Raw genomic sequence first — 72089 nt, forward strand, 5'->3', positions numbered from 1 at the left:
TTATACAGATCTTGTTCGTTTTAGGTATGTAGCGGGCAATCCTGTTGATCTTGCCACGTTTCATAATAAACTCCGAATTACTCAAACGACAAACGATCTAATAGGGAAACAATGGTTTTCAACGAGAATACTAAACATTAATAGATAGATGATCATTCATTTTAGTAAGGCTTTCAATTTTTCCCATACTTTATATAACATGGGTGACATATCGTCTAACAAGATATCGAACAAAACTGAGTATCAGCATTTGTCGGGTAATTAACTTACGAGGATGATGCATCTCATTAAGTGAAAGTTGTTTAGTCTCCACCCACGTTACTGTATGAAAACTATGATTATCTCCTATAAGATTTTTACAACATGGAATTCATGATCATCTCCTGTGTAAGCTTTTAATACATGGAAGCCATGATCATCTCCTGTGTAAGATTTTAATATATGGAAGCCATGATCATCTCCTGTGTAAGATTTTAATATATTTAAGCCATGATCATCTCCTGTGTAAGATTGTAATATATGGAAGCCATGTCCTGTGTAAGGTTTTAATATATGGAAGCCATGATCATCTCCTGTGTAAGATCTTAATATATGGAAGCCATAATCATCTCCTGTGTAAGATTTAAAAAAAACGAAAACCATGATCATCTCCTATGTAAGACTGTTACAATACTCACAGTCTCAAAACATTCCAGAGTAGTATTATCTAATCTTCTCAACATTGTATAATGGTATAAACCTAGATTCAAATTAATTTAGTTTGTTACAAATCTAAGTTAAATACACTCTCCTCTTTCAGATCACTCGTCTAAATAAAAGTGACAATAACTAACATGTAAGTACGTTTCGTTTAATGAAGCATTTAATCTGATTTTAGATAGTTATGAATGTGACACCTGGTAGGCTTTATTGCTGTTTGTAGAAAAGAAGTGCACTCAGTAACACAAATTCTCCCTTTTGCATTAGATTTCAATTTTTTTAAATAAATAATTTTGACAAATTATCGACAGTTTCCTTTTTCATTCTAATCTGCAAAACATGGTAAAAGAAACAGAAGGAATAACATACTGTTGGAAAGTTCAAAATATCAGAGGTTTCGTTTAATTTCAGAATTCGAGTTAATTCTATATAGAAGTCAGGGATGTTTTACTAAATTTATACATTGATAGCTTCAGTGACATTATTAAATACCTGAATAACTTGTCCATTTTATTGTAAAGATTATATATATATTTACATACATAATTTCCTTTCATCCGTTAATTTCATTTTACCCGGCACAAGATTCTACATAGCGCTCGAAGAGAGTGTTTTGAAACTTAAAATCAGAAATCCCTTAGTAAGTTGAACCTAGTTTTAGTACACTGTATGGTACTATGAATCTAGGTCAGAACACTCTAAAGAACTCTGAAACTACATTTAGAACACTTATGTAATTTGAACCCAAGACTGGAACATTATATAGTACTTTAAACTTGATCTAGAACACTAATTAGTACTTTAAACTTGATCTAGAACACTATTTAGTACTTTAAACTAGATCTAGAACAATATATAGTACTCTAAACTAGATCTAGAACACAGTATAGTGCTTTAAACTTGATCTAGAACACTATTTAGTACTTTAAACTAGATCTAGAACAATGTATAGTACTCTAAACTAGATCTAGAACACAGTATAGTGCTTTAAACTAGATCTAGAACACTATATAGTACTTTAAACTTCATCTAGAACACTATTTGGTACTTTAAACTAGATCTAGAACACTATATAGTACTCTAAACTAGATCTAGAACACAGTATAGTGCTTTAAACTTGATCTAGAACACTATTCAGTACTTTAAACTTGATCTAGAACACTATATAGTACTTTAAACTAGATCCAGAACACTATATAGTACTTTAAACTAGATCTAGAACACTATATAGTACTTTAAACTAGATCTATAACACCATATAGTACTTTAAACTAGATCTAGAACACTGTATAGTACTTTAAACTAGATCTAGAACAATGTATAGTACTCTAAACTATATCTAGAACAATGTATAGTACTCTAAACTAGATCCAGAATACTATATAGTACTTTAAACTTGATCTAGAACACTATATAGTACTTTAAACTAGATCTAGAACACTGTATAGTACTTTAAACTAGATCTAGAACACTATATAGTACTTTAAACTAGATCTATAACACTATATAGTACTTTAAACTAGATCTAGAACACTGTATAGTACTTTAAACTAGATCTAGAACAATGTATAGTACTCTAAACTATATCTAGAACAATGTATAGTACTCTAAACTTGATCCAGAACACTATATAGTACTTTAAACTAGATCTAGAACACTATATATTACTTTCAACTAGATCTAGAACAATGTATAGTACTTTAAACTAGATCTAGAACAATGTATAGTACTCTAAACTATATCTAGAACAATGTATAGTACTCTAAACTATATCTAGAACAATGTATAGTACTCTAAACTAGATCTAGAACACTATATAGTACTTTAAACTAGATCTAGAACACTGTATTGTACTTTAAACTAGATCTAGAACACTGTATAGTACTTTAAACTAGATCTAGAACAATGTATAGTACTCTAAACTATATCTAGAACAATGTATAGTACTCTAAACTAGATCTAGAGCACTATATTGTACTTTAAACTATATCTAGAACAATGTATAGTACTCTAAACTATATCTAGAACACTATATAGTACTTTTAACTAGATCTGGAACACTATATAGTACTTTAAACTAGAACTAGAACACTGTATTGTACTTTAAACTAGATCTAGAACACTATATAGTACTTTAAACTAGATCTAGAACACTGTATAGTACTTTAAACTAGATCTAGAACAATGTATAGTACTCTAAACTATATCTAGAACAATGTATAGTACTCTAAACTAGATCTAGAGCACTATATTGTACTTTAAACTAGATCTAAAACACTGTATTGTACTTTAAACTAGATCTATAACACTGTATAATACTTTAAACTAGATCTAGAACAATGTATAGTACTCTAAACTATATCTAGAACAATGTATAGTACTCTAAACTAGATCTAGAACACTATATAGTACTTTAAACTAGATCTAGAACACTATATTGTACTTTAAACTAGATCTAGAACACTGTATAGTACTTTAAACTAGATCTAGAACAATGTATAGTACTCTAAACTATATCTAGAACAATGTATAGTACTCTAAACTAGATCTAGAGCACTATATTGTACTTTAAACTATATCTAGAACAATGTATAGTACTCTAAACTATATCTAGAACACTGTATAGTACTTTTAACTAGATCTAGAACACTATATAGTACTTTAAACTAGAACTAGAACACTGTATTGTACTTTAAACTAGATCTAGAACACTATATCGTACATTAAACTAGATCTAGAACACTATATAATACTTTAAACTAGATCTGGAACACTGTATAGTACTTTTAACTAGATCTAGAACACTGTATTGTACTTTAAACTAGATCTAGAACACTGTATAGTACTTTTAACTAGATATAGTGTAATTTGAACCTATGACTAGAACACTCTATAAGACTTTGAACCTAGATGTAAAACACTAGTACTTTGAACCTATGTTTAGAAAACTACAGTACTCAGAATCAAAGTTTAGAACACTCTATACTAGTTTGAAACTGGGTTTAGGACACCATACTATAATACGCTGAACCTACGTTTAGAACAATCTTTATTTCTTTGAATCTAGGGTTAGAACACTCTATAATACCTTGATCCTGCGTTTAGAACACTCTAGTATATTGGACCTAGGTGAAAAACATCCAATAGTACTTTAAACCTAAGTTTATATCATTGTATGGTACTTTGGCCTAGGTTTAAAACACTTTATATTACATTAAACCGAGGTCTAGAACATTCTATGATACTCTGTGCCTAGCTTTATAACACTCTATAGTAGACCTAAGTAAATAACATTCGATTTTACTTTGAAGCTAATTTTAGGTCAGTTTAGGTACGTTGACCTTGGTTCAGAACACTTTATATTACTTTGAACCAAGGTCTGGAACATGATATGATACTTTGAACCTAGGATTATAGCACTCTATTGTACATCGTACCGAGGTTTCGAACACACTATCGTACTTCAAACCTAGGCTTAGAACACTCTATATTACTTTGAATCTAGGATTAGAACACAATGTAGCAATTTGAACCTAGGTTTCGAACACAATATAGTACTTGGAACATAGGATTAGAACACTCAATAGTACTTTGAACCTATGAGTATAACACTCTATAGTACTTCGAACCTAGGTTTCGAACACACTATATTACTTCCAACCTAGGTTTAGAACACTCTAATACTTTGAACCTAAGATCAGAGCACTCTATAGTACTTTGAACCTAAGTTCAGAACACTCAGCAGTATTTAGAATCATGGTTTCCAAAAGAGAAAAATCTGTAGTCTTATTCAAGACAGATATCTTCAATTGAATACGTGTGCTTTGTTAGTATATTTAATTTGTAATGTGTGTTGGCTTTTGTCCATAATTAGATGTTTTGTGGGTCTGATTTGTATTTTGAAAAACGTCTGTCCATAATTGAGGGTCGGAGATGAGCCTACCTGATAAATGTTTTTATTTTTATTTTCTATACACAACATATTACATAGCTAAGTATAGCCTATTGTTTTAGATTATATATTAATATTATTATCGCTTCCAGGTAAACATGTTTATGTAGCCTGTTGACTCTGAAAGTTTTTAAAAGGGATCTCGTTTATGAATTTGATGGGAAAATTACCCATAACATGGTTCTGTTATTGTATCTTATTTATGTATTATTTTTGTGTTGCTTGTTTTGTTTTTGTTTTGTTTTTTCATTATGGAGAAGTAAACAGAAGTTCTTTATTAGATCTTAACCTTAACATCAGTGTATATAGGAATCAGTTTCAACTGTATTGCAGTTAATAGTTTATATGATTCATTTTTTTAAATTATTCATTGGAATTAGAAAGTACTCGTTAGCTTTCGGACTAAATCACTATCTTGAGATTATTGTGAATTATTTTACAGACATTTTGGATGATATCATTGTGATACACAAAGACTGAAGCACATCAACACTATACCAGGTTATTTGTACATCAGCACATTCAAAATTGGATTTCATTGCGAACACCACTGGAATTCGTTTGAAATAGTATATACTCTTGTACCTTTAATATGACTTTTATGACTGTGGGGAATTATTTCACAATACTGTTGGTTCTTTTTAAATTTTCGCTTTCCAGAGAAATAAAATATGTGTTGACTTTAACTAAACTTGCTCGTTTAACTCTTTTATGTTACTTAGTTTAAGACAACGGACATTTTTGTCCCCAAGTGATTTATAATAATATATCTTTAACCTCAGATACTAACGGTATATGGATATTTTATTTTTACCTGGATGAAAATGCGATAAATTGAAGTGATTTGAAAAGCTAACTCTAGTTTAAACCAAGTGCGGATTATCTCCTCTGATTTTTGCGACTCGAAGTCATTATAAGCGAAGGAAAATATATTATGAAACGTGTAAGTAGCAATATTTTGGTTCGAGGCTCAGGAAATTTGCGTTACATTGTTATAACATTGTTACATTGTTACATTACTGGCAAGGTAAGAGGGCATGGAATACATACAGGTACTGCTCAAGATTTTGTGCTTCATTGACTTTGATGATTTAGACACAGTTTTGTGCCAATTTGTTAAACTATTAACAATTGGCCCTTTTCTTCACAATTGCTAAATAAATAATGCATGCTCGCAGGGTGTACCATTGTCTACTTAAGTTGTTGACCAGATTATAATATGTGTCGGTTTCAAACAATGGAGACAATGTTTGCTGTTTGTGTTTTGTTATTCCGTTTGTACACATCATTATATAATCTGAAACAATTAATAAGTCTTAATTTTGTGTTTGATTTGTGTATCACATTCTCAATGAATGCTTTCTTGATTCGCACTGATTTGACTTTAGGCTGAAAAGATATAAAATTATTTTTAACAAAAATTACCAATTTAAATCTGTAACAATCATGAAGAAACAAAATCAATACGAAAGCCTTAATGCTGATTTTCTCACTTTCTTTTGAACAAATTCTAATGTGGATATCGTGTTGGCTATAAGCAATGATGTTTTTCTGTAAAATGAAATTTGCAGATAAATTTGAAACATTATACTATTGGTATATAAAATTGTGATCCGTCCATGCCGCAATAATTCGAATATATAAACATTCTTTCAACTGCAGGCCTATAGATCAATGATGAAGTTCTACTCATTCATTAATCATAAATGACATATGAAAATGACGATAAAAGGTACTAATACTCCCTGTTTTCTAAATCAAATCAAAATGGTACATAATTTTATTGGAATCCTTTCTCTTTTTTTACATTCACCTCTCCCCTCTCATGCGTAAGGGACAAAAAAAATCTGGAGTGAGAGAGAAAAACATGGAACTGGACGAAAACATTAAAACTGAACTTGTACCAAGTAAACGATACAGTAATATGGTTCGTCGTAACGGTATGTTTACGCTTTCCTTGGGGTATATCTACAGTGTTTATAATATCTATGATACATAGTTGCAATCTCCAGTCGACACTATATCTACAGTGTTCATAATACATATAATACATAGTTGCAATCGCCAGTCGACACTATATCTACAGTGTTCATAATATATATGATACATAGTTGCAATCGCCAGTCGACACTATATCTACAGTGTTCATAATATATATGATACATAGTTGCAATCGCCAGTCGACACTATATCTACAGTGTTCATAATATCTATGATACATAGTTGCAATCGTCAGTCGACACTATATCTACAGTGTTCATAATATATATGATACATAGTTGCAATCGCGAGTCGACACTATGCCTATATGTTAAATGTCGGCTACGAGGCAAACATACTGTCGCATATTTAATGTTTGTTTTTGTTTCTTAGACCTAGTATAACGTTATAAAACTCGATATTAATTATTAAATATAAAAATGTCCAAATGGTCGCCCCTGTCCCCCTCATCTCTCTCTCTCTCTCTCTCTCTCTCTCTCTCTCTCTCTCAGTCTGAATTATGAATTATCGTAGCTAGATACGGGCGAAAATTCATGAAAATACGAGCGTTGGGGATATTTGCTTGTGTCATACGACGATATCTCTGGATCTATGAATGATGCTAAAGTTTAGTCAAATTGTCATGGGGGAGCAGTGGCGTCACTAGGAGGGTGCGGACTGCACCGGGTGAAACCATCAGAGGGTGACATCAAACTGACTGTCTATCTGTCTATAAAATATGTTCATTTTTTTATTTTTGTGCAGGAAGGAGGTCCATTGGGGTGACATCAACCCTACTTACGCCAGAGAGAGAGAGAGAGAGAGAGAAAGAAAGAAAGAGAGAGAATTTTATAATCTTAAAAATGTTAATTATAGCAGTATAATGACTTAAGATGAACTGTCAGTATATCAAAATATTTTAGTTACCTCTTGTTGGTTCGTCATTTCCATTAGTTTCTATTCCACGCTAATTTTCATAGTCCTGTACGTTAATGTCTGACAGTTCATGTTCAGTGTAAGAGAAGCTAGCCGTATTTGTAGTGCTCTACTTTCTTCATAAAAGCCATATTTCATGTTTAAATCATGAGTGTGTCTTATATTTATTTAATAAATCTGAATAAAAATAGAAACTCAAGAAGAAAACAATCAACGTATCAATTTGCATATGTTACTTTTATCAACGACCAAACTGTTGACATATTTTTCGTGACAGAAACATGGCTAAAAATATCAGGCGATGAGCCCAAGTGTGCGGATCTAACACCCACTGATTACTCCATCAAGTCGTTCCCCCGCAATTCTCGCGGAGGTGGAATTGCTGTCATCACAAAGAACTCCATGATAAAACGTCTTAACTACACCACAAGATTCAATTTTGACCAAAACATCGTTTAACTAGTCAAAACCACACTCACACTGAAGCAAAGGTCAGTCCATTTTTTGTGCCTATACCGCCCTCCTCCTAGTAGAAACAACAAGCTGGCTGACTCTCTCTCTTTGGAGCAGTTTCCGAATCTCCTGGACTATGGAAATTCGATAAGTGGTAACCTGATCATTCTTGGAGATTTTAACTTTCACTTTGACTGTCCCGGAAACTCAAATACATCAAAACTCATAGATTCCATTAATGTTTTCAACCTCAAACAGTCAGTTAACCAACCCACCCATAAACACGGGCACATTTTAGACTGGATTCTTCATAGACCTGATGATAACATTCTGCGGTCCTCCCTGGTATCCCATGACCTTGCATCTGATCACCTCTGCATTATATGCCATCTTGACGTATCAGTCCCTAACCCTCAACCTTTATCTGTTACAAAGAGAAACATCCGTATAATAAATAGAACCAAACTAATGCACGACATCCAAGCTAACCTAACAGCTTGCTTACCTTCTACCGCAGAACAACTCGATAACTGTCTGCGTTCATTTCTTGATAAACATGCCCCAGCTACCAAGTGCAGAGTATCAATTCAAAAGTGTTCTCCATGGTATAGCAGTGTTAGGGTACCAGCTTCGCACTGCTAAAAGAGACCGCGGTAAAGCTGTCAGGCTCTGGCTTTCCACTAGACTCACTATTCATAAGCAAATCTATGAAGTCGCTAAGAAGAATGTCACAAATATAGTCCATGCAGTGAAATCAGCCCACTACACTACTAAGATCATGGAACGTTTCAGCTGCAAAGAGCTCTTCGAGATTACTAACAAGCTAATGTCAAGAAACAAATCAACACCACTTCCAACTATCGTCTCTCCAGTCGACCTTCCGGACAAATTTGCAAATTTCTTCCGTGACAAAGTACAAACCATTAGAGATAAGCCTGACACCACAATTTCAATTGACTCGTCGTCACCATACAGTTGGGATACAGAATTTGAGGGGCAACCATTAGCAGCATTTGAACCTGTCTCTATGGATTTCGTACGTACAATCGTGATGAAGAGTGCACTAAAGTCATGTGAACTTGATCCAATTCCAACATCACTGCTGCTTGAGTGCTTAGATTCAGTATTGCTTTCACTAACTGATGTTATTAATACCTCTCTCTCAACCGGGGAATTCCCATCATTTTTCAAAACTGCCGTTGTAAAGCCTCTGCTGAAGAAACCAACACTAGACCATAACGATTTAAAGAACTACTGCCCAGTTCTAATCTCCCATTCATATCAAAAATCTTAGAAAAGGTTGTTCTATCCCAGCTTGTATCTCATCTAAATTCAAACAGTCTCTTTAGCAATGTACAATCTGCATATCGCCCTTGCCACAGCACTGAAACTACTCTTCTAAAAGTAGTTAATGACATTCTCTCTGCGTTGGATAGCGGAAAGATTACAGTCCTCACCCTCCTTGATTTGTCTGCAGCATTTGACACAATAGACCATGATATTTTACTTCACCGTCTCCAGCATGTATTTGGCATTCATGATACAACCTTACTGTTGTTCAAGTCCTACTTGGTCAACAGGCCACAAATTGTATATGCAAATGGAATACACTCCAGCCCAGTTGATCTATGTTGTGGTGTTCCACAGGGGTCTGTTCTTGGACCTGTTCTCTTCATTCTGTACACTCAGTCGCTTTCAAGTGTCATAGATCATCATCCAGTGTCTCACCAATTGTACGCTGATGACACCCAAACATACAAATCTAGCCACCCAGCTGAAGTTGATGCTACCATCCAAAGTGTAGAGAGTGCATTTCTGATGTGAAATCATGGATGACATGTAACAAGCTGCAGATGAATGATGATAAAACTTAGGCCATTCTGATCATAACACAAAGACTTTCTCATTCAAATCCTTTACCTCAAACAATAAATATCAGCAACACCAACATTAATTTCACACAATCAGTACGTAACCTAGGTGTTACTCTGTACAGTACTCTCACATTACACCAACATGTCATGAACACATGTAAGGCTGCATATCTTGAGCTGAGACGCATCAGCTCAATTCGCAAATATATTTCACATGATGCCACTAAAACACTTGTGTGTTCATTTGTACTTTCAAGACTGGACTATTGTAACTCAATTCTGTCTGATTCATCTCAATATCTACTCCAGAAACTTCAAAGAGTTCAAAACACAGCTGCTCGGATCATGCTTAGAGTACCACGATCAGAGCACACCTCCCCGCTGCTCTGTACCCTACACTGGCTATCCATTAGATCCAGAATCAAACACACAAATTTGTTCTCTGTGCTACGTTTCACTGTCGGACTCTAGTCCAACATACCCATCCGATCTCACCCATGTGTACACACCAGCAAGATACTTACGCTCCTCTTCTGACAATCGTATACTCATTATTCCCACTATGAAAACAAAGTCATATGGACAGCGTTCTTTTGCATACCAGGGCCCAGCAACGTGGAATGAATTGCCCACTGAACTTAGACACAGACACAGTGATCCCATTCAAGAGGGCTCTCAAAACTCACTTATTTCGACTGCAAGAACAAACTTAAAGATCTAATAATGTTTCCTACATGAAATATTCTCAGCATGTTTTTTATTTTTTAATGTTTTTCTAATTTCATGGTGTTTGTTTTTGTAGTAATATTATTATGTTTTTTATCTTATAGATGTTGTCTAATGTTGTAAAGCGCTTAGAGCGTCTAAAGATTAGGCGCTATACAAAGTCCTCATTATTATTATTATTATTAGCATTGTGAACAACAAGAAAAAATCGTAGAATTAAATTTTGTAGTGGGGCACACTCGCAGGCTGTGAGGAGTTCATTCACTCAGTCAACACACAGTTACCCGGAGCATATCGTAACTCCATTCAACGTGCAAATATGTGTATTTGTATGTGATAGAAATAAAATATGTGTATAGTGCACTCGTTGTATAAATGTTTCATTAAATGTAAATTCGGCAAGCCTCGTTTCCTTTTAATGAAAAATGTATACATCTCGAGGTATATCACTGATACAGCGTACATACTGTACATATACTCTCTCGCTCTCTATTTTGCTATATATATATATATATATATATATATATATATATATATATATATATATATATATATATATATAAACTTTGATGTTACTTAGTTTCTATATTCAGTCAATAAAAAGCGGTAGATTTCCATAAATACCCTTTCCAACGAATGACACAACAATGCATAAACATCAAGTTTATATAAAAGAAAATTCTTAGTCAAGATCAATTGTAATTTGACCACTCAGATTTTAGCTAAATAGAATACCTCCTGAAATATATACATCTTATTGGATTAACGAACTTAAAGTAATCGGCAATGATAAACTCTTGACTTATATCTATGCTAATAATTTACATTATGTTTACAAGTATTTGTATATATGTATTTATATGAAAAGTAGTGTAGTCCCTAATTTCTAATATTGCACTTTTATGAAGAGGCTATGTATACAAAAAAGGAACTAAAATGTAAAATCACTTACCAACGACTCTTAAAACACCATCAACAAGAACTACGATTATTACTTTCACTAGTTATCTACTAGTCACACAAAAAACGACTGTAACTACAACAATAATACTAAAACGTCACAGCAGCAGCAAATACAAGACAAGTGTACAACAAACAACACCTAGAACTGTTACTACTAATCCTACAACAGTCATGCACTACCACAACGGCTACACAACATTATCACCCATAACAACAACACAAAATACTACTATTATTATTACTATTACAAACTGACCAGTTATTTACTACTACTACTACTACTACTAATAATAATAATAATAATAATAATAATAATAATAATAATGTTACTACTGCTACTAGTACTAGTACCACTGACATAATCATCAGCGTCAGGAAAAAGTAGACAAGATTCAATATCTAAATGGAATAAAATCGGGGAGATAACTCTTCTAGTCTTATACTGCTCCCCATGTTCTCTTGTCTGTTAGGGTCCTAAGTTAGCTGCTGTCGCGTTTCGCATGTGGTTGGGAATTTGAAATATCTAGGTTGGTACATACGAATATTTTTAAATAGACATCTAGGCAGATTGATTGGTAATAAGGTATTTGTTAGAATGGTAGATAACAACTTTATACACCGTGAGCTATATTTAATTGTATGAATATTCGCAAATATATAAATTATAACAATTACATGTGACGGAATATTGGAATCGCCTAATTAAGTTCCATGGCTGGTATTTTGGATAGATGGATGGATTGGGGTTGATGAGATGAATAGCTAAATTGTTAGATGTTTATGTGTCGGTACTTTGTTAAATCTGCTACACGTTTCTTACAACGTGAAAATGTGTGTACATAAATAATATTGTATATAAATACTTAAAAGTTCTTAACCCTCAGACACCGGTTTGTATGAGTACATTATGCTAATCCATTATAGTAGTTTGAAATTTTGCATAAACAATCCTGTGTCAGCATACTGAATAATTTACTTCCGTTCCACATGCAACCTTACTTGTTAAAACAAGCGATTCAAAAATTGTTATAAAACATTCCGTCCCAAAGCTGGGCCGGTATTTGTACGTGTGCCCTGAGGTATGATGTATTTCAAATCCTTACATGATGCAATTTACATAACATGCACTAAAGCCTACTCCCCTGAGAGATTTTGATCAATTCTACTTTGATCAGCTCGGCAAGGTCTTTGATGCTCTACAGATCGATCGTCCCCGCCAATATATTTAATTTTTTGTGAGCACCATTACTGTCACGTGATATTTGTGAGATATTCCCGCTGATAGGGTTAACTTACGAATTTACCTTTTTATATAGTGTATTGATGAAAGGCCAAACGGGTTGTGTAGCATATTTATTATTTATTATGAGATAGAATGTTATGAGTAAATAGGAGTATTTGCGTTGTTATATAATTACAGAAGGTCATGATCTAATGTACGGTAGCTCTAATTTCAGTTGTTTTGACCATTAAGAAATGGCTCTTATTATTTCCTAAACGCTTGAATGAAGCCTGGTCCTGGTTTTATCACATTCATAGATTTTACTAATGGAATAATGCAACCTAAAAAAATATGAAAAGGAATGCTATACCATTAAATGAAAACAGTATTGACAGTTACTAAACCAACTACTTTTTCCCTCTGAATAAATTCAATACGTTATAAATCTAATTGACCCAGTCACAAATATATTTTGTTTTCATTATAATCGTTTTGGAAATGCGTGCGAACTTCAAATTCACGCTTTTCGATATTGTGAATGTGATCTTGTCTGTATTTTCTTTTAAACCTAAAGCATTTCCAAATATTGATACAAAAAATGGAAAACCGGGGGCGGATCCAGGAATATCGCACGCGCGCGCGCGCGCGCGCGTGTGTGTGTGTGTGTGTGTGTGTGTGTGTCTGTGCATGTGTGTGTGTGTGTGTGTCTGTGTGTCTGTGTGTGTAGGTGGGTAGGTGGGGCGGGAGGCTAACCAGTGAAGTAGAGGGTCTCTGTAATGTAAACCGTAGTAGAAGCATCGGGGCAAAGTCCCGGGAAACTTGCATTTTATGAATTTCCAAGACTTAATTGTAACCATATAACTGTAAAGAAAACTTACTGAAGGAAACGTTCCCTTTGTTTCGATCTCATTTGTGATAGGCAGGTGCGCCAGCTCTAACCCAGCGAGCCCTTTCTCTCAGGGATCCGTCGATGAAATTATGTACTATAACTCAAGTTACATGCGAATTTCTTTCTAGTGGTCATCCTCCAAACGCAGTATATCATGTCGAATGTTATATTCTGTTATATCACTTAAATAATCGGCAAGCTGCATTTTTATATGCGTTTCTATTTCATCCCAAGAAAAAGAAATGTACTGTTACTGCAGTATTATTACATTAATGTTATGAGTAGATCGTTGCAAAGCACTATTGCAGTAATTGTACAAATAGATTAGTATGAAAACACTATTACACAAATAAAGTGAATAGACCAGTGCGAAAATACTATAACATTAATAGTATGAATAGACCAGTGCGAAAATACTATAATATTAATAGTATGAATAGATCAGTGCAAAGTATTATTACATTAATATTATGAATAGATCAGTGCAAAATATTATAACATTAATATTAGGAATAAATCAGTACCAAAGTATTATTACATTAACATTATGAATAGATCAGTTCCAAAGTACTATTGCATTGATATTATGAATAGATCAGTACCAAAGTACTATTGCATTGATATTATGAATAGATCAGTACCAAAGTGGTATTACATTGATATTATAAATAGACCAATACCAAAGGACTATTACAGTCATGAGCAAATAAGTGTATATCACAATATTTATGAGATGTATTCCATTTATTTTTCCTTTATTCAGAAGAATGTAAAATATGTATACTATTTGTATATTTTGGTTAATCAGCTTAAAGCCAGTATCATGCGTCGAACTGTTAATTTAATAAATTTCGATATTTCTTACTGAGATATATATTTCCTCAAACCCGTTTACTCTCAAAGTTTTAGACAATTTGTAGAACTACTCTAGCTTAAATGTACTACGAATTTAAGTCCAGAACTACTCTAGCGTAAATGTACCATGGTTTAGATCCAAAACTACTCTAGTTCAAATGTTTATTGGCATAGATCCAGAACTACCCTAGCTTAGCTGCACCACGGTTTATATTCAGAACTACCCTAGCTTAACTGCACCACGGTTTATATCCAGAACTACCTTAGTTTAGCTGTACCACGGTTTATATCCAGAACTAGTCAAGCATCTATGTACCTGAATTTAAATCTAGAACTACTCTGGCATAAATTTACCACGATTTAGATCCTGTACTACTCTAACTTAACTGTACATCGGTTTACATTAAAGCTAAAATGATTTAACGAAAAATAAAATTTACTTCCAAGTACCAGAATTTTCAAATGATGACCATGCTTATTTGGAACTAATTTTACAGTTCATTTCCTGCATTAATTAAATATTTGTTTATTATTTTCTCGTCATAATCGTAAAGAAATGTATGTATGTATGTATGTATGCATGTATGTATGTATGTATGTATGTATGCATGTATGTATGTGTGTGTGTGTGTGTGTGTGTGTATGTTTGTGTATGCGTGCGTGCGTGTGTGCGTATGTGTGGGGTATTATTAAAAATGTATTCTACTTATTTATGCTCTCTAGTACTACAAGATGAAAATAATATAATGAATTGCGATATAAAAGGTTAGGGAACGACAATTATCTTAAAACGAAAGGAAAACATGAAAACAACAGTTGGTGCAAAATAGGAAAATATACCTGTACTAATAGTGACTGAAAGAAAGAAGAATGAAAGAAACAATAGATGATGATAAATAATAATAAAAAAGTTAGCGAAGAACATATTACACAGGTCCGACACAGAAAAGGCAATAATTCATTCCAATTCTTCTTGCCTTGTGGCTTACACACTGTGACAGAAATGCGAATTTTGGCACCATAATTTTATGGCCGCTTTTATGAGTTTTTAAGTGGTGGTGTAAACGTCTGGTAGGCTGTTGCTTGGCGCCGCTCCATAAACCAAGCATGGGTCAGTCGTCGGGTTCATAGGTCATGGCAATTCCATTTGCACCTGGACAAGTGGGATACGTCCTGTTGGCAGAGATAATTGTCGAGGTAAGAATTGTTTAGGTCGATTCTCCTCGTCATATACAGATCTGAAAATAGGTACAACAGGCTGCACTTACTTTAAGAAAAATATATAGTTTTATTGGTGTTTTGTTTTACCATTTTTGTTTTGTTTTGGGGTTATGGGGGGGGGTGAGTGTTGCTTCGTGGGTGTGTGATGTTGGTTTGTAACTTTCTAGGAATTTTACAATTACGAAAGAATAACTCTGGCCAGCCACTTGAACCATGAAGATAAAAGAATCAGTAAATCTATAAAATATATGCATAGAAATTTACCGCACACAAATTAGGATATGAAATATAAACGAGAACGTTGCAAGCATTAGTCGATAAAAGTGCAGATCAGCATCCGCTGTTATATATTTTAAATACAACTGACAATCAAGAAAGATAACTTGACGGTATAATAAAAGTCAATGGAAGAAAGGGACCTGAACGATATGCCAATGTGACGCAACATTCAAATAATTATGGTTTGAAAATAAATCTTAAAGAAGAATCAATTCAAATGGCTAGGCAATAATCTAGAAATAAAATATATCGATCAATTATTTATAAATATTTATGATCAATATGTTTAAAATAAAGATAAATTTATAATTGCTTCATTTTTCCTGTTGAAAAGAAACGTCACGCTAATTCTGAAAATGATCGAGGAGAAAGAAAAAAATACAACTAATACAGCAAAATAATTAAACGGACAACTTAAATTAAATACTTAAAGTCGCAATGAATTGATTAATTATCAGATAATTTTATAGACTAACTCAAGAACAACGAATGAACAATAATAAATATTCAGTCAATCTATCGTTATACGTTTAAACATGTGTAATACTAACCTACAAAGATTGTTATGTTTACAAGCCTTCAAGTCCTATAATTCATACCGTTTTAAGTCTTGACTACCAGTTTTGATGGTATATAACGAATAGATAAAATTCAAAATCTCTCTCTCTCTCTCTCTCTCTCTCTCTCTCTCTCTCTCAGGAATATTAAATGGGTTTTTAATAGTTAACGTTCTCTCTCTCTCTCTCTCTCTCTCTCTCTCTCAGGAATAGTAAATGGCTTTCTCTCTCTCTCTCTCTCTCAGGAATAGTAAATGGCTTTTTGATAGTTAACGTTCTCTCTCTCTCTCTCTCTCTCTCTCTCTCTCTCTCTCTCTCTCTCTCTCTCTCTCTCTCATCCAGAACTATTCTAGCATATATGTACCTCAGTTTAAATATAGAACTTCTCTGGCATAAATTTACCACGGTTTAGATCCCGTACTACTCTAGCTTAACTGTACATCGGTTTACATTAAAGCTAATTGATTTAACGAAAAATAAAATTTACTTCAAAGTAGCAGACTTTTCAACTTAAACCATGCTTATTTGATACTAACATACATACATACATACATACATACATACATACATACATACATACATACATACAAGACTTTATCAGAGAATGAAATTAAATAATTTTGAACCCATTTAATGGTTATAGGAAAAGAGATTCCTTTAATTTAAAAAGACTGGGGGATGGGCTGTACATCTACAATTTCATAAATAGCAAGCCTTCCAAAAATGTCTTAATTAAGACTTTCTTTTCTGAATTGCAAATTAAACATTTGTCTTGCGCTTGTTATTTCCAGTCATTCAGACTGGGTATTTTCAGATAGACTAACCTTATTTTCCGTACCAATTAAGCTGTAAAATGCAGCTCAGTTACAATACCAACCAATCCCTGTGTATCATTGGAATATATCTACAGTATAGATGTGACCACATTAGAAATATATATTGGTTAACTTTTCTTCGCAAGATAAAAAAACTCATTATTTCTATTAAAAAAGAGCATCGAGTTAAAGTGTTAAAATAATATATGGGATACTAGTCATAAATAATGACCTATCAGCTGGTTTGACCGGGCTTCCGAAATAACAGCGCCGTATAATGGGAAAGTCGACAGATTTTTCCCTGGAAAGTTAGAGCCGATACACTTAACGTATCCAGAAACATTTTAGTCATTCTAATCACTATCGTTCTATGATTTATTTCCCTGTTATTTAAATACAAAACGGAACAAATATTATCAGCAAAGTTTCTCTGATTAGAGAAAATTCGATACGAAATAAGCGAGAAAGAGAGACACCGCGGGCTAAGTCGGCACTAAATTAGCGATAGAAAATTGGTCTACGACGATTTTGGGTCGTAAATCGTGCAACGCGTCCTCCTTCTCGCGAGTATTTCGCGATTGTGTTTTATGGAGTTAATAATTTATTGGTCAATACATCAGAAAAAGACGGGATCCTTTTTAAAACAACGCAGACCAGCTGATGGTGAAAATGAGTTAGTTCTGACACACAAATAAGCCAGTATGACCTTGCGATTGAAACCCGCTGTTTTGAACAATGTATGGTATTCACATGTTTAAAGATCAGTTACATTCTGTCTGTTTGGACTTATCTGAGAAAATAAAATTATTTGAAGCCCAAAATGTTAAATGCTTGGGGAAAAAAAAGCATATTTTAAGGTCCAGCTCTATGTATACACATAAAATGTTTAAGTTCTTAAACGTGCATGACACATTTCTCGGTTCTATATTACGAAACATGTAATGTCTGTTTGCTATCTATGTTTATTTTTCTTTTACGCTTCTGTACCTCATTCACATCTTTTAAATTTTGTTAACTTCCAGTTTGTAACCTGTTTTAGTAGGAAATCAATGTAAAACAATATTTTCAACTGCATTTACTAAGGTAAATAAATAAGTGAATCACCTCATGACAGTTGAGCTACTATACCAAATATACGCTTTGTTTACAATAACATATTCTACTGACATAATGAATACGGACTCAACAGAAGCAGTTCCATTTCAAATGCAATCTTCTATGGAAATCATTAAAAATACAATGTTCCTATAAAATCTGTCATGTCAATCAACTATTGGACTTCACGTATTGAAAGGTAGTTCGCAAAAAGAGAAAAGGTTTAATTACGCTATGTTAATGGCTCAGAGAAACCAGCAAGGAATTGAGTTTGGTATTTCATTGAGATCATGCAAACTGTCTGACTGTAGACATGACAATCGGAAGAGCTGATGGAACATGCCGATAAAGATTAAAGGGCTCCAAATAAGTGAACCGGAAGTAAGCTCGGATTCATTTCTTATCGCTATAAAGGCCAAGCATTTGATTGCGATATTTGAATTAGAATCCAGATATCCCGTTTCAATTTAACCCTGAGATCATTTTCGATAATGGATTAAAGATCATAAATATGCCATGAAAAAATGTAATGGTAGATGACGTTAGGTGATTTCAGCAAAAAATGTTATTAAAAAAACCGTTCATTTGTTACGTTTTTCAAAATTATCTATTTTAGTAAAGTTGATGTTTGGGAATGATGATAATAATAATAATAATAATAATAATCGTCATCATCATCATCATGATGTCAGCAAACATTTTTGGCAGGTGTAATGAAAAGAGATAGAGGATGACAGTAAGCAATATAGGAAAAGGAAAGAAGAAAAGAAAGAAGCTTAGAACAGAAAGTGGGATATATATTAACTAAATCATTTAATTTTTTAAGTGATGCACTATGATACTGCAGAAGTTCAACATTGCACGAGATCATTCAGTGGCAAGCTGTCTTGATGTGTATATGACAATCGGAAGAGCTGAGGATAGATTAAAAGACTTCAAATGAGTGAACCGGAAGTAAGCTCGGATTAATTTCTTACCGCTATAAAGGCCTTGTATTTTATTGCGATATTCGAATTAGAATCAAAACTGACCCGTTTCTTTTAAACACTGAGGACATTTCAGATAATGGATTAAACATTATGAACATAAACATTATATTTTTTATGATGTTGGTGAGTTGAAACGCAAAAGTTCGATAATGTTTCTTTAATTTCTTTCGCCTGTATAGACTTGATTATCTTTGTCTCGCTAATGCTAGGAATTTTTATTAATGTTATTATTATTATTATTATTATTATTATTATTATTGTTGTTGTTATTGTTGTTGTTGTTTTGTTATCATCATCATTATCATTATCATCATCATGCCAATATGTATTAAAATAAAATGATAAAAAGGCGAGGAGGTGAAGAGCAAACAACCAAGAAAGAAAACTAGAAACAAGGCAAACGTGAACGAAACAAAAGTGAGATTTTTTCAATAAAATCATTTAAATCATTTTGAAAGTGATGCTTCTAATGCTGCGAATTAAGTGTGGCAAGAGATTAATCATCGGTTTGTTAGCTGAAAGTTTCAAATTCAAATGAATAATATAGTAGAATAATTGCGTTTGAACCGGATTATCACAATTTCTCGTGTTCCTTCCCCTCAGGGTACAGGAAATAGAGATTCTGGGAGACAGTTTCCCCGCATGTCATAAAACGTCACCAGTAGAAGAATACTTGAAAGCAGAGATAATGCGATCTCACTCAATGTCCTCGGTCAAATTAGATCGAAGCTAGAAAGTTTAAAAGAGGATTTAGTAGGAATTACCAACATTTTAAATCTGTGCATTACACAGACCCAATGTTACACTCTAAAAACCTAAGTTGTGTGTGTTCCTCTTAAAATGTCTAGATTTATGTTCCCGTTACAAAGTATTATGACCTTTGGGGTGGGGGTAATAGCAATATAACAGATGCATTTTTGTACAAAGGATTCTATTGTTTTCGCTACATAAAAATTAACTTATTGGAATGCGTTGTCCACTACAATATGTCATTCGAATGTAACTGAATCGCTCCTGTCGAATTTTAAATATTGCTAGACATTACATTTGGATAAACTGTGAGATTTTTAATCCTTTCGTCGTGCACATATACAATCTTTAAACGAAATAGTTGGTACTGGAACTTTCCTTGCAATTTCCCGATATTCGACCACACTTGGATGAAACAGAGATGGAAGTCAAGCGATTGTTCGGTTATTTGCAATAAGAGTTCGTAATTTTATTTAATATTAAGACTGCCCTGCTCACGGCTGTCTGGTCAAACGTTTTCATTGTAGATTGGAGTTCACTGAAACCCTTCAAAAGATAACAAAGCCATATAGCATTCCAGGTCTTGAAGACAGAGCAATGCCATGTTTACGAATATTAACATGAAATTCTGAATAATGAAAAAAGTTATTTTTCTTAATGTTTGATACATGCGCCCCTTTTTAAATCTCAAGAATCTATGAGAAACAGAGATCTGCTATATTACTGACAAATGTTAATTTGTCTAAAGCTGAGAACAATGTTCCTCATCCCGAAATAAAAAATCTCGCTGTGTGTTCTTATAGGAGTCTTTGTCCGATCAAATCAGTGAATATAAATTGTTTGCCCACTTAAACAACACACACGTGAGGTCTGTTCTCTTTTTTCATAAATTTCGCAAACACATCTCATACTTGTAATTGATAGTAATGTTATTGAACAGCTATTTCACCCACCACAATACATGTCAAATAAATTAACTACGTCCAGCAATATTGTAGCCCATTTAACTGCATGCTTAAGAGGGCCTTGTCTGCACAGATGAAATATTGGCCCACCATCAAGAGAATGAATATTTTATTGAAAAAATAGGTCAGTCGTTAGGTTCAAGCGTTGAAATTTTTGAAAATATATTGTCCTCTTTCCAAGGCAACAACACAATAATCACATACTGTTATGGTAACTGAAAAGCAATATTCATGCGATTTTTCAGACTCAGCTTGAGGTAATCTTTCGTTTCTCAACCTTGATAAGTTTTCCTAATAAGACGCACTGGGGACATTTACTGTACTGCCTTTAAAGATTAGAATAGCCAGTCGTTACCTACTTTCTATTTTATAAATATATTAGTGGAAAACGGATAGAAAATTAGATATGTTCTTGTGATATATTTTGGAAAATTTAAGTCATCTTCCAAGTTACCATTTGAAGAGATCACCCTTATTTCCAGTTTTAGACATGCAAATTTGACAGGCGTCTTTTACATTGAATTGTTTATGCAAAACATGCAAGGAAAAATAAATATATAAAGGGACAGTTAAATAATCATGTAGCATCAACGTTTCATATATCAAGTACGAGCTTAAAATATGGAATGGCATCGAGCAAAAATACTTTATTTGATTGTTGACTTAATAGCATAATTTTCCATCCGTTTTTATATAATTTAAACTTTATTATAATTATTCTACTTATCGTATTGCATATTTTTACAATTTTAATAAAAAATTGTATTTTGAATATGAACCAAACTGTTTATTGACTGTATATCATAATTTTGCGCTGTAATTTTATTTTATGTATTTGAGTGTGAATCTAATTCCATAATTGACTGTAAAGCGTAATTACTCGTCAGTTTCTTTTTCGTGGCTGTGACTCTGTGTATATTCGTCAATGATAGCACTGAATGAAAATGAAATTTAATATCTGGATATTGGTTAATATCATAGATCTAGTTCTTGCTGAAATTAAATAATTCAAAACATTTATGAACGTTTTACAAGACATTCTTTAGCGTAATTAAGTGAAGATCGACCTATTTTATCAGAGCCCTTAAAGTGTACGCCATGATACGCGAATAACAGACAAAAGGGCTTATTTGATTTAAAATGAAAAGCAAATGTTTTAGGAAAAGCATCAGTGCATTAAAACGCCTCGCATTTGCATCTATTTTAACTTCTACGTTTTGTTGTTTTCGTGTTGTTTTTATATCATTCACACGTAGCAGCTGCTTCGGCCAATTTTAAGTAGAAATACTCAGCATGCATCAGATTTGTCGACTACTTATATTACCTTCAAAAAGTTGATAAACTTTACAGGAATCTGTTTTTACTTTCCGGACATATTGACTAATACACATCATTCCTGTTATAAACAGAATACGTACAAGACAAGCAAAAGATTTTCATATGTATGTATGTATGTATGTATGTATGTATGTATGTATGTATGTATGTATGTGTGTGTGTGTGAGAGTGTGTGTGTGTGTGTGTGTGTGTGTGTGTGTGCGCGCGCGCGCGTGTGTGTGTGAGTGCGCGTGTGTGCGTGTTTTGCACCTGACCACGGAAACACCGGAAAATATTCTTCCCTTCTGAATTTTCATATAGCCCGCCCTAACGTCTAATCTAAAACAGTGAATTAATAACAATAATGTAACATATATATTTCTAACAAATATTGTTGAACCTCGCCATGGACAAATGCAATCCAATAGTCATGGACTTATGAATGTCCATGCACAGCAGGTAACATCAAAGATTTAAAATGTTTTTCTAAGGTATGTACGATACACTGTGTGAAAACTGCAACACATCTCTTTAAGGTTCAGGGCTAAGAGCAATTTTGCAACGGAGGATTTAATAAGTCGTGTTGCGACGGTGTCGCACGTAAAATGGGTGTTTGCCACGACAAACCTATGATTAATGTTTCCCAATACTTAAAAATCTACTACGTAAATACATCTAGAAACATTAATGCAAAACGTTGTAAACTTAACTACTCTGTGTAGAAATAAATAAAAAGGAATGCCATGACATCAAACTATTGCATACGTTTTGACAGTGTAACGTAGATGCTAGGGACGCAAATTCTGAGGTTCGACCAATCACGTTACATTCGCATATGTGTTAGAATCTCCAACGAACCTCATTCAAAGAAGTTGTTTCGTTGCATGATAGTGTAGTTCTTATTCAAGGAAAGACGGGATCTCTTTTAATGAACTCGATTTTCTTTTCTCGTGGCTTTTATTTTACAAGCGTAAGAACCATACAGTTCCTGACTTTGTTTAACCAGCTATATGTACAGAACAGGGTATCTCCACTAGTACTCACAATAACCAAGTACACACACATACACACATACACTCGTACACATAAACACGTATATACATACATAAAGACATATGCATACACACACAAACACACACGCATACACATGCATACATACATACACATACATGCATACATACACATACATGCATACATACATACATACATACATACATACATACATACATAAATACATACATACATACATACATACATACCTTGAGGCCCTCATACAAAAGAATTTCTTCTGTTTTTCTTTAATTCGGATTAAACACCTATATTATCTGGATTGCTAAATGGAATATATGCATGCAGTGTATAATACTACTGGTATCTAAGGACACTCCCCAGGTCCAAAAATCAAAATCATCCACAATAAACTGATTATCGTTCATTCTGCCATAGAAATCGCATATGATGATGAAAAACTAATCTTGCAAGATTGAAGGAATAAAGGAAAACCGAAATAATAGGAACATGTCCCAGACAAGAAAGGATAAATATAGATAGAAAATAGTATTAGGAGTAGTTTAAGCGCCCGCTGCTTCTGTGCTATATAACGAAAATAATTACAAAGGTAACATACACTTTTTATGAATAGGAAACGCGTTTAAATTGGTTTGCAATGAACAAAACACATAAAACATAAAACATGTAAGCTATACAACTATAATCTATATAACTAGAACCATCACATGTTCTCCACCATACGTCATTTCTATTTTCGTGGATTATTTGATTCAATACTCACAGTTTACGCCACAGTCAATTATAGAAAATCTGTACTAATTGAAAACATAAACTAGTAAATTCAAAACCCTCTGTTGGGAGGTTCACGAAAAACTGGTTTTCGTATCTTCAAACATAAAACACACGTTGAAGATTTGGAATTCCTATCCGAATTATCGACCCTGCGTTAATAGGTGCTCCCTAGATAAGCGAGATAAACTTTCATCAAACTTCTGCTTTACGAACAGGTGCAACGTCGTTATCTAGACCTTAATCAAAACGTATAGTAATTTGAAACTCAATCCAGTCATGACATTCTGATAACGAACACGATTATTTATAACATCGACCATCTTTAAAAACAATTCTTTAGTTGTACTCATTAAGCTGCTAAATACTGTTTTCTATAAATTTCACTGTGATTTCTAATAATGAAAACAAATTATGTTAAACACCTTTTGTATATAGCAAACTCCTTAAACATTTGTCAGTTACAAACTCGTTACACGTATGTCAATGACAAACTCGTACATATAAGTCAATGACAAACTCGGTACACATATGTCAATGACATACACTAAAGACATGTCTTGAAATAAGATTTAGTAATGCTGGTTATTTTCTCCCGTAATGATAATTATTAATCTTTCATGTTCGTATCCATAAAGCCTGTCAAACAAAATGTTACAATAATTATATTTATGTGTAAAACGTATTGATGAAGAAAGATTTGTTCTATTTTGATATGCAAAATGTCGGGATATTGAATGCAAATAAGTTTTAAATACGGGTGCTGATTGCAAAGAAAGATCACTGTTTCGAACATTTAATTTTCAAAGAAAGTAAAGCATGCAACAATCCAACAAAAATGCAGAATAGGACGTGAAAGTTAACAATTATAACATTCGTTTTAATTCAACGATTACCTTTGTCTCACCTAAAAGGTCTATATTGTACATATCAATACCATTGTGCTTATACCTTTTAACTGATGAACGATCAAATGCACAAAAATATTTTAGATTTGTTTATATTCTTCTGAGAAGTTCCCTCTCCCCCATCTCCTCTGTTGCGCCGAAAATTTTCAAAGAATGAAACAGTTTCTTGTTATATCCGTCTTTATTCTTACATTTACCAAGTACTTTCTTCCAGCAACGGGACTCTTTATATTCCAATAAAGAATATTAAAATAGTCTTCACTCTGGGTAATTTAGTACACTGTCCGTGGCGATATTTCAGTCTATTATTACACAGTACTCCTGCCAAGGAGAGTTATCGGTGTCAGTCAAGTATCGGGCGGTTTCAACTTCTAAGTCGCAAATGTCGAATAGAGTTTGTTGATAGCTTAAAAACTTGAAAGAAAGTTATTCAAAACAAATTATTTGTTACGTTAATATTGTATGGTTGAATGTTTTATATTCTTCTAAGACATGAGCCATTCTGAGGAGAGATTTTCTAACAAAACTACCTATTATTTTATTTATTTTTTCTTATTTTGATTTGTGCTCTGCTTTCATTCTTGAAATTAAGGATAAGGAAACGTAAATCGGAAAAATACGACTATTTCCTTTACAAAACCTCATTGACAAATCGTCATGATCCAAGTAACTGCATCAACTCATAAACAAAACATTTTCTATTAAACCGAGTTTCTCTTTTGAAAAGTTTTATTAATTTATTACAGATATATTGTCAGTTGGCTGAGGGAAATGTCAGGCAATACGGATGAAATATGTGATGTAATATGTATGTACAACATTGTTGCGGTAGACTGAATTGTAACTTTTTACCACGACTATAGCCTAGCCAATTAGTTTGACCTAGTTTATACTTCGAAGTGGATGCCAAATTTGCTTTCGTAGGGTACGTGAAAAAGGAGACAGATGTAATGTGCCCCAATTAATGTCACTCTTTTTCAAATGCCGGAATAAAACCAGCCAAACTATCACATGATCACAAAGAAGCGGAGCTAACAAAACTCTGCAGTTTACGGCTCAGATTGTATCGCGTTATTCGCCCCTTGATCAAAGCCTAGAAGTAATGGTATATGTTACAGTGCGCATGCGTACTGTATTTACGTATTAGGAAAAAAAAAACGTGCATATTTGTATTTATCAACCTTTTGAGGGACTAGCGTGTCGCATCCACTGGATTTAACAGTTTGTCTGTTGAAAATCATATTGCTTCGCTGGTTTCAAAGGCTAAATGAGGTCATACCTTGACTGCAAGATAGCTATGCCAGCACGCGATATGAGTAGACTGTCATTCACTCGCAATGCGATTCATAAGAAGCGATTATTTTAAAATATGAATAATAATGCCTTTATAATATATATATATATATGTATGTATGTATATATATACATATATATGTATGTATGTATATATATATCTATATATATGTGTATATATAGATATACATATGTATATATATATATATATATATATATATATATATATATATATATATATATATATATATATATATATATATATATATATATATATAAAGAACAAGAGAGTGTGTCAAATTATACACTTTCTCAGTTTCACTTATGTTCGAGTGACATAAAATAAAAGTGGTAATAATAATAATAATAATAATAATAATAATAATGATAATAATAATAATAATGATAATAATAATAATATAATACTGATACATAAATATGTTATATTAATATAACTGACATTGCTACTACTACTGCTGCTGCTACTGCTACTAATACTACTACTAACAATAAAAATAATAGTATTAATAATAATACTAATATCATTATTATTATTATTATTATTATTATTATTATTATTATTATTATTATTATTATTATTATTATTATTATTATTATTATTATCATTATTATTATTACTATTATTTTAGGTCTTTTCTACATAATGATGCCAGTAAAATTATGATGACTAATTTAATTTTGTTTACTATAAAAACCTTAAAGATTAGAGAAACCGTTTTATCAACGACACCTGCTACATAAGACTTCTGGTCAATATCACAAGACTTGCTCCTTGCAAGTTTTAGGGTTACCCTTAAATTCATTTGTCTGATTAATGTGCAGTGTATACTTGTATCTCACCCAATTAGAAAGATGCCATAATGATTACTTTCATTTATACTACTTCCAATGGATGCGATGTTCTTTTGTTACCTACAATAACATCTTTCTGTACCAGGTGAAATGACCAAAAATTAAATCTCTTGAAAATATTTGAAAAGAGACACAGAGTATACAGAACAAAGATGAAGTAGTTGAAGTGGTTATGAATACTGACAATTTTGTTTGTGAAGAGATCAAAATGCATATATTTTCCTAGTATCATCTGTTGAGAGTTCTCAGATGTTTCATTACTGACAAACGACGTCCTCTTGGACTTTTCTTTGAATTGTGTCCAATTCAAAATAATATGAAGTGGAATGACAAACAATCTATACAATTATCAAATTGTTTAGATGTGCTGTCACAGACGGTATTTTACTGCATTGCCCCATAGAACAAACTTAAATATAATCCGGACACAACATGCTATCACACTTTGTCACATACAATCTACAGAGATGTTTTGCTTAGGTGATGAATGCGATATTTACAGTCAGTAGATATATTGTCATAATTCAATGCACCCAGGTTACGAACTGCGTTATAAGTGCAGAACAGATTTGGATGTCTCATTGCTCTTTAGGTTGCAAATTAATTTATCCTATTTAAAATGAGATAAATATTTATGCATATGAGTACAAATGTAACCCAAACAATTGCCTCATACATTTATTTCGATACACTATTAAACATATATAATGAAATGTTAGATGGATTACCATCAGCTGTAACAATACGACTACTTGTTTTGTTTAGTTTTTTTTTTTTTTTTTTTATGGAACAACAACACATCTAGTTTTAGTGCCGATGCAATTGGAGTAAAGTGCCTTTCACCTTGCAACGGTTGCAGACCCCAGCTGTTACTATTAAAGGGTTCAAAACCTGCACCCTTTCAGTCGCAAGTACCGCACAGTGACCACTGAGCAACATTGCTAATAGTTACGTTGTATCATGAACAAAGCGACTTACGTTATAAATTAACAATATCAAATTTGAAAGTTTGTGAGGTGCATATTATCTGGCCTAGGTAGCTATATTCATTCACAACTAGAAGCAAACAGTACTTAAAATATATTGATAATTTGTAATCCACCTTCATATTACCGTTAAATGTCAAAATCTTTGTCTTTTCTATGTGACCATTTCGTTTCGGTTGGTGCAGAATTCTGACAAACTGTTTGGACTATTTCGAAAAGCTGTCTGGGATGCAGACATCAATATCACATCATCAGCGAAACACAGGAAGGGGTCAGCGTCAAGTGTGCTATCCCGTTAAAACAGATAATTTGGGAAGACACTGAAGAGCATAGGTACGCAACCCTGCCAAACTCCTATATTTGACGGAATAGTATTTCAAAGGCATCCATCTGTTTTTACAATATAAGCAATCTCTTGATACAAAATCATTACTTAGACATACGATCTGGCATTGAATGTACTCTTTCTATGACTTGTATGGTGAGCATGTTTTCCACACGTTGTCAATGGCATTGTTACAATTGGTCAACTACACGTAAAGTTTCTATTCTGGTGATTTATACTTGTTTATTACTGAATGTAGAATGAAATGGTAATAATTTGTTCTTCCATTTTGTCTGCATCCAAAACTGAAAGTCGTCATAAAGATTACGTGTCTAATGAGAATGTAACTGTATAGTATTTATTGAAGCCAAATTAATTTTCAGAGCTGGCAACACTAGCTCAGGACTACACTGAACCAAGGCTACACTGGACCATCACTATACAATTAAATATACCGTCTCGTTTAAAGATTGGAGTCAAGCAAGATATCCACCTTAAATCTCGGCAACACGTGATTTGCGTACCATATTACAAAGTATGTGTAAGTGGTCAAGACTTTTGATAAGGACCAGGCTATCATTTCGTTTGGTCTGAGATCGTTACTGCAAAAATATTTTCATTGTATTTTTTTCAACTCACGTGGGTTCGCAATAGATAGCTGCACAGCAGCTGGAACTGGCATTGTTGGATACACAAATTTGGTAGTGACAATGGTGATCTAAAACAGAAATAATAAAATAACGACATACATCAAACTAATGATGTGCAAAGCGACAGAAGGCATGCATAACCCCACGACCTTTATGCACATTTACGAAGAAAGTAAATTTCAGTTTAAAATATTTAAAATGATACTGATAAACTGGTGTTTAAAAGGATTGGTCTTGTCCACTGGAAACCAAAACTGCACATACGGAAATAAGATGACAATAACGAACTGTCCTCAACAAAATTACAGGTTTAAACATGATTAATTTTTATCTAGAACACCCATTTTAGCTGAGATAAAGTTACATATAATGAGAAGCAATTTACGAAAACGTAAAGCCATTAAATATGGATCTACTGATATCCATTTATTTCTTTTAAGAGGAAATGTTATCTAGCATAATTTACAAAGAGTGCACAGATGTTAATACGTCAATCATTGTCTTGTTATAAAATTATTTATACGTCGATGAGATTGTTAGTTTTCTCTCGGTTTTCTGATTGATCCTTCAATAGCTTGATGTAGTCTTTTCCATCAAGTTTGATCACAGGATATTTGTGAAATACCACAGGTTATTGTAAGCTGCAAATACAAACTTCAATCATGATCAGACTGAACATCCGGTGAAGCGATGAATTTTACTTATCAATTCCACGAGGAATAATAATTACCAATGCCATCCTTATGATTTCAGTAGAGTATATAATTGATGTGTGATAATTTGTCTATCGTACGCGACTATGTATCACTTTACTACTTGCTGTCATGTTATTTTCTCTTGGAAAATGTACTTATTATGACAAAATACAACAAATTTCTCGGAAATACCTCTTTCCAAAAACGTATCATTCATACCAAACATTTCCTCCAATGTTCAATCAATGTTACAAAACGTTTGACATAATCGATTACTATAGGTAAATTATTCCAAACATTTTTAAAAACAAAACAAGCCCGGTTCAAGGTACATTTAAGACCAGGATGAGATTATCACCTATCATCGATGAACGGGATTCATATGAAGCCTGACTAGGAGATGTAAATGCAGATCTAGAAGAAAATACCACTCGTTAAAAACGCTTAAAACACAAAATAAAAAATGTATAATACCAGTCAATGCACACATCATGATGGAACGTGAAGAATGCAACAGATGAACAGTCAGAATAAATACAGGAAATGAAACAAAAGTGTTGACAATTATAGCACCCATTGACTTGCTGCAGCTAAATCAACAAGACCTTCTCCACCTTCTGCTACTACAATTACTACTGCTACTACTACTGGCAAACGAACTAACTGACTAGCTATATGAATAGCCATTGCAAATACAAAATATACAGTTTCAAAACTATATTAAATTGGTGGTATACAAATCACGAGAGAGCATCAGCATTAAGCACCTTGTTTAAGACTTTGTGATAAAATTTGTATCTCTCAGTGTAAACTCGATTTTATATTTATTAATTTATATATAGGTTCCCAATTGTCAATGTAGGTGCTGATTTCTGAACATATAATCCTGAATCCTGGTTAAGATAATCCAATGCACCTACTCCATTATCATATTACCAGCAATCTGCAAACTATTATCCTAATGGCAATAAAATTCAACTCAACCATGCCTGTTGTTTAAAATATGTCTGCATAAATACGAAAGAGTCTTTTATACGTTATTTGCATAAACATAAATATTTATGTCAAACTGCATTGACAAAGAGTAGAGACCAATGATATTACCCATGGAATCAGGCAAAATGTATTGGCTCAATATTCGATGATTTTAAAAATCAAGCATTCGATTTAGTTGACAATTCTGTGCTCATTAAAACCTATCAGCCTACAACGTTTCCTCAAGCGCAGTTACTTGGTTCACTTCGTATCTCACGAACGGACCCCATGTTGTTTGATTCTGATATATACTTCTGAATCGATTGATATTTTGATTGGTATTTCTCAAGGATCTATATTAGGGCCTTTTCTTTTTCTAAGGTCATCAAAGACTTAGCCTTGTATCCAGTCCACAAAAACCCAGATCTTTTCGCTGACGACTCTGCATTGCATTAATCCGGTAACTATCTTGACTCCATTGAAAATGGGCTTCAAATCGACCTCAACAATACATTAGTTGTGTTCCAACAAAACATAATGCATACTGAGTCTCTAAAACGAAATGTATGACATTCGGAACAAGGCAAAGCCTATCTATTAACATGGATTTAGTTATACCTCAAACTGGCTTAGACATGTCTATGGTCAGAAATCAAAACCTTCTTGGTATCTACATTGACCAACATCTTAGCTTGAATGTACATATCTATAACATATATATGCAATAAAAGAATAACTCTCTTAAAATTACTATAGAAATGTCTACCTCACCAGTTATTTGAAATTATTTTCGGGGTATATGTTCCAGCTGACAGATTACGGCTGTACAATATGGAGAAAGACATCCACTTATAATCTCTCCAGGACTAACAAACTCCAGAAAAGGCTCGCCCAAATAATTATGAAAATGTATATTATGACACCCTTGAATTTATTGTTTTCACGTCTATAATTTTTGAATGACATTTCTCCATATTATATCACTAACCTAATGGAAATAAGATCATCAGATAATAAACGTAATATCCAATCAACAATTTTAAAAAATATCCAGATTCATTGGTCGATAACCAACCGTTACAAAAGCTCTTCGCTGTATTAACAAGAAACATATTTTAATTTTTTTTTCCATTGTTTTTGGAAGATAGATATAGAACTCTAGTTCTTATATTGTGAGGTAGATTGTTCTATTTTCAATAGTTGAGTGAAACCAATATTTTGTTAGCTGTAAACGGCAAAATGTTACTTAAAAATGTAAACCTTTTCTAGAATACTTCTTGCTCACACTTTGAGCAATCGTTGGTGCAGAAATTCGTTCAAAAGTCTGGTATCATACGATCAACCATTTTATAAAATGGAACAAGTTTATTGACGTTTCTGAAATCTATTACTGGTATCCACGCACATTTTTTCTATAACAACTCAAACTTACGCTTCTGGTATTTAGTTTTAGAATTCCTGTTGTTTCCTTTTGCATTTTTCAAATTGGTTAGAATCGCTTTCGTACATTCATCATATTTGCACTTCGAAGGACGACAAATTATGAAATCCTGGTGCAAATGTGCTTGACATTTCTATGTTTGTTGTAGAAGTCTACAATAATACAGCCAATGAAGAAAAGACTGTAACTTCAGTGAGAGTAGATAAATACCTCGCGTGATGTGAATATCTGTCAAGAAAAACACAAAGAATCTTGGTTTAAAGGTTTTCTATTTAAGTTCAGTGACCCAATATACAGCATTCCAACATTCGTGTTTGTTGCTGCACAAACGAGGCATTAATTTCTGCAGACCCGTAAGAGAATAGTTTTTGACTTCCAGTTAATTACCCCAAGTTAAAATATTGACGAGTATTCCTTTACGGGATCGAGGCTTTCCGTGCAATGCTGAGAATTGTATGACAGTTTCCAAATATGATTTAGACTTTGTGTGTACAGTCACAGAATAGGATTCAAACTTTTATGTCTACATAACAAAATACTGGCTTACAAAATTTGGTTTGTATTAACATTGTCAAATTAAGAACAAAATTTGGCTTTGATTTCCCTTATGTCATTCTGACTATGTCTGTTTTCATCAACATGCAACGTATAACAAAGTTAATTTAACAAACAAAGCGGGCATATTCACACATTTAAGGTGAAGAAAATGTTATTGATAAGGTTGCAGTTACAATTTAGTTGTTTAGACCTAACGTCTGTTTAATGTCCTATAAATTATGACGTTTTGATCTTCCTTAAATGATAAGATCAAAATATATCTGCTGATGTGAAGGACTGCAAAGGGCAGTAACTCTTTGCTCCATTGAAATTCATTGGAATATCCTCAGGAGCCTTCTCTTCATCGCATGCAAGAATAAACAATGGATGTATACAGTGGCCATTTTGTACTGTGCCAATCCCTAGGGTGTAATTGTGTCCTAATTAATAAATGATTTATCACCACTTAAAGCAGCGGAACAATAGCATAAGCTTCAGGAACCGAAAACATTATTTGCTCTCGTTGAAAAGTTGCAGAAAACCATGTAAAACTTACAATTGTAGGTATTTAAGTGATTGTTGAAAAATCGTTGAGTGTTATTTTTAACACCTATCAATTTTATAAGACTCTGTCCTATGGCCAAAAACTGACCAATATGGGAAGTATTACACAGATTATATCAGTCACTTATAAAAAAAGAGACAAAGATAATCCAACAGCGCAAGGTATTTTTGTTTTGGCGTTTGTTTGTTTTTTTCTCACCCAGACAAAAATCTGCAATCATCTATGCCGGTAGAGTCTGGCCTGCCCGACACTAGGCCTTTATATATGTGTAAGCATTCCTATATTCTTTGCTGTGCGTTGTGCATGACAATGACGTGTTGGAGATACACAATTCGCCCCCTCCATCTCTCGGTCGGTTTTTTGAACAAGTAATATAAATGCATGTAATAGAAAGATCTCATAGATGGGACAAGCAATGACTTGTCTCTGTATTCACAAATGCCTCGCCTAGTCCAACATACCTCTTCCAAATGTTTAAATTATTCATACTTTATAGATAACTACAAAACATCCTGTATTAACTGACTGGCGATGGAAGTTTGCGAAACCATAGTTAAAAACTTAATCGGAAAGCATCAAAGATGATTGGAACAATGTAAGCCAGGAATTTCAAAATTAACAGAGATTAACTAAACAAAATATATACATACTTAGTGAGACAAATTTTAAGATTGTAATATTGAACAGGTGTAGCAAAAACGATTTTGATCAACTAGAAAGTATACAAAATGATGAGCAAGAATGGTAACATGACTTGCCATGATTGTTAGCTCTGAATTTTTATATTGATGATAAGGTTGTATACCTTTAAAGAGCGTAGAAATGTCCACATACTTGTTATAAAAAAGTTGTTGATATGACACGAGATTTACATAAACTAAATTATTCCACAAAAGGTTGTTTTGTGCTTAAGGCGGACCATAGTTGAACCATATTATTGCCAGTCCTTTATTTATTGCTTTGAATAAAATGTAACAGTAAAAGTAGACAAAATTATTGTTAATAGTACAGATCAACGGTTGTACTATTCATATTGACCTATACATGTTTTGCTTAATACTGGAATATTTAAGTAGGTTCACATTTATAGCTGACATACCATCAGTCGTTGAGCCTCTACATGTAATGCTATGGACTAGGAAAGTTAAATCCACCAACATTGTGTTTTTTCTTAATGTCACGGCCATGAATTTTAGGTCCTGAGTATCATATTTTATTTATTTTACGCAACATTTCACTAAGGTGTGTGTGTGTGTGTGTGTGTGTGTGTGCGTGTGCCCAATTCATGAAAGTTTTTTTTTTGATCCTATAAATTAATATTATAGTGATCTTTTGGAAATTAAACATATGTTGAAAGCCAATCGGGTTCCATGCCGGTAGCAACCAATGCATATTTCAAGTCTTAGTTAACACGACACTTGGAGGGCCATATCTATAGTTATTGACCTATGACGGGGAAAAAAAGTCCTGACATCTTTTTTAACTCAAAAGCCTTCCTTTGAAACCTAGGTTCGCATCACGCAAAGGAATCTTCAGCTGTATCTCGTTCTACCCTTGTCCTCCAGGACTATCGCGCGCCTGGAGCACCACAAAATTGTAAGCTGCCGTCATATCTTTGATGTTTAAAAAACCCATTTACCAACAGCGATGGTGTTTTCATCTGTGCATATTACAGAAACGTTGTGAGGTAAATGGGCAATAAAAGCATACCCCTCGAGGAGAAATAGCATATAATAGCAGGGAAGCCAATCGAGGCAAATTGTTCTGGATTAATAACATCATGGTATCTTTGCTGGAATGGCCTCACTCTACAAAACTCTGAACAATGATAATATCTGACGATTATATCGTATAGTGTATGAACGCATGGATCACACAACGATCAAAGATATTAGTTGATAATTAGCCATAACTAGCACAACCCCTATGCTCTACAACTTAGATAATATTTCTCCTCTACATCTTTGTACCAAAGCCACCTGGGATGTTATCTTTTTACAATTTCTACCAATGTACTGGTTTCATCCCCAACTACTTACATTTATAGGATTATTAGCTTTACAATATTTAAAATAAAATCGTTAGTCACTTGACTATATATTTCTTCGATGTTAATAAAAATTGCAAGCCAAGAGAAAAATCAAAATATATTTTAAACTTAATAATTACTTCTAAATATATTTCATTGTACTTACGGTAAAGGATACAAATGTTTCTTTCAATGACAGTATTTTTAAATGACTACTGAAATGGTAACTTTACCGTGTTTTATATATTTCGGTACGATGACCATTTGTAATCATCTCAACAAATAAACCAGCACACATTGTGCAACTTCCAGCTTAAATTGCCAACACACATATTTGCAAACATATTATCTTGCATCTGAAATGTCTTCGTTTTACTTACGTATGTCAATTATTATTAAAATTGAGTGCCCATGAAAATCAAAAGAAAAAGCGATAATTGCGCTTTAAAAAATATCATACCAAACCAACTGTTAGATTCTGCATACAAATTAAACAAAATAGCTTTTTGATCTTTAGCCAAACAATCTCATAATTATTTTTTTTAAATGTTCAAAGACATACTATTTCATTCCTTTCACAATTTATCTTAACATTACGGTGATCGATATAACCCTTGAATTCAGAGTTTGACTGCAAATTGTATTTTTCAACCCTGCTTCTCATTTTGTATTAATCAATATAAGTTCATGATCGGTGCTTTCTCCCAGTCAATATTTCTGATATGTTAATCGACCTTACTATGGTTAGCGCCGCCTTATCTCTTTACAGCGACCAATAGTTCGGCCACCAGTGGTTTCCTGGACTAGGTAATTTGCAGCATATTACATAACATGGGTAAATGATGTAAAAGGAGAATCCTTCAAGGTCGCACAAAGAAGACATAATACAAAGACTATATGACCATATCAGCTCAGATTTTTAACTTATCTTATTTTGGTATAAGCAATAGATATCGAATATGTTAAAAAATTAGTACAATTGTTACCAATTGTATTTGGGAATGGAGTTGAGCGGAGCTTATCCCATATAGTAAAACTGTTTCGGAAGCACACAGTGACAGCAGCGTGATTTACATGCCAACAAATATTCTTAGACCTGCCCATTAAATATCAAAAGTATAACACATTCTAAGCCTTTATTACTACACAAATGGTTGTCTTTGATTAAATGTCAAGCGCTATAATTTCTTATCACTGCATAGGATTTTGAAAACTACTTTGTTCTTTAAACCGCTTTAGAGCTTTTAAACCGTTTTATAGAGGAAACGAACGAAACTACCTTTAAGATTTATTACCGTCAAAATTTTACTTGGAATGCCTTAAAGTATAATTTACAAAACAAGCAAAAACAGTAAATGTTTATTAAAACGAAGGAAACATTATACCTTGTAGAATGTCGTTCCTAATGGTGATTATATGGCTTTTCTAAATCTAAGTTGCATTAGAATTGTTAAAGTCTACAAACACATCACTAACCACGTCCAGTCGTGCCTGCATATTTCAAGATAATCCCATCTTCAAACCCATTTAGACAATACTTAGTGTTTGTCACTGAGGCTGACACAACGAGTGTCAGAAGCTCACATAACGAACGGAAGAAGCTGACGAAACGGGTGTCAGCATCGATAACTGATGAGTTTCAAAACTGTAATAAATTAATAAATGGATACTCATGATTGATATCTTTCTGCATTTCGTATTGCAAATGAGTTTCTCTTATAAAAGAACGAATTGCGTAAAGGTTACAAAAGCCTTCGCAGAATGTCTTGGATACGCTGAAATCATGTCTCATGCAATTGCTGCTTAGTCTTAAAACGACTGTATAATCTTTTAACTTTGTATCTGTCATTTTGATATATTGAAGATGAATAATATAATCGTGTAATATAATATGAGTAATACAATCGTGTCCATATATGTAGGTCGTATAAGTTAATCTAGACCGAGGCTGATGACATGACACGAAACCGCACGAGACTTGCGGAGTAGTGTGATGTAGACGGCTTTAACGACAACCTTTGGTAACCGTCTTTCAAGTGACAATGACCCATATTCAATTTGTGTAGTATGTAAGCAATACTGTAAGGTTTTAGCTTTAATTTAAAAAAAAAAATATTCTACATCATACTAATGTCGAAGTCACGGTTCAGCATATTTTATTTTGGCAGACTTTAAGACCCACGTCACTTTTACAGAAAAGAACCCGAGTAGAATAATCATGTATCACGACAACTACTGGGTCTAATCACATGTTCACGATTGCATTTTAGGGCAACCCAGGTATTGTCCCATAAATCAAACCCACAAATCTGTGTTGATACTGATGGAGATTTTGTGAGTCTGATGTCACCTGTTCATTAAAATATGCAATTTTGAGGCATGCAAATCATTCCGGAACAAACCCGCGTACACTTTAGACACTTACCGGTAATTGGTAAGAGCCATAACAAGCGCGAAATTCAAAATAGCCACAGGACAGATGGTTGTGCTATTCCATGTGAATTTAGAAGTCACCAAATACATGATTTGCTCCGGAAATATAATCTACATGTCACTAATATAACCATTCAGCCGACGGTAGCTGCACAGCCACGAGAAATACCGGTAAGTCTATAAAATATACATCGATGTGTGCAAGCAAATTTGAATGCAGATAATTGCAGCTTTTAATGAATAGGTGATATCAGTCCCTCACCCGAAAATCAATATCATCACGGTTGAAGGGCTGATTTATCGGCCTACCCAGAGTAAAGCGAGTCATAGACGGCTTATTTTCGGACACCTCTTGGATACGGTCCAGTGAGACAGTAATACAGAATCCCAGAATCGACTAGGGTTAGACTATTCGGCAAGTCTAATGGTCACAAGTCCAGGAAATAAATATTTGACCATAACTTTTGCGCCTGCCCATGGACGCCCGCAAGATTTTTTGCTGGGGTGGGGTGGGGGGGGCAGTTACGGCCGGGAGAGAGTTAGTATAGTAGGCAGTCTGAAACTTAAGCTAATATTTAGTAAGCGTTTTGTGTGTGTGTGTGTGTGTGTGTGTGTGTGTTTAAATATTTGCAGTATTGAGTATGATTTCAGAGGGGGTCACGTGCCCCCCTTGACCCCTTGACCTATGCTGTGGGCGCCCATGCACCTGCCCTATATTATTCCTGAACTGATGGAGGGGGAATGTATGTTTTGAGACTACGATGGATCACGGTCATCCGTTGAACAACCTAATATTGGTCTACCGAATATTAAAAAATGATCCTGGAGCTGCAAAATTGTATATAAAATATTAGTGTTTGTACGTTCCAGTCAGCTCCATAAATATTGATTCAAAACAACGGGGTGTTCTTTGATGAATATTCACATACAATCTGAATTTCGGTCTTGGATTTATAATAAAAATCAGGTGAATACGAAGAAAAAGAAAGGCCGCACTTTATAACTGAGATGAAATACATATCTGTTGATGTATGATTATAATATTAATTGGCCATTTTTGTTTATTTACATAGTATTTGTCTGATTCACTGAAATAATTAGTGTGTATATGTCACACATACGTACATACATACATACATACATACATGCATGCATGCATGCATGCATGCATGCATGCATACATACATACATACATACATACATACATACATACATACATACATACATACATACATACATACATACATACATACATACATACATAGGATTTGTTTTCATCTTTCTTTAAATCACATCAAATAGGAGGCACATAAAATATTATTGACAGCAGTCTCGGCCTTCCTTGAGTGTATCTGTCAGGGGAATTTACATATATCAAATCGCTCCGGTGGCCTAGTGGTTAGAGCGTCCGCCTCGGATGCGGGAGGTCGTGGGTTCGATCCCCAGCCGAGTCATATCAAAGAGTTACAAAAATGGTACTAAAAGCTGTCTCGCTTGGCGCTCAGCATCAAGAGGTTAGTGTTAGGACTGGTCGGCCTGGTGTCAGGATAATGTGACTGGGTGGGACATCATGCTACATGTCTGCGGCATGATGCCCCAGTGCTAGACATCACTATAAACTGTCACGCTGTCGCAGCGATATGACTGAAAAATTGTTAAGGCTACGTTAAAAATCCAAATCACACACACACATACATATATCAATACGGATAAAATACATTAGCAAATAGCTCCTCTTGCTGATTGTTCGCATGAAGCAAATGGATCTTGTCCAAGTGTTGACATCTACTAGACTGATATATGATAAGGCGCATGATGTCATAGTTAGGATAATATGGAAACAAATATATCTAATAAAAACGTTTCTGTAACTTCAGTGTGTTAAATGACATGCTTTGTTTTTATTATAAATATGGTTCATATTAATCAACGCTCAAAATGTTGTTCGTTAATTCCCCAGACACCCTCTGCCCCCGGCCCAAAACGTAGCTTCCCATAACCTAGATCACCCACCAGCTTCGGCTTTCATCGCTCTAACATTTTCAGAAGCCGTAAACACGGCATACTGTAATTGCTGTATGTGTATACCCTCTTATTAATCGTAAATCATCAAATATATAACCTATTTGTTTGATTTTTGCATCTAATAATTTCTGCAAAGACCTATGTCCTTATCAAATTTCTCAAATTGTAGGACCCTACGAATTTTACTTTTAGTTTAGTTGCACACTTTAAAAATCAATTTATAAAAGAAAATAGCGTTTGGTCAGTTGCAGGCAATGCAGTAGTTAAGAAAGATGCAAGTGGAAGGACCATACAACTGGAAGTGTCCTTTAGCAACTATAACCATAATCAAACTCTTACAAACATAAGATGACTTGAAAAGCAACCCACACCATGCCTGGAGGAAGTTAAAGAGTCAATGGTCTTCACTGACTAATAATAAATCGTACTAAATTTGCATCTCTATATTACTTTCTTCAACATTATACAAATTCAACTTTCATTTCTTTTCTTGTATTTCTGTTTCTGCTGTTTTGTTTTGTTTGTTTATTTATTTTTATTTCTTTGTTTGTTTGTTTTGATTTTGTTTATTTTGGGGTGTGAGGTGAGATTGGGTGTTATGTGTGTGCTGGCTCTCCTCCTGATTTTATAGCTTGATAATTACTTCCATTCATAGTCATGAAAATCGTGTAGCATCTTAGAAAATTACTTGTATACGTTGTGTGATATCTACACTCACAAAACACAACTTGAACGCATTACAAATATAGCTCTGTGAACTCGTCTGCTATTTAAAGACATCACCTTGAAAGAAAAGGAACACATTCAGACTTAACGGTTGCCCCCCACCCCATCCCTTAATTTATAATAACATTTTGATAGCGAAATAAAGGTCTTCATTTATTGAATGAAATGCAAGCTTGAGTTCAGACAAATTAAGAATGATCTGTCTTGGCGTGCAAATGTCAAGTCGAAGGGGGGGGGGGCCATTAAGCTTAAATGAACATAAATGAGCCAGTTGCCAGCAAGTAATGAACTTACCAAACATGCGAGCGTTAGAACACTAATCCATCGGGTAGCATGAACATTGTATAATAAATTCTCAAGATTTATTCCCTCGACTATGAGTATTAAATTAGAAGTGTGTGTGTGTGTGTGTGTGTGTGTGTGTGTGTGTGTGTTTAGATGGTTTTGGAAGCGAAGGAAAAAACTCTGTCGTTAATAGAGTTTATTCGAGACCTCAGTAGTTACAAATATATAGACAACCAGATTCTTAGACGTGAAGAAAATGGCTCCAATGTCTCGTTGATAAAGAAAACATCGAAGAATGTTTGAATTCATGTATGGATTTCATGTATCTATCTATTCATGCACACCAGAACAAGCATTGCTACATGGTGCTAATGAAACCTTTAGGAAGATGAACCCTTCCGAATGAATGTAAACATTATAAGAAAAGAAAAAAGACAAATGTAAACGAGATTAAATCCGTAAGTCCTTAATATATAGGTGGAAGTACGTTACTTAAATCTGCATTGCCTCTAAAAAGACCAATATAGATTGAAATTCAGCATTAATTGACGTGCTATTTCCGTTATATCGTACACTACTTTTCCAAACCATACAATTTCTTATTTTTTATTTACCAGCCAAGGTATCTGCTTCAAATGAAAGAAAACAAACGATTCAGGTGTTCTTGCATTTGTTTCTGTGTTTGAGTGTTTGCTTGTGTGTGTGTGTGTGTGTGTGTGTGTGTGTGTGTGTGAGAGAGAGAGAGAGAGAGAGAGAGAGAGGGAGGGTATCTTAAGCCACGTACACCCACTTTAAGGAGTGCCGTTCCCCCCGACAATGAGATGACCCTAAATTATGCATTCATGAGTATGGGTGATGTATCAGGCAGAACCTTCCAGAGGACTACGGAAGAATTTCTTAGAAACATTTTAATAACGATACTAAGCATGAAGCACTTGCATTTTAGATACAAATGAAATGGAGTACAAAGTGGTTTGTATTTCGCTTTTGTATATTTGCCTGTTGGTCTTTTCGGTTCGGTATCATTGTTCTTCGTTAAGCAGTATGCTTTGGTTATACACTGTTAACAGTCTGTATTAAGCTGATGTAATTGCTCATTTCTTTGGGATATTCTTCTAATTTTTGGTATTTTTTCTGTCTGTTTAGACTATCTTCATCGCCTCAAATTTATAACGAGTTAATCATAAAAAATGTTTTCATTGCCAAAACCGCAGTCAAAATACCGACACGCATAAGGCAAGATACATCAATTCACACAGTGTCGCATATGAACACCTGGTGAATAAACATACATTGCCTGTCTTAGCCACACAATACGATGACTATGTCAAGCATGGGTTGTTCGCACCATTATCATAGTACTTCCACGATGTCGGAACAATATTTACAACGTGTATTAATCAGACAATTGTACCACAAGCCAAATTTAGACTTGGCGGCTCTAAGTAAACACGATAAATAGACAACTACTTCAAGCTGTAACTGTACTAAATTTAATAAGAATACCTACATGTATGTTGCTGCTTTATTAACTTCAAGTACTGAATTTATTCGCAGACTAACAAAACATTTTACCACTGACATACGATATGAGGGGCAATAAACTTGTCCATCCAACCGGTGAAATAGTTGTACACTTCGTACTCGAAACGGGTTGAAACAAAAGAGATCTAACGTCTTCGTTTAATATGTACTCAGTTTCAACGCAACATTCGAGCTACAGTTGTACCTAGACTGAGGCAAATTTAAACTTACTAGCCACCCAGACAAAGTCAACAATAAGTAATTCTAAACTGATAGCATATATGACGTTGAAAGGACGCTTGGACTGATCAAACTAGTGTATTGTTCATGGTAGTGCTATATATGGTGTGTATAAATGGTGTATATAATGTTGTACATGGTGTATATTGCTTACACACTCAGCAGATAGCACTATCAGCTCGGTTTGAACGCAAAACTGAACCAATAATTAGGGCTTAAAATCTATAATCCCTTTATTTCATATCCTGCCGAACTCCTTTCAATTTTACAGTCTTCTGAAGTGGTTGTCGAAAGAAACGAACGCCAAATTTACATATATGCGAAATGAACCATTCACAGTCAGTTAGCTGTGGATTTATTTTATTTTTGTACAAGTATAAAACATGAGATCTTGTTGTGTACAAAATTGTCCCTATCAGTTATAGTTTAATCTATGGGAAGACTGTTACTGCGTCAATCGTATGAAACTCAGGCTAAGTTCAGGGTTTGGGTGTTCAGTAGAATATAAAGGATGATTTTTTCCCTTTCCACAATGTAGCGTACAAACTCCGTTGTATCGTCCTTATGGAGTATGGTTCAATTTTTACATTCTAAGGAGGAAACAAAATGGAAGATCGTATCGTGGAAAATTACATGTGCTCAAAGCTCTGTTGTATGTAAAGTCACGACGCCAGAGTGATCAATACCAGAGCCTTTGTTAAAAGTCATCCAGAATTTCAGAGATAATTACAGACTACAGGAGTAAAACACAACATGGCTGCCAGTTTGCAATAAGAGCCCAGCACGCAATAGCATCACCGATAATACGATGTGACAGACGTTCTTCTAAAGATTGACCCCAAAACATGGTCAATTTTTTTCCATATTATCGAGTTCAAACCAAGAAACGCATTAGCCTTTAGTCAAACTCTTGATAGCTTTTATGCAGTTGAGGAAGAACCCGATTTCAATTCAAAATGGCAGCCAATTTCATTATGAACATTCAAGTCACCATAAAAATCAAAGTGGATTAACTTTACAGAAGCAAGCGTTCGGAGTTTGCCTGCAGTGGTAGAATACCTCCAGAAGGACGGACTTTCTACATACAAGAAGGGACATATAGATAAAACAACTTTTGCAATTGTAAAAGTGGACACAAAATGCATTTCCAAGCTTTCTAAAAAATTATTTCGCACAGAACACAACCATGCGATTTCTCAATAAAACGTTTCATTTGCTCACCTTATTCCATCAGAATGTTAGCTTTGTCTGTCCTTTAATCCCATAATTTTCGATAGTTCTTTCAAACCACTTCAACATGTTTGGATAATATATGTAGGTAATTGTTTTGTTTATTTATTTCATAATATACATTCATGTACTGGTCATCATTCCTTTATGCAGCCATTTATTTGTTGTGAATTCAAATTAATTTATTTTCCATTCACTTTCTTTTCTTCTGGATTTTATTTATTTATTTATTTATTTATTTATTTATTTATTTATATTATTATTTGTTTATTTCTTTATTTTTTTATTTTTTATTTAGTTAGTTAGTTATTTGGTTAGTTTGTTAGGTAGATAGGTAGGTAGGTAGGTAGTTAATTAGGTATTTAAAATTCTGATCAATAATTATTTAATCATTTACCTTTTAATATTACTACTTCTGTATGTTGTAATTAAGTCTCTTTTAATTTATAAGTGATAAAAACCACTTCATATATATTTATTGTAGATTCATAGCTTTGTCATGAAATTGTAGTTCTGATCAACTGTACTATTTTGTTAAAATAGCTGAATACTTCTTTGAAATATTTGGACGTAATTCTTGCATCAACGAAATTAATAAAGCACTGTATATATGAAACTGAATATAATTTTTAAAATGATTCTCTTTTTTAACTAAAGCGTGTCTAAATATTTCTTTCAAGGGATATTTTCCTATTATTTCCAGAATAGTATGAAAAATAGTATTTTAAGACTACATAGTTTGGTTACGTTCTACCCACTTAACATTGCTTAACTTGGGTTACAGTCGCAATAACAAAGGCACGTACATTTGAAAGACAATCATACATTTGATTCATTATGTCAGGCATTTTCTCTAGAAAATTTCTAATCACGCAATTTCAGCTTTTATTCATTATGCAAGAAATTGTACTATTATCCATTAGTTACAAATCAAACCACAGTCATACCCAATTAATCGCAAACTTTGGCGACCGCATGAATCTTTGGGGGTGGGGTGGACAAGATAAAGGACATACTACAAAGTAAGTTTTTAAAATTTCAGGAGCGGGGATTGCCCTTCTCGATGACGACCATGGTCATACAATTGTCACAAGTTTTGTTTCATCTGACATTTCAACTTAAATAGAGACAATTACTGTGCCCATTAAACCTGGCGTAATATGTGTTTTTATTTGGAAAGGAGTGTCTAATCAAAATTTGCCCAAATTTCCTAATAATACTGACTATTAAATAAGTTTATTTGGAAAGGAGTGTCTAATCAAAATTTGCCCAAATTTCCTAATAATACCGACTATTAAAAAAGTTTATTTTGTGTATTAATCATTTTTAGAGACGACAGTGCTCTACACCAAAAACATTTACAAGCAAGCCAAAAGAAGAGAAAAAACAAGATAAAAGAAAAATTCCAATTTAACAAATGCCTGATCTGATAATATGCGTATGCATAGTTACAAGATATGTGCATAAGGGATATTGTTTTTGTCTCTTTCACCTGTGTAGCAACTAAGAATACAAACAAATTTGAACGGCCCACTGTGTCCTTACAAAATGAATGCAATCATCGAGGTGATCCTAACATGAATTACATTTACAAAGGTGATAATATATATGATCATAAAACGAAATTTATATCTATACATTGTTATAAATTTATGAATGCATTTATTTACGTACTTATCATTAATTATTCATTATTAGCCGAATAAACTGACCTGACATGTGCCTTCTTTAAAATTGAGCAGGTTGGAAAACGGATCTTATGACATCTTTAGTGTATCTCAACCATGGATTTATTTTTCGTCTAGTCCTAATCTGACAGTATTAAGAATTGTACAATTTATACACATTTCTGAAAAGAAAGAAACTGTTACTAGCATAAGTGAAGAAAAATTCTAAAATAAATTAAACAGTCTTATATAATCATTGTAAACGAAAATATGCAAACAAACGGATAATTGTAAAAAGAAACAATCCCTGAAATGATATTAAGATGGATGTATTCTTGAGTATAAAATACAGACTAAATTAAAAATAATTAAAACATTGAATAAGTAAAGAAGTATAAAAACAAGTACAAAGAGTAATAGTTTAATAGATTCGTAAAGAGCCAAATGAAAGGGGAAAAATGAATATAAAGTACTATATTTTGGATAATATCCAAACAATTCCAATATTATTTTTTTTAAGTTTCCATAGAATAGTTTTTAACAATTAATGAATTCCGTCAAGCCTAGTGTTTTATTTTCAAGATTATAATGTTTGATTAAAGAAACCTGGAGCAAACTTTGTCATGTGTCAAATTCCTACGCATGAGAAAGATTCTTATGCATCAGTTCACAGATCATTTTCCTTTACTTCTGTTGAATTCCAGCTTAATAAGGTGACTATGAAGAAATATACACAAACCAGCGATTGGCCTTCTTGTGCGCCTGGATTTTCTTTGTTGTATAATCGCGTTTTCAATTTGCTGTTAATTCCAAAATAAACAGTTTATCTCATGCGCTTAGCGTCTGGTTCTAACAACAAGCGAATTCAATAGGCCAGCCCCACTTTGACTGCTGAATATCGTCAGTTTCAACAAGTCCACAACAGATGAAAAACACATTTATTTCAAAACTACATTTTTGTTCAGCGTAGCTAAATGTGATTTTTTTTCGACCTCACGTGAGAGACAGCGGAAGGATATTTTTCACACAATCATTGATAGGGTGATTCGCGCAAAAAACAAATAGCATGGTCAAGTTTAATTTGTTTTCTGATATAATTCTAATATTATCTCTATTATTTTCCATATATAAGCAAATTTTACACATTTAATTTTATTTCGTTCTTAAACTGAAGCAAGATTAAAATCTTCCACATTAAAACCTGAATACATATTTCATAAATATTAAGGGATGTCTTATGATATATTTTATTTGCGTTGTTTCTCAAAAATGAGGCCACCCTTCTGTCCAATATAAAATACATTGAGGAAACGGTAACTACTGTATACATTTTATATGATTATGATTTATGAATAGTGTAATAAGACAATCAAATGTATTATTAAGAACTATATTTTGTAATTTATTGCCCGGCTTTTTTGTATAGTAAGGAATTAACCAAATATATGAATTAACATTAAATTGTCACACTAGTGATGCTGGTAACACAATTGTCGAGACGATAAACAAAACATGAATATACAGGGATACATTGATTTACTAGTATATTGCTTAATTCAATAAGTGATTATTGTATTCATTCATTCATTCATTCATTCATTCATTCATTCATTCATTCATTCATTCATTCATTCGTTCGTTCGTTCGTTCATTCATTCATTCGTTCGTTCGTTCGTGCTTTCGTTCGTTTGTACATTTATTTATTTATTTATTTATTTATTTATTTATTTATTTATTTCACAATATAATTGTTATTTATGAAGAATATTAATCGACAAGTTTACATGTATTTCTTGTTTATTTTTCTTCTATATCTATTATTGCAAAGGGCAAAATTTTAGCTATTTGTTTAAAGGTTTTTATCAAATCGAACTATTTATCTAAACGTAATGAGCATCTTCATTATTGATGGCTTTGGTATGTTGTATTATTGCACAATAAAAGAAAATTAAATAAATATAATGATATGATTTGAAAAATAAATTTATAATATTACTGAGGGAAATCGAGTTAAACTGCAGTGACGTATAACACTAAGTACAAATAATACTATAATGTCAAAATCATACGTGATTAATTGTTTAACAAATAAAACTAAGATTGACATGAATTGCACAACATTTTATAGTGACAGCACGCAATACCAAATATCCCTTGTTTTAATTGTTTCCCAGTGCTTCTAGTTTCCATATAAATTATAAATTGTTTTCTTTATCTATAAAAACACCTCCTTTAGCTCCTCATGTATTTTCTCTCCATAACACTAAGCTTCACCTTCAATATTCTTCGCAGCATTTTGTTCCAGTGGAGGACAGAGGCATTTTGTTCCAGGGGAGGAGAGAGGCATTTTGTTCCAGGGGAGGAGAGAGGCATTTTGTTTCCATGTGTTGAGATGGTTGTTGTGATTGGAAGTGTTTTAATGGTTGTTGTTATTGGAAGTGATTTTATTATCGAGTTTCGCACATCATTGTTAAAATCATATTGTAATTCTTTTCTTAATCATGGTCGATATTAACCTTGATTCAGAGTATAACTATAACGATAAAGCATAGCCTAACAGAACGTTCATTAAATCACTTATAATTTCATGTTTTACTGTTTACAAAATTTAGCATACAAAATGGTGAGTAGAAACGTGCATCATTTTGTTTTCCTTCAAAAGAACCACTATCATTCAACATGACTAATGTGATAAATGATCAGATATTTATGCAAACACTTTAAAAAATGTAGGTGATGATTATGAGGATGATGACAATGATGATAGCAATAACAAGAATACAAATAATATTTACATTTTACTTACTGGTAAATGATAATTTGTAAAAGGTATATAAATATGTAAATTAGTCAGAATAAATAAATAGTAAATTAAAATGAATAAATATGTAGGACGTACATACATGCATAGATACATGCAGGGATCCATCCATCCATCCATCCATCCATCCATCTATCCATACATACATATATACATACATACATACATACATACATACATACATACATACATACATACATACATACATACATACATACATACATACGCATGAATTAATGAATGAATGAATAAATAAATAAATAAATAAATAAATAAATAAATAAATAAATAAATAAATTTGGGAATCATATTGCATTTCCAAAACAATGAAATGCTATCACTCTTCTCTGAAGTCTGCAATCAGGTATGTCCTATGATTCTTAAAATGCAGATGAAATATTACTATTATCATCAGCTCATCCTGTGACTGGTCTTGCTAATTCCAATGAATAATCACTTAAAAGAAACGAACAGTTCATATTTCCAAGTGGAATGGTTACCAAGATGGGAAAATGCACGCGATTTCGCAACACTGGAGACAAGTGCGTTTAAAAATACATTAATTTTCCTCGCGCAATTGCAAGCAAAAAGGTGTGACTTATTATTATGTTTGGTTCAGGCGGAGCAAATGTGGCCTCTCAACAACTTAGAACCGTTAGAAAAAGGATGAGAAATTAGTTTTTCGATTACACAGGGGCGAGAGAAAGTCAAAATTGTATCCAGAGGGAAAATGATAGAGTAAAATAGATGTTTATTTTAATGATTTATTTGTACAGCGTTGTGATCAGGGGTGAAGTGCATTTACATTTATATTTATCATATAGATAGTTAAGATAATTCGTTATGTATTGTTATGTATAATGACAGATGAGTTTTTGAATGAACATTTATAAAACAGTGTACTATTATATGTCATGACATGTATTATGTCTGCACGTATAATTAACTATCGAAATTGTAAATGAATTATAGGTATTCCATTTATTCCTCGTATCTTTCTTTATCTATCTATATATCTATCTATCTATCTATCTATCTATCTACCTATCTATCTATCTATCTATATATCTATCTATCTATTTTAATTCGTTTATGATTTATTTATTTATTTATTTATTTATTTATTTATTTATTTATTTATTTAATTATTTATTTATTTATTTATTTATTTATTTATTTATTTATTTATTTATTTCTTCTTTTCCAACATTATTTCTTAGGTTTACTTTTGATGCATGTTTTATTTTAAAATACCACAACATTTTGAAAATAGCGTGCCATTTACCACGCATTAAATCGGATAGATGAAATAGATGATTACAGTCAAACACGATTTTGGCAAAGAAAAAGGTTAACAAGGATCATACAAGATGCTTTTAAAAGTCCTAATTATAATTTTGTGAAAATAAACGTTGCATGATAAGTGCAGCTTAGATTCCTAAAAGCTAAACTATAAATTTTAGACGGAATTATGAACACTCAAGATTCCTAAAAACTGGTACTATAACTGTATTATAAACCTCGCTAATGAATTAATCAACATGTACTTTTACAACTGTAGAGTAGTGACATTAAATATGTCTCGCCTTCTAAATTTTGACATCATATAACAAATTGTCATTTTAGTGATGTTTAAATTACAATAAACAATATTAAAAGCTGGTCATCTTTGATTTTTCTGTAGTAAGAAGGAAATTTCTACTGACATAAATTCTGACCAGAAATTGAAAATGTAACATAATGGAGAACTTTGCTACACCATGGACAGTTGTTATTATTATTATTATTATTATTATTATTATTATTACAGTTGTTGTTTTTGTTGTTATTGTGTTGTTGTTGTTGTTGATGATGATGATAGTAATGAAAGTAGTTATTCCATAGTAAAATAAAATTCACGATGAACTGCTGTCCATTTTAGTTATACTTTACAAACCAAACTCTTTCTGCACACATTTGAATCGAACATGTGCCTTGAATTCGCATCCACATTTACGTGATACCAATCTCGTACATTGCATGAATTTATTACTTCAAGACATAATTCACTTTCTTCAGTGACTAAACTAGTTTTACTGACCAATATTTTTATAAAAAAATCAGTCACCCTTTATTTACACATGCTAAATACATTTATCCGAAATACACATTTCTTTGTATGGACCAAACGATATTATAAGCCACTCCTTAAATCTAGCAAAACAGCAAAATGTCCGTCATCAACAACAACAATTGTCAGCATGGGGACAGGATAAAAATTACACAAAACGAACAGTAATAACAAATCACGATCGCTTGCTAACATCTGGAATTTTGACCAAGATTCATTTGCTAACAATGAAAAGTGTGATGATACACTGTTTATTTATAAGACAACTTACCGTCGTGTTGAAAAATTTACTGCGCGTTTCTTTGTGGTGATAGTAATCGCCATTTCTAGAAAACTTTTTTGTCTCCTTGCGCGAAATTGCTGTTGAAATAATACTTCCCATGAATATTGTTGAATTCACAAACGCAGCAGTTAAGGCCTAGTCCCAAATGATAGCGAAAAGTAACTATCATTAGGAGGTGATGACCGTCGTTTATATATGAACTATAGAGCAGTTTTATGGCCAAGTCAAAAGCGAGCTCCAATGACCCGCACCGGTAGTGGAACATAAACTTAAGATTCCCATCACATCATTACTCCCATATTACCTTGGAGCTGGGTTGACCTTGTTTTACTGAAACAACGACCGTAAATATAAACTGTATTCTTGGTTGGGAAAGTAATAGCCCTCACGGAGCGAACCGTCCGTTTCAACGTCCGCGAAATTGCCTCAATCCACCATTTTATGTAGATTCAAGCCGTTTTTACTGGCACAGCAGTGTAACATACGGTACATAAAATTTAAACTATTGGCCATAAGTTTAGTTCATTGCTAGTTAATATCGGAGTAGCGTATGAGAGAGATTTGTTTATAGTTTTCACCGCTCTTTTGTTGTCTGATCTGGAGAAATATTTCACAATTTAGAGAGACACGTGCATTTTATTTATCGTTTTGGTATGATAATGGCAACAACTTGAAAGATAAAACACAAGTAAACAGAGAGAGACAGAGAGAGAGAGAGAGAGATGCAGACATATGTGCATATATATATATATATATATATATATATATATATATATATATATATATATATATATATATATATATATATATACAAAATAATCCACAACTAATATTAGCTAACCTTTAGTCCACACTAATTGCATTACTTAGCCTTAAATCAACAGCGTTATATATTTTCTATACTTACTAACCTTAAATCCATACTGCCATATTTTCAATAAATGCTTAGCCTTAAATACACTCTGCCCTATTTGCTATATAAAAAAATAAAACAAAACATCAATCATGGTTAACGACCATTTAATGCTAACTACCGCAAATTTTCATCAAGCTAGACAGCAAAGGTAAGTTATGATCACGATATTTTTAGTATCGAATCACCAGACAAGGGGTCAATTTTCAAAACAATTCCTGCACATGGCTGGTAGGTAAAAAAAAAGGAATTTCAACACTGTATGGCATGCAAATAAGGGTATAACCATTTCACCGGATCCGACGATCCAAGCGACAGTACGTATGCCCAGGGTTAAGTAGCACGATTTTAAAGGATGGAGACTAGTAACCTAATATGGCCCACCTGTTAGATGACAAACACCCGGACGATCGGACATTTGAGACAGGTGTAAATTAATCATTCGAGAAAAGCATCAACGATATATTATTTCAGAGGTCGTTACCATGGTGTGGATTCCTTTTTCACGTGGGGGGGGGGTATGTCCTTTGCCAAAACAAATCACATACAAACTAAAATTGGCAAACGTAAATAATTAATTTAAATTTAAGTATACATTTTGCATATAATATTTAACTGAATTCAAATGACATGTTCATTTGGACGTATAACTTTTATTTTTGTATCTATATGTCCGTGTGTCCGTCTCTTCTTCCGCATGCCCGTTTCAGTCACTTTGAATTTCATGAAGGTGTTAGGAAGTTTGGTGTATTTGGGTAAGTATTGCCATTAAGGCAGTCAGTCAATCAGTCTCCACCTGCAATCCATGCCTACCAAACAGTATAAAATTCCCAAACCAAATAAGGAACTCTATTTCTTTCTTCCAAACCCAATATATCCAGTGGCTTCAGAGATGCAGCTAAAATAAATAAATTCTTTTGTATGAGGGCCTTAAGGTATGTATGTATGTATGTATGTATGTATGTATGTATGTATGTATGTATGTATGTATGTAATGTTTTTAATATAAGGATGGGAAATTTAAAAAACACAAGACAGATAAAAGAAGAAATCATCCGGAGATAGAAACCGTTTGCAGATGATTGACAATTATACGCCTTCTTAAATATTAACAGCGAACATTTTTTATATTGATCAAATATTATTTGGCAGTGTGTCATTTATACATTTCAATGAAACTATTCTCAAAGTAGAATTTATGGTATTAAGGCCATTTTTATAAACTGAAAGGTTTTAAAACGTTTTAGATACAACGTGATGCATTTCAAAATAAGTGTGTTCTTCATCAAGAGTGAATTAAGTTGAAATGTGCCTTGTTTGAGTCATTATTCCATGAATTGAACCAAACTGTATTGGACGCATCAACTTTGTATACTGTTAAGAAAAGAAAAATAATAAATTGATAGCGTGTGTAATATTTATTTTTAAAGGCTTCATAGTGATATTCGTCTTTAATTTTTGGTATCCCGGTCAAATAAAATGGACGTTCTCTATTTGTAATATCAATAGCATTTTCAGTCTCCCACAAGTAAAGCTTTGCGACTTTGTAAATATATGAAGCTTCAATATATATGTTGTGGTTTTATTCAATATTGGACAGGTATACTCATAACCGTAAAGGGACGTTTAACAAATTCCCTATTTTAGTCATTTTATGCACTACATCGCATTTCTAAAATTGACATTAAAATTTTCAGAACTGGTGGAATAAGTCTCTCTCTCTCTGTCTCTCTCTCTCTCTCTCTCTCTCTCTCTCTCTCAATACGTTTTTAACCATTTACATTAGCTTTCACAGGGTTTCGAATAATGACGAAAGGCATAGCTTCTGATATTTTTATGACTGTATTTATCACAAATACTTATTTGGTTTCCTGTTTTGTTGAAACTTGCAATAACTAAATGTATCGTCACTAAAAATGAAGTTATAAAAGGCAAGTAGATCGCAGTTCCTCTGCACAAAAACAACAACAACAACATTAACAACAAAACAATAATGTGTTATAATTGTTAAAAGCATTATGTGCTTTCTTCTTTTTGTTACATATTATTTATTGACTAAGAAAGACAGATCATGATAGGGCTATATCCTGGCCACATACATTGTATTTAAACTTATCCTAAATTCGCATCATGTAAAAATGTTTTTTTTTTTAGAAAGAAACAAAAATGAAATAAAACAGTTGTTAAAAATATCGTATAAAGAAATATATTCGGACCCAATGGCTGCATTAATATCACACAATACGTTTAGTTTTTGTTTGTCATATCCTTCTTGAGAAATCAAACTGTTACTAGTATTCTAGTACCGTGTCCGACGATTTCATACCTAGTACAGTGTCCGATAAGTTCATACCTATTACCGTGTCCAGTGAGTTAATACCTAGTACCGTGTCAGGTCATTTTCATATCGTGTATACATGTACCTCGAACAATCTTTTGACTTTTTTTAGGTTTCCGTAAAACATTCAAAATGTAAGTGGACTGGCACTTAAAGATACCTTAGTCATGTTGAAACTAAAACCAATGAGACAAAAGAGAAGAATAACTGTAGTACCACCGCGTTCTCTCATGTTCATATAATAATGAACACTTCAAATGTACAAAGTTTCCTCTAGCCATTGTCGTTAACATAAAAAAGGGTGAAACAAGCATTTCTACAATACAAAGTTTATTCACATTATACATAGTGTGAAAGAAATTTGTGAAATATTTATGTTTTGATTTCAAGTTCGCATTTGTCTGATTATTTCGACACAATATTTGTATCAAAACATAATTTGAATTTAGTTTAAGGTCCACCCTCTGATGGAAAAAGTGGAAATATTATTTATTTCAATATGTCTTATTTTTGTTTATTAAAATAGTGTACTTCTATTAAAAATACAGATCGCAAAAAACGGAAGTAAAAGGAACCACATATAGAAAGGAAAGATATATGGAAGATAATATGTCTAGAATAAATATTAGGACAGTTTGACAAAGTTAACTAGACTGGGGACTTCAAGCGAAAAATGGACTAATGAACATTTCTCAGGTGTAAATCAAATCATGGCTAGAGTTTATTATTATTATTATTATTAGTAGTAGTAGTAGTAGTAGTAGTAGTACTATCATCATCATCATCATCATCATCATCATCATCATCAATAACTGGTGCATTGTAAAAACTATAAGGTTAAAATAAACAACGGTGAAATGTAAATGCTCTCCATGAATTAAATAAAGAGATAGCAATGCATTGATAGATTTTTTTCTTGTAATCAAATTATATTTTTAATGTTTACATTAGCCGTTGAATTTCGTTCGATATAGTTGATTTATATTTTCCTTTTCTCAATATACGGAAAAGCAAAGGAAAAACATACTATTAAACAAACCTTATTGTCTTTTAACTTTACACAAAATAGTATTGAAAGTGCAATAATATTTCTATCTACTATGTTGCTGGATTTTGCAAACAAAATAGATCATTTGAGTTTAATTTAGCTCATTCTCCAACATTGATATATCTTATGACGATAAAAGAGCTCCCAAAAAACATTCAATGCGGGTTACAATTTTGAAAGACATATTAAACTCAGCTAACGAAAGTCAATAATTGTCTTTTCACTCTCTCATAGACACGTGACGTTTTAATACATAATTATTATTCAAGTTGTGTCTATTTATCAAGGAAGTAATCTTTAGGTCAAAGGTTTTTTAATGAATGTACTTTTGTATTCTGTTATTACCAATAATACTGACAATTCTTTGAAGGCTATTAAAGTTGAGAAAAGTGCGTCGACTGGATAAAGGTACTGTCCTCACACACACACACATATACACGCACGCACGCACACACACACACACACACACACACACACACACCTATACATACATACATACATACATACATACATACATACATACGAATTTTTCTTTGCAGCTTACGATTAAATACACTCTCAATGCGTTTAATGAGGTTTACAAAGGGTTATATATAAAACAATTAAAACTTATGTTATATTCGCCTAGAAAAAAGGAGGAATTCGAGGTTTTCCAATTCTGAATTTATTTATCCATTCATTCGTTTAGTTCTATTTCATTCATTGATTTATTTATTCATATTTCAATCTTCATTTTTCATTCATTTGTTCACTTTATTATTTACTCAGAAAGTCACTCATTTATGTATTTACTTATTTTTAATTATTTTATAAAATGTATCTATCGATCTGAAAGTGTATTTCCCCAGCACTGTCTATAGAAATACTCATTGCTGAAATATAATATTTTACAACTTGTCACTGAAATCAAATTTCTTTTATCTCGAAACAAAGCCTGTTGACACACTTAAATGAATAATAGGCCTGGTCTGCTTAAGCGTTTTTAAACGTGTTCCGAATCACATAAACATTAATTAATTTTCTAACTTTTACTTTGAGTACAAAGAGAAAAATAAAACCTGACTCTTACTCATTAGTTTTCTAATTATTCCAACATTATCTGTGGGTATACCCATAAACAAGCCACAACTCTGATCAATTTCATGATAAATCCAGACACACAGCGCTAGAACTAAGTTTTGAAAAATAGGTAAATAATAGAGAGTATGTCACTGGTTTGCTTTGAAGTACCGATTTATAGCGCTATGTGTGACCTGGTATTACTCCCGCTCAACTCTCCCTTGTTTCTTTGTATACATCAAAGTCTCGCCATGCCTACAGATTCATCGATGAGGCCCATTTATTTATGTTATCGCTAAATTTCCAACATGCAATACAGCCCTCTCTTATGTCACTATGCAACTGTGGAACTGCTTTCTTGCGCGGAAGAATCTCTTCAGTTTGTTCAAGCGATTCGGGGTCAAAGGAGGTCAACTCCACTCTTGATCTGATTGGATGTGAAGAAAAATGTGCACATTTATCACAAGTACGGGTTGCAAGACTTCAAGCTATCTATGAATTTCGGCTCTAAATATTTTTTCTTTCACATACATGGTTTCGCCTTCATTTAATAACAGTGAGACGAGTGAGTTGAAGGGTTTTGCACGATCGCTATGAGCTCATATCTGCCTATCAGGCAAAGCGGAGTTGTGAGACCAGACCACGATTTACATAGTGCAGAGAATGCACAAGCATACATGGATCATTTCCTCAATATTCCTGATATTTGTTCCTCAGGGGCCGATTACAGGTCCTCTAGGTACTATATGAACTCCTACCAGGCCGAGGCTTGCCGGATGGAAGCCCTTCAACAACGGAACCATGATTTTCGAATGGGATTCCATGGGAGCAGGCCCTCCTTCTACCCCAATAATATTATGGCCGCGAACCTACGTTTCAGGGAAAATTGTGCCGAAGGACTTCAATCGAGCCTAAATGGCAACAAAAATGAGCCGATCAGTCCCTGCTCTCAGGGGGCTACCCCAACCCCTGGGGATGGTGGCCACGACGCCCCGTCTTTCTATCCCTGGATGTCGATTGTAGGTAAGTGACGTAAAGCGGTTCATTACTTACATGTACTCCTTATGTACTGCCCATTTCACACTTTGATCAATACAGTTTGCTCTTTGATCTATTTACCACCGTTCCTATTGTACCTTAGAACCACTCTTAAGGCGGATTTATTTATAGCCGGTATATTTACAGCTTGATTTACCAACCACTTTCTTTCTTTATCCAGAATTTAATTTCAAGTGCCAAAGATCACCGCCCCGTCCTAGCGGTAGGGCGTCATTTCTTTTTTTTTATATTACCTTTAAAATCATTTATGGGGAAATAAAAATAACAACAGAATTGGGTACTAGGTCTTGGTCAAGTTGCCCTAGAAATGAAAGCGACGACTACATAAAAATCGAAATGTTATTGCCTTTTTATTCACCCTAACAAGCAACGCTTATTACAGTTTATGACAAAGAAACTACACTTATCACTGCTTGTAGAAGACATAAAAAAACAGAGTTTACGGCCTAGCTAGTGTCAGCACCAATGAGAGGAATATTACAACGCTCAAGTACTATTTTATGCTAGCTATGGCAATAATGAAAGACAATAGTTCATAAAACAGACAGACGAATGTTGTAATTAACATTTCATTCTGAAAAAATTGGTTGTTAATACTAAAATAAAAGACACTGGTTTAAATATCAAACAGTGTTTCAGGCGTGGTAATAAAACGATATTTGAGTATAGAGTGGTGAAGTTGTGCTCACGCAAAATCAATTGTCTGGTGATTTTATTGCAGTATGCAGTACTAGAGTTGGTGCATTAAAACGTTTTACTACATAATAAATACGTTTCGGATATCGTAGAATTATAAACGCACCATAATAACACGTAATGTAACGTCTAATTCATTTAATTTAGAACCAGAAGTTAGTAGCAATTAAACAAGACGAAGATCCCTTTATTCAACATAATTCATCTATTCCTGGTTTGTGTAACAAGTGTTTCCTTCATTTTCCAATTAGAGGAAAAATATTGAATGTTGCTACCTTTATTTTGGGGAATATCATGATAGCATTAGATGTGTGAATACTGTAATTCATGGTATTTGTCCTGTTTTGGGCTGCATATATATCTTTCTCAAACATAATGACAATTTTTTAAACAGAAAATATTTTAGTTTTATATAATAAATCATTAGTTTATTTAGAAAAAATATTTTATTTTCTTAGGTTTTTAATTAAACTCTGATATTTATTTTCATATATATTTTATATCCAGGTCATTAATTTATTTGCAAAGAAAATATTTTATTTTATATATTTTAATCAACTTTCTTTAGATAGAAGTAGTTTATTTTCATATACCTTTATCAAATTCATTAGCACTTTATTTTCATCAATTTTTCATCAGTCATTAATGTATTTAGATAGATGTGAAGACATGATATAAATTAAAACAATGTTTTGTTCAGATACTGTATAACTTATTTTATGTCGTATAAAGCAGATATATAAATTAAGAAATATCAACACTATGCCTTAACAAAAATATTTTAATTCAATTTAATTTGATTCTGATTAAGTTTAAAGAGTTGTTTTACTTATCAAAATAAAATATGTAGTATATCTACTGAAAATTATTGTCATTAAATTTTTTTTTAAATAGATGTAAATTAAGATTATAAAAGAAAACACTGGTATTTCTAAAATATTTTTGCTTAAAGCCTTTTTATTTGTAACTGTGGATTACACCACTTACTGTTTACTAGTAAATGTACTTATACGGGAGACCACCCCCTTTGTCTTACATGTCGTTCTTCACAATAGCGTCTCTTTCCTCACACGGTATTGGCGACATATGCATTAAGGTGAATGCTAACTGAATGGCAAACTTTTTAATATTTCTATTTCGCACAATGTTTGAACTTATTTATTTTACCAATGCTAAAGCGAGAGAGAGAGAGAGAGGGAGAAAGAGAGAGAGAGAGAGAGAGAGAGAGAGAGAGAGAGACAGAGACAGACAGAGACAGAGATAGAGACAGAGAGAGACAGAGACAGAGAGAGTAAATTTCATAACGTCCTAAACTTGCTGATGATATAAGTTTGAAGAAGAAATGAAATACAAAACTTAAAGCGCAATCCTTTGGAAAATTTGCCTACCTTTTCAGCAAATGCTTCAGCTTTCTAGTCATTTAAAAACAGAAATACTTCAATATATATTTGTATTCAATGTAGCAAGCAGAGGCATTCAGACCGTTGTAACCATGTCTAAAGTTTCATACTGATGTATTTGAAAAACAAATTCTTAAAAATTAATCCAAGGTGATGTAAAACGTTGAAAAGTAGACGGTATGTTGAACAGGGCATCACATTTCAAATCTTGATAATTTATCATAAGATAATGGACTTATGACGATAATAGTGAAACGAATGCTGCATTTGTCAATTACAGCAAATTGTTGCTAATTTTCTCATTGTCATCGTATTTAGAAGTCTTACAGACTCACGTTGAAAATGTCCAAAGGATTTTCGAAATATATTGTCTATTTATATATCATGTACAACAATAATTGATAAGAAAAAATAGGAAAGAAAGAATGCATTGAGCAATTTTGGAGTAAATTTGGATATTGAAAGAATATATATGTAAGTATAAGTATAATAGTATAATATAATATTATAAGAAAGCCAATAACAAAACATTGTGTTCTCATAACTAAAATATAAAATATTATTGTTGTACTCATACAATCAAATATACAAAACTTTTATATCGTCATGGACAGTGCCCGATTACCAAATATGCAGAGTAGACACCGGCCTATTGATTCAACGTACTTGGAGATAATTTGCGAGGGGTGCCCAAGATTTTGACTGCCCAATGGCATATATATATATATATATATATATATATATATATATATATATATATATATATATATATATATATATATATATATATATATATATATATATATATATATATATAGAGAGAGAGAGAGAGAGAGAGAGAGAGAGAGAGAGAGAGAGAGAGAGAGAGAGAGAGAGAGAGAGAGAGATAGATAGATATAGAGTCGACAGTGGATGATATCCATGGCCAATGCCAAAGAAGGTGGATGTGATAAGGAAACTCTTCTTATATTATCAATCAAGATAACATAAATGAGAAAGAGTATTTAAATCTAGAGAACCTCATTACATAGAGAAGGGATTACTGTCCTAGTAAGAAAAGTAATGCTTCTTTTCATGCTAACTAGTGACATATTTTGCAAGCGTTTAATTCGATTTTGAAAATAAAATTATACCAAATTTTTAATTAAAAGCATTCTTGTTTTGATAAATATGTACAAACTATTAATGTGAAAAATTTAAAGATTATTACTTACTTCAAGAGTCAAAACCGTTATTACAACATTCTTGTCTTCTTCAGTTTATGTAAAAGGTTTTTATGAATTTGGAACCAATTCCATTCAAGTTTAATTCCTTATATAATAAGTGATGCTTGTTTTAGTAAAGTTAAAGCTATTTTTGCCAACATGGGAAGCTTACATGGGAAGTTTAATCCATGTTCGTATGGCCGTCTTTTTATTGGTCGATGTTAAGGATAAGGAAAACCTGAAATGTATTTTGTTTTTATCCCAAATGTTTGCATACTAGTATTTCTCTTTTTTCTTGGTAGATTTTAAAATGGCACTTGTTTTAACCGAATCACTTACTTCACATTTTGGTACACAAAACACCAAACTTAACGTCTCAGACATGTTGTGTTAGTGTAGATGTACGTTATCAATATCGCATAATTATGTGTCTCGAATGTGATGAACTGAACGATGAATGTAGAATTATGCGTCTCATAATCAATGACTTGAATCATAACTATAATTATGCGTCTCATATGTCGAACTGAACAATGAACATATCATTTTGCGTCTCGTATATGACGAACTGAACGATGGGAATATATAATTATGCTTCACATACGTAATGACTTGAATGATGAACCTAGAATTATGCGTCTCATATGCAGTGACTTGAATCATGAACCTAGAATTATGCGTCTCATTTGCAATGATTTGAATCATGAACTTAGAATTATGCGTCTCGTGTGCAATGACTTGAATCATGAACCTAGAATTATGCGTCTCATATGTAGTGACTTGAATCATGAACCTATAATTATGCGTCTCATTTGTAATAACTTGAATCACGAACATAGAACAATGCAGAGAAGTTTGATTATTGAATGTAGGGTAGTATATCCTATTAAATTTTACAACAGCAAATACAATTTTCACATACTTTTAAACATACTATACAATTTACATAACACAATTTCAAGCCTTGCATATGTTACTAAAGTAAATGGTTATCGATAATAATGATGAATAATACAATTATTCAAGGACCTCATATTTATTAAATTTTACTTCGCTAATATCAATTACAAGCATTCATATTAAAGCCTGAGAGAAACGCTTAAAATTCAGTTATTGTACCAACTTCCATGCAGTTATAATAATGAATCGTCGAATCTCTACCACGTATTCCTGACACAAAGACAATTAAAAGAAAGCAAATGTCAAGATGGCGTTAGTTATTATCACGATATGTGAATCTATTCTCAGCATTCTTTTTCATCGCTATTTCAAATGTTTCTATTGAAGCTTAGACTTTTTTTGTAAAAGAAATTTGTATTGCCCTTCTCGTTAGTCCATAATGTTTTGTCCCCCCCCCCCCGCCGGCCTTTACCAATCATTGATTTCCCACCTCTGTCGGTATGGGTTGGATTCTTGGCCTCGGTCAATGTTGTTGTTGTTGTTGTTGTAGGGTTTAACGCCATTTTTCAGCACACGGTAGGTTATACATGGCGGCCACTATTAATGGTGGAGGAAGAACCATGGAAATCCCCGGAAAGAACCACCGACCCTCGAGAAGCTACTGGAAAGCTTTATCAGGCTCGGTCAATGATGGATATGTAAGAAAGCTAGCTGGTAGCTTCCAGTGGTTTTTCCGGGTTCTTCCTCCGCCAAATATACTCTCAGTTATGTGTAGTCTACAATGTGCTGAAATTTAATGTGAAACCCGCAAAACAAATTAAAATATCTTGTCAGAGTTTTGTCACCAAGCGGAACTCCTCGTAACTTTCCTATAAAATTCCAGTCATACCGAGTCAGAAAGGAAAATGGACGTAAAATGGCGGAGAACTCAGTCGCGCTAAATTATTCTAGGCAAAATGTAACAAAAACACAAGGTGATACCTTTTATGCAATTATTTACAGAAGTTAGTAAAATGAAAGATCTCTGATATTAGAGTTTGTGCATGACAAATGAAAACTCGAGAACGTCCTAGCCAAGTATATGTCCTCTAACTTCACTTGCCCGCATTTAACTTTATGAATGAAGGTTACGATGATGCACATGATGTAATCTGATAAACATCATGTATATGGCGGATAGTGTAGTATTTCTGAGTTTTGTCGACCATTGGCGGAACGTTTCGAACTTGTTCCGAATGTTCTAGCTTCCTGTACTTGCCACATTAAAACGATATTGCAGTTGATGTTGGTACAAGTACAGGGCTACTATTTAGTTTAATCCGACCTATCGATTGACCAGGGTTGAAAGTTTCTAAGCTGTTCACAGCTTAATTAAACACTTACCTTTAAATGACGCAAGAATGACTTTTAAATCAGTAAGAAAAGTGACGACTTCAATAACATCTGAAAAAAGTTGTTTCTTTTTGTATTGAGCACCACACGGAGACTTAAGAGGAATCCCACTGTATTGTGTCCACCATTTGTATGAAAATTACCACTTCTGCTTGCAAATCTACATAAAAGGTTAATTGATACATACATTCATACATACATACATACATACATACATGCATACATACATACAAACAAACATACATTCCATCCATCCATCCATCCATCCATCCATCCATCCATCCATCCATACATACATACATACATTACTGAAATTTAGGTCTGAAGTTTAAGCCTCTGTTTCAGTGTTTGATATGATTTAATGAAACTTTGGTCTGGAGTTTAAGCCTGTGTTTTGACGTTTAATATGTTTTACTGAAACCTTGGTCTGGAGTTTAAGCCTGTGTTTTGCGTTTGATATGTTTAACTGAAACTTTGGTCTGGAGTTTAAGCCTGTGTGTTAGCGTTTGATATGTTTTACTGAAACTTTGGTCTGCAGTTTAAGCCTGTGTTTCCGTGTGCTAAAGTTATACTGTACTGAAATTTGGGTCTGGAGTTTAAGCCTGTGTTTCCGTGTGCTAAAGTTATACTGTACTGAAACTTGGGTCTGGAGTTTAAGCCTGTGTTTCCGTGTGCTAAAGTTATACTGTACTGAAACTTGGGTCTGGAGTTTAAGCCTGTGTTTCCGTGTGCTAAAGTTATACTGTACTGAAACTTGGGTCTGGAGTTTAAGCCTGTGTTTCCGTGTGCTAAAGTTATACTATACTGAAACTTGGGTCTGGAGTTTAAGCCTGTGTTTCCGTGTGCTAAAGTTATACTGTACTGAAACTTGGGTCTGGAGTTTAAGCCTGTGTTTCCGTGTGCTAAAGTTATACTGTACTGAAACTTGGGTCTGGAGTTTAAGCTTCTGTATGAGTGTGAAACACATTTTCAATCTGGTCCTGTTTTCATTTTGCAAAATTTCCTTTTCATATTACAGTTCAGGAAATCTAGGGGTAACAAAAATGGTAATAATTATCATTTAGGATCTGGGAGAGGAGATATTATTATTGCTATAATTATTATTATTATTATTATTATTATTATTATCATTATTATTAGTAGTAATAGTAGTAGTAGCAGTAGTAGTAATAGTAGTAGTAGTAGTAGTAGTATTGATAAACACACACAATTCAATAGGTTATCGAATTAGTGAATAATTGATCTGGAACTTTTTAAAAACCTTAAAACATGCGATGTCCTTAGTCTTAATAAAATGTACTAATTGTTGCACCCATCTTGCTGACCTGTGGGCAGTTTATTCATCGCTTCAGGTATGTCCGCTTTCTATTTTGCAACCTGTCATTAGCTTGCATCTAGGTAGTTGTGTGTCTGTCTGTCTGTATGTCTATGAATGCTTCTATGTATGTATGTATGTATGTATGTATGTATGTATGTATGTATGTATGTATGTATGTACGTATGTATGCATGCATGCATGCATTCATGCATGTATGTATGTATGTATGTATGTATGTATGCATGCATGCATGCATGTAGGTAGGTAGGTAAGCAGGCAGGCAGGTAGGTAGGTAGTGGTACATATTAACCAGAATTTTATTTTATTTATAAAATAATGATTCTTCATATGTGGTATTTCAGCGCACGTTCAACTTAAACGTCTTATGTCATACTGAGTAAATTATGATTGACCGAAGTTATAGACATATCTATCTTTACATTCAGAGATCGTCAAGAGAGGGAGAGAGAGAGAGAGAGAGAGAGAGAGAGAGAGAGAGATCAACAACACGACGAAAACGGAAGTCTTGAGCTGAATACAGTATTGTTTGCCTTGATGGATCACTGTTTCTAGAATTACCTATCATTTATGATCATATCTTTAATGCGTGTATCATTCTTGTTAAATAACGTGATGACCTTCAAAGAGAGTCTTGTTAGGTCATTTTTTGTTCACAGAACGATAAGCTTTCAAAACCTATTTTATTGTAATGAAGACTAAATTGTTCACAGGTCTGAATATTTTGTTTAGGGGGGATACATGTACACCCATATCAGATAACATTATAATAAAAATACAAACGAAATACGATGTTTGCTCTACATGAATACGGTACCTTCTTTTAAGGAGCTACTGCCTGTGGTATCGTGCATCATTCTGTCTGAACTGCTATCCGCCATTGACCATGTCTCACGTTTCTTTTGCACACATAACAACAATATGACACTACAATGCACATCAAAGGTCAGCTTTTAAATAGAATATCATTCTATGAGAAAATGTTCATTATCCGTGCTTAATACAACCTGAATGACATTTAAGCTGGGAGACTTTCATTCATCGTCTTTGAATATTTGTCATTGCTAACGAGATGGGTAGACAAGTACAGCTAGTTTATTTCACTTTCATATTTTCTTTGGAGTAGCCGTTTATAGTATTGCACCAGTGAATTGAAATTAGAAAGTGTCGTTGTGTATGGTCTATATTTTCTTGTAGAAATTGTCTCTGAGAGATCTTGAGCATGACACAGCTTTGATCTTGCACAAAATAAAAATCCTTTAGGTATCAAATGTATAATGTTAAATATAAATTCCCACAGGAGAGAACTTTGCTATTGATTTCATCTATGACATTATTGCCGTTTTGAACTCCTGTCAATGATATTGTCAGCAATAAGCGAAATATTCCATTACTGTCTCTGGTCTCATGTTTTCAAAATTTGTTTGAGACTAAAATAAGGTAAAATAGATTATAACTTTAATACGAATAGAGCTAAAATGCCAGAACATTTGGATTTGTTTTTATTGAATTCGTATTTGTATAGATTGAACTAATATTATTTCCACCCAATCAAAGTTTTAATATATGATCAAAGTCACTTTCAAACAATGTTAGCTGATTTAGACCTGAAAATCTGATGTTATATAAGTTGTTTTGACGTTGACTACAAAGAGTCTCATTAAATTGTTAAAAAATACATTACATAAAATTCGTGTACTACGTGCGAAAAGTGATAAAACCGATTTTATACGCGGCATGCATGTATGTATGTATGTATGTATGTATGTATGTATGTATGTATGTATGTATTCAAAAGCAATGTTTGATGGGTTTTGTTTTTCTGCACCATATTTCTCGAAACTAATTATCTCTCAAAGATTTCATGATCCTGAATACTTTTATGTATATTTCCTTAGGAATAATATTTTCAGTTGTTGAACGATTAATCACAACATTTTGTTTCCAAGAAGTCACCCTGCTCCATTTCAAGTTCCTTATTTTGGTCCTCGAATTCTTTTCAACTTTATGTTTGCCATCTTCTTTGTTGTATTGAGAGGACGTATTTGATGGCCTCGCGCCACTAGTCTTCCAGTCTTCAAGTCTGAAAGTGAATGGATCGAATAAAATTATTTGCCTACTTTTAAACATTTCCTCATTAAAAGTTAGGAAAGTAGCAATTTTTCAAACATTTTAAAATTGTTTCACAAATTTCAATGTAGGCATTCCAAATGCATCTGCTTTCATGTAACCAAACAGATTGGTTCATAGCTTTTTGATCGAGTTTCTTCAATCAGGGTTAAAAATGTTGATCTACGATGAGTTGTATTTTATTATTTAATTAGCATAAACCCGTATTCTGGTTTCATTTTGAGACTTTAACGTTCCGTTTATACTTTCCACTACAATTATTTTTGCCTGAATAAGAGGAATAATATTATGTATGTTTATTTTCCAGAAGACCCGTATCTTTTATTTTGCAAAACTCTTTGTTTGCCTAATCAAATTGTATATCTTTATGGATTTCTCTCTTTGAAGATTTCCTTTTTTAAAAATGCTTATATCATCGAACATTTTTTCTCCATTTTTCATACTCAGTATCATATGCAAAAGATTACCCAGTGTTGTTGGTGCTGTTTTTGTTGTTTGTTTTTGTTATTGTATTCTCATATGCTTGTGAACTAGGTTTGTCTGCCAGTGGCCGTCTATGAAATACTTATTTGAAGGGAATCTTTTCCTGACAAGTTCCTATTTTCAATTCAGGGTATTATCTTTCTTTTAGTCCTGTTTCATGCATTCGCACAATTGATTTATATTTGTATAAAGAATATGACTGGAAAAATGTCTTACATGTTGGTCTTGTCTTACTCTGCAAAACCTAATTTTGTTGAGGATAAGATGCTTGCGACATCGGTCATCTAATACGGGGAAAAACATTCACAGAATATTTCATGGTCGATAAAATGTCTTTAGGTGTTACCTACAAGCCAAAGTGATGACCTTCTAAAACGTATTCTATCTTTAGCCATTTACAAACTTTTTTCTCAATTGTCGAACGTAAGAATGATTTCAGATTTATGCCAATGTTTGCTGTTCCAGTCGATTATTATATCCAACTAATGTATGTATGTATGTATGTATGTATGTATGTATGTATGTATGCACGTACGTACGTATGTATGTATGTATGTATGTATGTATATATGTATATATGCATGCATATATGTATATATGTATATATGCATGCATATATGTATGTATGTATGTATGTATGTATGTATGTATGTATGTATGTATGTATGACTTTATTTCTTCTTTACAGGAGATTTCATTCAGTTAATTTTTCATTATTACACAACAGAGTTAGGAACATAGCTTGACATTTATGGATTTACAGTACACTGAACATGTAATATTATACATACATACATACATACATACATACATACATACATACATACATGAGGTAGTTGGGTATAATAATCGACTTTAACAGCAATTTATCGACCATGAAATATTCTGTGGATGTTTTTCACGGTATTATATGACCGATGTCGCAAACATCTTATCCTCAACAAAATTAGGTTTTGCAGAGTAAGACAAGACCAACATGTAAGACATTTTTCCAGTCATATTCTTTATACAAATATAAATCAATTGTGCGAATGCCTAAAACAGGACTAAAAGAAAGATAATACCCTGAATTGAAGATAGGAACTTGTCAGGAAAAGATTCCCTTCAAATAAGTATTTCATAGACGACCACTGGCAGACAAACCTAGTTCACATGCATATGAGAATACAACAAAAACAACAACAAACAACAAAAACAACATTAACAACACTGGATAATATTTTGCAAATGATACTGAGTATGAAAACTGGAGAAAAAATGTTCGATGTTATACGCATTTTTAAAAAAAGAAATCTTCAAAGAGAGAAATCCATAAAGATATACAATTCGATTAGGCAAACAAAGAGTTTTGCAACATAAAAGATACGGGTTTTCTGGAAAATAAACATACATAATATTATTCCTCTTATTCAGGCAAAAATAATTGTAGTGGAAAGTATAAACGGAACGTTAAAGTCTCAAAATGAAACCAGAATACGGGTTTATGCTAATTAGATAATAAAATACAACTCATCGTAGATCAACCTATTTAACCTTGGGTGAAGAAGCTCGATCAAAAAGCTATGAACCAATATGTTTGGTTACAAGAACGCAGATGCATTTGGAATGCCTACATTGAAATTTGTGAAACAATTTAAAACAGGTTTGAAAAATAGCTACTTTCCTAACTTTAATGAGGAAATGTTTAAAAGCAGGCAAGTAATTTTAGGCGATCCATTCACTTTCAGACTGGAAGACTGGAAGATTAGTGGCGCCAGGCCATATAGTATGTCATCGCAATAAAACAAAGAAGATCGCAAACATAAAGTTGAAAAGAATCCGAGGACCGAAAAAAGGAATTTGAAGAGGAGCTGAGTTTCTTCTTGAAAAGAAAATGATGTGATTAATCGTTCAACAACTGAAAATATTATTCTTAAGGAAAAATACATAAAGGTGTTCCGGATCATGAAATCTTTGAGAGATAATTAGTTTCTAGAAATATGATGTACAAAAACAAAACCCAAATAACAATGTATTTGAAAACAAGAGACCTAAAACGTGCACGAAATGTGAATTGATGTTGATCATTAAACCTGAGATAATAAAGAAATAAATATTACAAAGTCTCACAAGTAAATAATAAAATGATACTCATTAACATTGTAATAAGGCGAATGAAATGTACAAAATGCCCTTGCAGGTAATAAATGAAACTATAGAAGAAATGAAACGAAATAATATTAGAAAATATGAAATAAATTAAAATTATATTGTAACAGGCATGAGAAACAACAAGAGTAAAAAGAGTGTAAGGTATTCTATATGACTTTTAACAAAATAAATGATGATAACAGACATATAAATGTTGATGTAATATTGCCAACATTTTCTTTACAACTTCACTCAGTGAAGGTTTATCAGCTCTGCGTCCAATTACAGTCAACTAAGCATATTTTATAGACAACAGTTTACCATATCCAACTTCCAGACAGCAATATAATCTTCAGTTATAAAGAATTTTCTGAACATTAACGGAAATAGTTACTTGCATGGGAATAGCTCTTACACATCAATGATCTGGAAGATACAATTTATCCAGAATTTACACTTACCATTTAAAGCAATTGAAAGTAGTGTATCATGAAAGTTCAAGTTAATGACATTTAACGGCGTTTGAGAACAATCCGTGACTTTCTTTAAGGTCTGGTCAATCGCGCCTGGTACCGTACGTACTAGTAGCAGTAGGCGGCAATATACAAAGTGGAAAGCTATACCTGTCTGTGGAGTGTCCAGTCATATGCTCATTCCCCTGGCTGTGAAGGCAGACGGTAAGAGCCACGTGGACAGCGCATCATATCAGGCCATGTGCATTAGGACCCGATTACAAAGAACTTCATCTGGATTCTTCTACAGACGTATCGATATTGTCGTGTCACTGGATTCATATAGGCCTCGAAGAGAGAGAGAGAGAGAGAGAGAGTAAGAGTGTTTATATGCATTTTCCCTCACTTTAATCCAGCTTACGCTCCAGTCGTGACATCGCCGCACTTTCCATAACAGTCACCTTCCACTTACATGGCTATGGACGATCGGTACAGAAACGTGTGGGTACACTAGGATCTGTATCAGGTGCAGAAATGCACACAATCGGCTGAGAACATATATTCGATTTGCACAAGTCGGAAGAAGCAGTGAACACGACAGCCTCCAGGGCGACTAAGTAACCATATTTAAAAGCACACTGCTCATCTCCTTAGCATTAGAAAGGGCTAAAATGATGCCCTAAACATTTCCAGCTTCACTTTAACCAAGATCATCATACCGAAGCCGTCGAAAATCAGACAAAACAGCAAAGGTGACGAAAATTACCATCGGTGCCTGAAATGTGCACATACTACAGGAGAGTACCTCAGCCGATAGACCAGAGAAAAGAACAGCTATGGCAGACTCAACACCCTGATAACGGTCCTGAGTAAAACTCGCAAACCTGCGAAAGAACAACTCATTGAAGTAGAAGCCGACTATATCTTCTTCCGGAATAACTGAAGTAAAGAAGAGCGACGTGAAGTTGGTGTTGGGTTTGCCAACAAATCACAGTCGGAAATGAATCTCACAAATCTATTAGAGGGTGTGAATGGAAGACTAATGAAACTGGAAATCCCTCTGTCTTGAAAACGACATGTAACTATCGACGCTATGCAGCCAGAGAGACCAACCAAAAGGACGAATTTTATGAAGACCTTGAGTCTTTTATTGCAGAAGGCAGACATGCTCATCATCCTTGGTGATATCAATGCTAGAGTTAAAACAGATCACCAGACATGGTCAGGCGTCATCCAAATGCAACGACCACTGGTTCTTTATACTGAGGAAATATGCTAATCACTAATACAGTCTTCGGCCTGTTAACCACAGCAAAACGATTTTTATGCGCCTGCGCTCCTACCGCTTGCATCTCGTTGATTATGCCATCGCCAGAAGAAGAGATAAGTATAGGCCCAAGTGACGAAGGCCACAAGAAGTGCAAGATGCTGGACAGACCATATACTCATGGACTTAAGCAAACTATCCGGATCCAGCAAGCAACAACTACCAGAAACAAAAAGAGCGGAAAGAGCTCAATGTTTCAATTCTGAAATATGAAAATATGAAGCAGGTGTTTCTTGAACAGCTGTAGAGTCAATTTTTAACAACTGATACGAACTCAGACGAAGTCGAGAAAAACTGGACACCCTTCAAAAACAGCACACATGTTAGCGATGCTAGCTATTATCGGAACGAGAAAGCTCTACTCCAAAAAGCCTGTTTAGAAGACTGTATTTGATCATCCAAGAAGGCAGCATTCAACATCAAGAAGAGGCATGTCCAATGCAAATTCAGAGGTTTGCAAGTCTGATGTCAGACAAGAATGACATCAAATATATATATATATATATATATATAAAGCTTTGAAGTAAATGTAAGTGCCACATTCATCATGAACATCTACTGAGTTCTGAGCGCTAATGCCACCACACTGCTCACCGAGAAAAAGACGATACGGCGTATTTTTGTTCTAGAGGAAATACATATTATTCATTAGAATAGGAAATAATACAGTGAATATTAGCCAAAATCAACATTTTTCTTTAACAATGATACATTTATTACATATCGACAACAAAAAAATATGTTTTCCAAGAAATCTTGTTCACTTTCATTTCTTTAATTACTGTCAACCTTTTGTGGAAGAAGTCAACACTCGGGGATGACTGGCTAACTTCTTCTAATCATGAGAAAGTAAATGAAACTTACAAGACTTATCATAAAACGATGGAATCTTAAATTTTAAAATATCATCTCAATTTGCTCAACCAAAGGACATACTGAATGAATACATGATCCAAGTTTTATGTTGAGTATATATATATCTATTTTGTGTTTCCAATATAACTACATGTTGTCTGTCCGTGACTTTTGTATGTCTATATGTGTTGGTCTCCGTCTTTGCAAGTGTTTTTCTTTCAAAATGTGAACACTTTTATCTTTAACCAGCTTTTTCTTTACCTTTTTGCACATTTTACTCTTCCACTGACTTTGTTCAGAATTTCTACATTATAGACAGCAATAAATTGATCCTATACCCGTCGTATGGTGCCCATGAACACTTCAAAACAATCGCGAGCTCTTGTATGCACTATTGAATCTCCAAGT

The 72089-nt window shown here is 33.3% G+C and overlaps 1 protein-coding gene and 1 long non-coding RNA gene across 3 annotated transcripts in view; one reads left to right on the plus strand and one right to left on the minus strand.

The window, feature by feature from the left end:
• Positions 1-11272: 11272 nt before the first annotated feature.
• On the minus strand, positions 11273-51416 carry LOC149791912 (uncharacterized). Of its 2 annotated transcripts, XR_016423435.1 has the most exons (4): positions 50947-51416; positions 45790-45926; positions 29362-29440; positions 11273-15787 (listed from the first exon to the last, which is right to left on the minus strand). It is a non-coding gene; the product is annotated as an uncharacterized LOC149791912 (long non-coding RNA). The 2 variants fall into 2 exon arrangements; XR_016423436.1 differs by lacking the exon at positions 29362-29440.
• Positions 51417-56705: 5289 nt separating this feature from the next.
• LOC149791913 (uncharacterized) overlaps positions 56706-72089 on the plus strand; it is a 98746-nt gene continuing 83362 nt past the window's right edge. Inside the window, exon 1 of the mRNA XM_089970427.1 lies at positions 56706-57339. Coding sequence (XP_089826553.1) covers positions 56910-57339 — 430 coding nt within the window. The 5' untranslated portion in view covers positions 56706-56909. The remainder of the gene's footprint in view (positions 57340-72089) is intronic.

The sequence above is a fragment of the Sinohyriopsis cumingii genome, chromosome 9, assembly GCF_028554795.1.
Source record: "Sinohyriopsis cumingii isolate HCF-2022 chromosome 9, ASM2855479v2, whole genome shotgun sequence".
In the NCBI taxonomy this organism is placed as follows: Eukaryota; Metazoa; Mollusca; class Bivalvia; order Unionida; family Unionidae; genus Sinohyriopsis; species Sinohyriopsis cumingii.